This window comes from Staurois parvus, unplaced genomic scaffold (genome assembly GCF_062004578.1).
Source record: "Staurois parvus isolate SC_StPar_1 unplaced genomic scaffold, SC_StPar_1.0 ptg000062l, whole genome shotgun sequence".
In the NCBI taxonomy this organism is placed as follows: Eukaryota; Metazoa; Chordata; class Amphibia; order Anura; family Ranidae; genus Staurois; species Staurois parvus.
Window position 1 is genome coordinate 22,692 of NW_028317858.1, and position 72,089 is coordinate 94,780.

A 72,089-nucleotide genomic window follows, 5' to 3' on the forward strand; every position below is an offset into this window, starting at 1 on the left:
CAGGACAGTATGCAAGTACCTGAATAGGCAGCAAGTAGAAAGAGAAGATGTAAGTTTAATCTTGCAATAAAATATAGAGTGTATTGTCTGAGAGGCAAAAGCCACAAGTACTGTTAAGCGGTTGGACAGTAGTCATGCAGTTTGGTTAGGCCACAATATGAGGTAGAAACAGGGGCGGACTGACAACTCATGGGGCCCCCGGACAATAGGGGATCATGGGGCCCCTGTGTCCTTGCCCACACTCAAAAAAGCCTATGAAAAAGGTACCAGGGGCATCTCATGGGGCCCCCTACTGACCCCGGGCCCTCGTTCAGTGCCCGAGTTTCCAAATGGTCAGTCCGCCCCTGGGTAGAAACAATACAAGTTTTATCTTGAAATATAAATGAGTGTGTATTACTTGATGGACAATAGCCACAAATATTGGGGCTGGACAGTACAACTCCAGATGGATCTTGCAGAAAATTTCTGACCTGAGTTGCCCCAGAGTGTCAGGTTCCCAGCCACTGTTTCTTTTTACTGAATGTATATTGCCCTGAATGCAAGGTCCGCTTCACAAAATGGCTTGTGAAAAAAACAATTGCTGCTAGATAATCAGGAAATATGCCCATACGTGGCAACTTTCCAGAATTGACCTGATATTGGACTGTGCAACATTCTCCATATATGTAGATATCAGATATGTCTGGTTAGCTACTCTGGTTATCAATAGGCCATCTGGATATGCAGAATGTGGTCCTAAAAACATTGGAACAGGATCATTCTGCAGGAGAGTCATAAAAGAATATCTTATTCAGGGGCGGACTGACAACTCATGGGTCCCCAGGGCAATAGGGGATCATGGGGCCCCTGTGTCCTTGCCCAAACTCAAAAAAGCCTATGAAAAAGGTACCAGGGGCATCTCATGGGGTCCCCTACTGACCCCAGGCCCTTGGTCAGTGCCCGAGTTTCCAAATGGTCAGTCCACCCCTGATCTTATTTCATAATACCCTGCAGTGATTTATGGGGCTTCTTTTTCGCATTCAAACCCTCTTAAAGTGTTACTAAACCCAGGATCCTGCATTCACTATAACTGATCTCTCACAGCACAGAGAACATGGAAGTGCAATTATTTTAGTAAATATAAACTGCTAAATACCTTTTCTCATCAGCAATATATACCAGTCTACCAGTGTCCAGCTGAGCACTGCTTAAAGCTTGTGGGAGGAGGTTTCATTCTGCTCTGACTATGTTATGAGGCTGCTTAACCCCTGACCCTCTGTCTGGACAGTGCTGATTGGCCCTGTGCTGATCTCATGCACACACTAAACTATGCATGTGCAGAGTGACTCCTAGAGCTCTGTACTATCAGCAGATGGTTTGGGGACAGTAGAAGAAGGGAAGGATCAGAGAAGACTGGATCAAACAGCCTTTTTACAGAATGTGGAGGATTAACCCCTTAGTTTCCACAGTGAGTATAACAAGCATGCTTTACTGCTTATACAGGCTGATTTTACTGTTATGGGTTTAGTAACACTTTAAGAAGTGTTGGTTAGCTGAAAAGGGTAACACCTGATGAACTATGCATCACTGAGAGATCTAACAGCAGGCTGTCACTGAGACTCACCTGTGTCAGAGAGTTTGCCCACAGTGTGACAATGCTATCTGCTGGAAGATGTCAGCGACGAATCCTATGAAGAATGTAGATTGGATAGAGGACATTCAGGAATGTAGTGAGGGGTGTTTTTAGGGTGTGTCTCTAGTATGCTTGTGTTTGATAAAACGAGGAAATTTGCAATTTTCTACCTCTGGGCCCAGACAAGAGACAGAACTTGAGGAAGGATGGACTTTCTGTGTAACATGTCATCTTTGTTCTTTTACGCTGTAACATCATTTGCCTATAATTATGTATTTTTTAGCGAGTTTACCTTTTTTTGTAGTTAAATAAAATCTTTGCTTCTTTTAACACTTCTATTTTTATTATTATTATTTTTATTATGACAGCTTCTATGCATGAAGAAGGACCTATGAATGGATGGGGTGGACCAATCAATCATCTGCTCATCCTTCATTCTTAGATGCTGCTTCATTTATAGAAGATATAATGCGGCCTCTATGAATGAAGCAGCTGGGCACAAAGGCAGGCATAGTCCAGTTCTCTTGATGACAGCCTGTGACAGCCCCTTAGTTGTATTAACCCAATCCAATCTGGAAGATTAAGGGGAAGGGGCAGGGCAAGGATGATTTAATCTAAAGGAAAACATAGCATCGCAAGGGACAAATTAAATCTACTGAAGGTAAGTAACATCCCTTTAAGTCTTTCTTGGATAGGTCACAATTTGTGAGGGAGACTAGTAGAGTTAAGGTAGAAAAAATCTTGCAGGCTTGTCGCACAGATCTTAAAGGCACGGTACACATTCCTACTTGTGCCTTGTGTTTTCCACCTGCATTTTGTGCTTGATCCATGTAGTTTATTGTGTCATTTGTTGCCCAGTACACGCAACCTATTGTAGTGTAAATCTTTATGTTTCTGTGCCAGCAATTCAGTTTGTGTTGAAACATGAGGTATGTGACATGCACAGGTTAATGCATCACCTCAGTCTGTAGTGTGAGACCTGACACTTCCTGTAAAGAAACTACATACCCCTGTGTTTCTCAGTGTAGTGCAGGTGAAAGCTTTACAGTAATTAGATCTGACACAGACACACAAAGAGCTCACTCGTGCAGCTAGGAGATGATGTGTTTCATCACTTTCACACAGAGGTTATGGAGAGGCAAGTATTGAACGCTGTGTGACTTAGAACAGGAAGTTGTCTTGTGCCTTTGGTGCATAGGGACCAGCTAACTGAAGCAGTACATGGATGTAGGAGAATCGATCAGCTATGACCATACCAACTGCATCTGCAACATATAAGCTCACCATTTCAAGGTAAGGCAAACAACTCAGGGAACCTAACTACACTAATATCTATTTACATTATTTTATTTATTTATTTATTTTTTATAGGTACTTATGAAAATGGAAATAAAAACTAGGTTTTATTTATTAGACTGAGTAGGGAAACATTTTACAGTTTAGCCCCACAGCTATTAAGCCTACTTGGACAGGCCACAGTTTCTCGTGGATTGAACAGGTATATTATATCTAGAACTAAGTAATTTCTTTGTTTCACAATTAAAAGAAACAAAATTGCACAAATTTACAGCACACCTTTGAAGCTTATTTTTTGAGAAGCCAAGTCTTGTTTCAGAGAGATGGACAAGGGTTACAGATTTTCACAAAAGATGTTAAGCCTGTGTGGTCGGGCTACAATTTCTGAGAAACTAAGCAACATATTACAGTACATCTGGAAATTAAAAACTGTTTTGTCTTTATGTATTAAATTGAAAATAAAAAACTCAAACCAGTTTTCACCACACCTTTGATGTCTTTATTAGATATGCACCAATCTGAGGGACAGAGCAAGCACATAGAATCTGGAAGTAAAAAATGTTATTGTCTTGTTTGGGAGACTGAAAATGGAAAAAGGATATGAATTGGACATTTTAACCAGAAAAATTTGAGTGATTTCAAATACACCTTTTAAGATTTTTGGATCAATTTCTATTTCTGAGAGAGCGATCGGGCAGAAATGAGCAATAAATATACAATTAGACAGGATCATTTTGTAGACATAAATATTGTACAGATCTGCTGCAGAAAATCTAATTAATGGGAAAATAATTTTGAGTCAGAACTAAGGCCTATTTCAGCCAACATAATTGCCTGAAATGTAATTGTTTCAGAAATAGGTTTTAAACATTTGCACATACTGTGTGCAGAACAGAGCTCATCCTTTATAATAGGAGGCACATTTGGAGGCAGAGAGCTGGCTTCTTTCAGCCAGAAATATGAATACAAATGTATTTTCTAGGGAACATGGCCTAGCCTTGGCTGTTTGAGGAGACACATTTCAAAGCTCCCTGCTGGCGTCGCCTACAGTAAGCGAATACAGCTCTCTCAGCAGCTGATTTCCATGTCCAAGGGCAAGAACCTATGGAATGGCTCTCAAGGAATTGGCTGTGTGATCAAGATGGCACCCAGCACAGCTTTGCAGGTACGAGGCCACTCACATTCTCGAGCCTGCATTGAAAGAGAGCCAGCTTATCCAGTGGAGCTGTTTATCTGCCTGCTAGACACCCAAAGAGAGGTAAGAGACAGCCCCCCTAGTATGGCTAGCCCATCCACTTTATGGACATAGCCCCCTGTGCAGGCATATCAGACGCCTGTGAGAGACACTCTGAGCAAGCTCCCCACTCTAGAACACTTTGAATCAATAGTCTCTAGGATTAAAATAGCAATCCGCTCAGACCTGGGTAAGCGTAAACAAAATGTGTTCCAACTAGATAAAGAGGGTCACAACTCTTGAGAAAATCAACAATCCCTGTAGATCCAGCTAGAGTACGCACAGACTCAAGGGCCAGGGACACATCTCTATTACTCCTACATCAGAATACTATGGAAAAATAGAAATAGAAATTTATGTCCTTTTTTTCTACACAAATAGACTTTTCTTTTGGTGTTATTTGATCATTTCTGCAGTTTTATAAACAAAAAAACCCCGACAATTTTGAAAAAAAACAAAACAATATTTTTTATTTTCTACTGTAAAACATATCCAATAAAATAATCTTAAAAATCAAATTTCTTCATAAACTGGAATTTTTATTTTTAATACTAGTAATGGTGGCGAGCAGCAGCTATGTTGCGATGGACATTTTTACACTAACTCACACTTTGTGGGAACCAGTGACACTAACACAGTGATCAGTGATAAAAATATGCACTGATCATTACTAATGACACTGGTTGGGAAGGGGTTAATATCTAGGGCAATCAAAGGGTTAAATGTGTGTCTATCTATGTGCTTGGTGAACACTAGGTGGTAATTGTACTAGGGGAAGTGAAGGATCGTGTTCCCAGCTTTGCAGAGACACATGATCCTTCACTTCCCCACCTGTCAGAACAGAGCTCTACCTCAATTACATTGCAGAACTCTGTTCTTTCACCTGCCCAATGATCAGTGGGTGCCAGCGAACATCTGTTCACTGGGATTCACAGATCAGCTTCTGCTTTGAGTGTTCACAGCTAAAGTGAGCCACCGGATGTGCGCGCACCCCCCATGGCAGGAGGGCCACCCTGTAGCAGTAAAACCGCTACAGGGTGGTCTTCAAGTGGTTAAAGCGGTTTTAAATGCGTAAGATTTTTTACATTCATGCATTCTATGGCTCCTTTTAATACTGATAACCCTGAGGTATATGCAGCTACATTTGGAGCCACGTATCTTCTTTTGTTTTCTCTACCATGAAAGTGCTTTTATATACCACACATTCCTTGTTCCCTATCAGTTAGAACCTATACACTTGTTTGTAGTACTCTCATCCCTCCTTCTACCATTATTCTTGTCTTTGACAGGATGTTTGTTGTATTCTTTCTACAGATCTTTACCCCCCTCCCTCTCCTGGATCCTCTGGGGATGCACCCATGGCCCAGATCTATTTCCCCAATCAGAATGGCTTGAATATACCCAAAATCCAGTCCAAAGTGTGGGGGGAAAATAAGTACCCTTCACAACTATAGATACTCAACAGGTTACCATAGGTTTAATAGCAAATTCTAAATCAAGAGGAGTGAGTGTTGTCACTTCCAGAAATACCAGGGAGGTAGGCTGAGGAGTGCACATCGCTGCTTTTGTATGCACATCAACCTGCCACAAGTCTGTGGCCATGTAGTGGGTCTCTCCAGGCAGATACAGAAGTGAACATACAGTACTAAACATACTTTATACATCCACTTTATTGATTGTGTATTTATTTTGCTTTATATGCCGTGCTGATCAGTTGCTGTTTTCATTGCATTTATTCATGCACATGTATTTATACACATTTCATTTTAAAGGGATAGTGCACTGATATGTTTAGTATGTATACTTTTGTACATCTTATATCTAGATTGTGATTTTGGTGCCGCAGTCCCTTTACATATTAGCAATATTTTTTTTTTCACTTAGTGCAGGATTATTTTTTTGTTTTATAAAAAAAGATCCAGAAGTGAGCTGACATCTGAACAGTGAGACCCCAGTGGCTGTATTGCTGGGACTGGTGAGAGGACATTGCTGCCATTCATTTGTTGCTGCTAGCAGAGACTGAGCACATAGGGACTGGCCATCCACTAGCAGCATTTGTTTACGTCATGCAGACTTTTCTGGGACTGAACTCATGTGAACCACTGTAAATACTGGGCCCCAATAGCCAGAATGAAGACCTAGGGCTAAAGACTGCTCACACATATAGCTGCTTCACAAGAACTTTACATATTGTTCATAGTAGGAGACACCTCTTTAGGAAGTTTTAAATTTCATTGCTGTCATTCATATTGAGTGCACTGTAAAGTGGATCTAGCTACTGTTCACAGAGGAGTTATCACAGTATTGATTATCATTGTTGCTGTATTCTAACTACACTAGTCATTGCTGTTTTTGTGGATTACCAGGTTTACTCAAATTTAGTTGCATAGAACTCAGTTCTCTACTGCTATATCCTGCTGTCCAGTGAACTGAGATTGACCTAATCCTTTACTTACCCATTTATGTGCATACTGCTATTTACTGCAACACATGACAATATATTGGGTTTATTTACCACTAACCAGTTTGAGGTTTGATTTTTGATACTGAACATTATTTGTGTGCAGGGTATCTACAACATTATATATTTGTGCTCCCAGTAGCAGTGCAATGTCCATTTGCTGGTGTGTGTCAATGGGACTAAGGTTTTTCTCAGAGTCAAGGCAGAAGAACAGGGAATCCAATCTACAAAGCGACTCCTGAGGTAGTAGCACTATTGTTTATTCTATTGTACCTGGATGCTTTTTTTTTTTAAGACACCACATATATTTCTTACAGATTCACTTAAAGTGGTTGTAAACCTCAGATATGAAATACGAACAAAGCACATCCTTCTATTCTGTGTACTTGTCTCTATTCAAATGAGTGTGATTTCTCTGATGCCTCATTATAAAGATAATTGGTGATGGGGAGGAGAGCTTCAACACATAGCCTGTGATTCTGTGCTGTGTGTTTTTCTGTATAGTTTGTGGTGAGGGGTGTGTTCTAATAAGGGCTCTGAGCTCTGCAGTGTGAAATTTCAAATCCCTGCCCCCTGCTTTTCAGAACTGTCTAAAATGTGAGAAATGCTGTCTAAAATGTGTGTTTTGGAAGACTGTAGAGAAGAGACTGCAGATACACAGGAACAACCTGTGTAAGAGAATTTGTTTAATTTCTTCTTATCATCTGAGGCTGGTTATTTCACTAGGTATATGTAAGGGTTTACAACCACTTGACCAGAATCTTTTCCTTTTCCCACAATTTGGGAGGCAGGGAGTTGGCATATTTCAGCCTTAAATAATAAATTAAACTCTTTTATTGACAAAAGCATTTTATAAAGTACATTCAATTATTTACTAACTGAACCACATTATTTAAGATGTGATGGTTTTTTGAAGGCAGACAGTAGACATATTTCACCCAGAAATGAAGTGAATTTCTGTGAATTATTTTTTTCAGAAACTCTATATAAACATTGTACACATTTGAGGCACATTATCTCATCTTTTTAAATAGAAAGGAATTTGGAAGGCAGGGAATAGGCATTTCCAAGGCAGAAATATGATATGAAATTGTAGTTTGTCAAATATTATATAAAAATTTAACAGACTTGATGCACAGAATCACAAGGAATCCAAAAAAAATTGAGAAGCAGGGAGAAGCCATATTTCAGCCAGAAATAAGCACTGAATGAGAACATGGAAATGCAATTATTTTAGTAAATATAAACTGCTAAATACCTTTTCTCATCGGCAGTTAGAGCAGTCTTGTCCAGTCAGTGTCCAGCAGAGCACTGGTTAAAGGTTGTAGGAGGGGTTTTCTTTCTGCTCTAGGAGGATGCAGAACCCCTGACCTCTGTCTTGACAGTGCTGATTGGCCCTGTGCTGATCACATGCACTCTCCCAAGAAAAAAAAAAGCTCTCTAGCAATACACACTAAATTGAGCATGTGCAGAAGGGCTATGGGTTCAGTCTGTCTTATCAGGAGAAAAGACGTTAACATTTGAACAAGAAAGGATCAAACAGCCTTTTTACACAATGGAGAGGAATAACCTCTTAGGTTCCACAATGAATATAACAAGCACTGTATATACAGACTGATTTTACTGTTGTGGGTTTAGTAACACTTTAAAACTGCTATAACAAATACATTACATAGCACTATATTTTTAGAGACCAGTTAAAAATTGTAAAGCTTTGATGCACAGAATGTCATCTTTTTAAATAGAATTAACACCAAGCTGGCACAGACAATTTCTGTTACTATCTCGTGAAAGCAGAAAAAGAGGGGAGCAAACCAGCCTCATGGTGTAGCTTTACCGTGGATTCACAACTAATTGACAAAGTAGTTGTTCAATGGTTCAGGTCTTGCTTACATCAGAATCAAGTCAGGTTTACATCAGGATCAGGAGAGAAAACTGGCCAGAAATCGTGTTCACAAACTCATGACATATGCGATTCAGTAGTTCCCATAGAAATCAATGAGCCTGTAGTTCGCACCTGAACCGGACTGCTCAGAAATCGGATGAGACTCTTTTTCAATCTACACTGAATCCGTACTGCCAGTGCACCGGACATATTTGAACAGGCACCATAGGAGGATTGGATGTGGTTCTAACTGCATTGATTCAGCATATTTGTGAACTGGCTCTTAACCGCTTCCACCGCACCCTATAGCAGAAATGCTTCTACAGGGCGGCACAGGTGTGCAAAATCATGTATACATACGTGATTTCGCAGTTCTGGGTAGCCATTTCCAGATCCAACCCCTGCCGCCATTTGTGGCCTTGGCTGTCAATCACCAGGTCCGGGCCAGTGATTCCCCGCCGGCACCCGCGATCTCCATGGATTTCCGACAGAAGAGAGACCTGTATGGAAACAATACAGATCTCTCACCTGTCAGCTCCTGCACACTGCTTTGTATGGCTCTGCATAGCAAAGCTATACAAAGCAGTGTGCTTACAGTGTAAAGCACACACACAGCACATAGTAAAACAGCACACAGCAGAGATCAACCCAGATGTTAACCCCTTCCTGCCCAGTGCCATTAGTACAGTGCCAGTGCTTTTTATTAGCACTGTTTACTGTATTGGTGTCACTGGGGTTGTCAGAGACACTAAGTCAGTTCCCCCCAATGTCAGAATGCCTGCCCTAGTCCTGCTATAAGTCCTGATCGTCGCTATTACTAGTGAAAAATAAAAATAAAATTCCAGTATATATACCGCCATTTGTAAACATAACTTTCATGGAAACCTGTCACGGATCCACGATCGCCGCCACCAACATGCAACAATCGCACGACCGCGACTAACAGTAATACGTCACGCCCACGGCGTCAGACCCCAGACCTTCTCACCAAACTCGTGACCGAAGGACCGGCCGATCTAAAACCGCAGTGTGACACGCGTAACAAGGCCACACTCAGCTGCACCCAGCACAGCGATTGCCCAGCTAATGGACTACAATCGGTGCCTGCAGCCTAAATGCGCTTATTACTGGGTCTGGTTAATTGCGCAACTAACCCTCTACTGCCACCACCACTTTTGTCGGAGACTGGGAAACTCCCGTTATCAAATATACACTATAATGATTGAAATATTGATCTATATAGCACGGTCCGCGGACCTGCTATACAGAGATATACCAAACAGTAGCGTCTCTTCAAAGGCAGGGATTCGTGAATTGCAAGTAAGCGCTTAGAAACAGTTTAACACTTTCAGAAAGAAAGGTTTATTACTAAAAGAGTCAAAACAGGTGCGATACAATATATACAAAGAGATATCACAAAAATATATATATATGTATATAAAGACACAGCAAAGAGATAATTAGGAAGAAGATTACAGGGTTAAGTTAGTTGCCCATATGCCTGGGTTTTCAGATCAAAGTTGTAGAGCAGGGTGATTTCTTGATCTCCTTTTGTTACGATGTTGCTGGGAGATCTCTCTGTGTCTCAAGCTCTAACTCACTTGTCTCTTCTTAAAAGTCCCTCTCAAAGGGGGGGGGGCTCTGACTACACGTTTTGGGAGTGGCCAGTGGGAAACTCTGTATTAACTACAGCTTCATAATACATGACATGAAACATACGGTTGACCTGAGGAATGTGCAATTGCTCTGGTCAGTTTGATAATGTGTGGGCTTACGCCATTTTGGGTCAATGCTTCCCAGCCCTCTGAGAAATGCTGCCTTATCAGACGTAGGTGAGAAAGGTGACAGTTCTCCCAGACAACTGGTGCCAACTCAGATGTCTTAACCTGGTTGACCTACACCATCTGTCAGGAGATAACGTTCACCTCTCAGGACTGGAAAGGGGGGATGTGAGGAATGATCGAGGAATACCTCAAATAACAGAAAAGAACAAGAAAAAGAACTCCGCTTCCAGCTCTGATGAGCTAGTTTGTTACAAAACCATTTAATTTACACGTACTGGGATTTGTTTTAGCAAAGACATGTAGCAGAATACATTTTGGACTAAATTTATGACAAAATTTGATTTTTTTAATTTTTTTTACTGGACATGTTTAATAGCAAAAAGTCAAAAATATTGTTTTAGTTTTTCAAAATTGTCGGTCTTTTTTTGTTTATAGCACAAAAAATTCAAAAACGCACAGGTGATCAAATATCACCAAAAGAAAGCTCAATTAGTGGGGAAAAAAAGACATACATTTCATTTGGGTGCAGCATTGCATGACTGTGCAATTGTCTGTTAAAGTAATGCAGCGCCATTTGCAAGAAATGGCCTGGTCAGGAAGGGGGGGGGGGGGAAATCCTCTGGAGGGTAAGCGATTAATGTACTGTCCCAAAATGAAGACAACAATATGAACAAGTTTTTTAAGAGCAGGGTCAGCATGTAACAGAATGGGGATCATTCCAGGTTTCAGAGCCTCAGATGGTCAAGCTACACCACGAGGCTGGTCTGTGCCACTCTTTTTCTGTTTTCTTTTTGCCACTGCAGAAGGCTGCAGCACGGCCATTAGCTGGCATTACCTATTAGTGATGATTGTTTAATAAAAGCACTACCTCCGGGATTGGTGATTCTTTTACTGTGATTATTACTGGTTTTATTATTGTGGTGGTATAGTTGTGGTTTTATCATGTGGTCATTCATCATCAGTTCTATCTAATGTGACACATCTCTTTGTTTACCTTTACTTGTTATATATTGGATACTTTGTAGGATATTTCCTCTTTCCTTCACACCCCCTGGTGGTTATTCGGGCACCCTAGAGGTCCTGTATTGTACTATTAGCAGCTCACAGGGTCATTCAGTGCTCTATGGGTAGTTTGTTCTTTTTATTACTATTTTATCACTGGTTGACTGTGTTACCTCGTGATCTGCTTCTATTCCTGTGTGATTTTATTGTAGAAGGAAAGGATTGCCCCTGGGCCTGTGATCAGAGATACAAAAAGAAGGAGCTAACATTTTTTGAGCAGCTTTAGAAAACTGGTCACATCAATCTGGTGAGTTTGTTTCTGCTGGGGAGACCTCTACTGGTAGGAAAAAGGTGCCGTCTGCCTATAAATTACCTGGTGCTGCTTATAACTTGATTGAAGACTGAAACTCATGTTTTTTTTTCAGAGCACTTTGAAGTATAGTAATCTAATGAATTCTGTGCACTTTCATGAACTCATTTATCATATGTTACATAGTCTGGGTGAAAAAAGACAAAAGTCCATCCAGTTCAACCATTAAAAAAAAAAGTTATAATCCTACACCCACAGTTGATCCAGAGGAAGGCAAAAAAAACAAGCGTGATCCAATTTTCTCCTGCAGGGGAAAAAATTCCTTCCTGATCCCCCAAGAGGCAATTGGATATTCCCTGGATCAATTTAACCTATAAATGTTAGTATCCAGTTATATTCTGTGTATCCAAGAAATAATCCAGGCCTTTTTTAAAGCAATCCACTGAGCTGGCCAGAACCAACTCTTGAGGGAGTGTATTCCACATTTTTTACAGCTCTCACTGTGAAGAAACCTTTCCGTGTTTGGAGATTAAATTTCTTATCCTCCAGATGTAAAGAGTGCCCCCTTGTCCTCTGTGATGATCTCAGGGTGAATAGCTCTATACCGAGTTCACTATACGAACCACTGATGTATTTATACATGTTGATCATATTGCATGTTGCACATTGGCGTTTTATTTATTCATTTATTTATTAGTACTATTTTTGCATAATACAGTTACCTATTATCACTAGATGCTGTTTTTTTAAGTTTTACATTTCTCATATAATTTTAAGATATTTTCACAGCTGCAAGTGTATAAGTTAAAAACTTTTGTTTTTTTTTATCTCACAGTGCAGATTGCGGTTTTAATTTAAAACAGAACTTCACCCTCTGTTTATTACTTTTCCCTATTGATCCCTTTGTAGCACTCACCTAGTTAGGTTAGGGTTGCACCAATACTGGTATTGGTGCTGATACTAAGCATTTGTACAAATGCTTTGGTACCTAAAACCAACACCTTTGCGGTGAGATTTGAGCCCTTACAAAATGTATGGTATGTATGATTTGAACAGGAATGAGGTGCAATTCCTGCCCAATCGCATGCGGTTTCCTGCACCACTCCTGTGAACCCAGGCTTGTCATAGTGATTTCTGCCTGGGTTCAAACAGGAGTTGTGCGGGAAACCACATGTGATTCAGACAGGAATTGCACCGCATTCCTGTTCAAATCACATGTGATTCTTTGCAGTGCAATTTGAATCCATTCGTTTTGTAGGGGTTAAAATCGCACCACACGGTATCGGTAATTAGTATCAGTGAGTACTTGAGCACAAGTATTGGTACTTGTGCTGGCTCTTAAAAAACAGGTATATGTGCATCCTAAGTAAATTTAGTTTTTGGCTCCTTCTGTAATCAAAGGAGCAAAGATTGTTTAGGTATGTTCAGGGTTTCACAGGCTGGGAGTTATATTGAGGGAACAATAAATCAAAGTGTTCAGGTCTCCCAGATAAATGAATGTGTCACATGTTGATTGATTTCAGTTTACACACATCTACACTGTATACTGAGATCCAGATATACATCAATCAACATGTGACATATTCATTCATCTGGGAGACCTGAGCACTTTGATTTATTGTTCCTTTGCTTACTTTACCATTTTTTCCAGTGGTTTTATCTACAGCTGCTGTGGTACTCCCTTGGAGTATATTCTTTAAGTTTTATATCTACAGACTTTGGTGCCAGACATATCTTACATATTGGGAGTTATATTGCTTCCCCCTGCCTCTAGAAAATGTTTCTAGAGCGTAAGGAGGGAGAATTTAAATGACCATTCTGAATATTGATAAGGGCCTAGCCAACCTCTTGGTAGGTGTGCCCAGATGGTGGCTCGGGGACAGGGGCGTATCTGCCGTGAGGCAAACAAGGCAGCTGCCTTGGGCGGCATTTTTCAGGGGGGGTGGCATCGCCCCCAGGCAGAAGGGACCAGTGCCGTCTCGTGTATGATTGGGCAGGGGGACGGGCTCTGCTGTGGTCGAGAAGGGGGGTGGGCCCGTGTGTGATCGGGAAGAGGGGCGGGCTCGGCTATGTTTGGGAAGGTGTGCAGGCTTGGCTGTCTTCGGAAGGGGGATGTGGGCTCGGCTGTGTTCTGGAAGGGGGGGCGGCCTTGTGTGTGCTCGGGCGGCTCGGCTGTGCTCGGGCAGGGGACGGCTTGGCTGTGCTCGGGCGGGGGGAAGGCTCGGCAGTGCTCGGGCGGGGGGACGGGTCGCCTGTGCTTGGGCGGGCACAACTGTGTTCAGGAGGAGGGGGCAGACTCGTTTGTGCTCGGACGGGGCGGCATTCTCATGTATGCTGGATCGGGCATGGCTCGGCTGTGTTCAGACGGTGGGGCGGCTTGCCATGCCACTGCCCTGTGTTGTCACTGTCAGCTCTAGTGGGGGCGGGGAAAGCACGTGATTGGTTGCCAGGACATCAGCAGTCCTAGCAAACAATCAGGTGCTTGCCCCGCCCCCAGGCCATGACATTCAGAGGAGGAGGAGGGCGGCAAGGACAAGACTTCTCCCAGCTCGTGTAGCTGCCTGGAGGAATGACTGGAATGGACTATGAGGTAAGGGTCCATTTTTGGGGAACCAAATTAAAGAGAATGGGCTCTAGGAACCCTGATGTAAGGTGGGGGACTCTGAAGACCATGATGTATAGGGAGACCCTTATGTATTGGGAGCACTTTTGGGACCCTGATGTAACGGAAGAGGGGAACGATGGGGACCCTTATTTAAGGAGGGGGATCTGGGTCTCTGGGGGACCCTGATGTATGGGGAGGGTCTATGGGTGGGGGGACTCTGGAGACCACGATGTAAAGGTGGACCCTGATGTATTGGTGGGGACTCTAGGGACCCTGATGTAACTGGTAGGGACTATGGGGACCCAGATTTAAGGAGGGGGGCTCTGGGGGACCATGATGTAAAGGAAATGCCTATGGGGATCCTGATGTAAGGTGGGGGGGACTCTGGAGACCATGATGTAAGGGATTGACCTTGATGTATTGGGGGAGGGGACTTTTAGGATTCTAATGTAAGGAGGGAGGACACTGGGAAACCTAATTTAAGGAGGGGGCTCTGGGGAACTCTGACACATAAGGTAGGGGGACTCAGGAGACCATGATTTAAAGGGGGATCCTGATTTATTTGGAGGGGGTTTGGACCCTAATGTTGAGGGGGGACTCCGGGGACCCTGATTTAAGGAGGGGGAACGTGGGGACCCTGATGCAAGGGGAGGGGTTGTGGGGACCCTCTTCTGTATCCCGTCTGCAGTCTCGGACCGTCTCCTGTATCCTGTCCTTAGTCTCTGACCGTCTCCTGGGGTGGAGCTCTAATAGGAAGAGGTGGAGCCTAAAGTGGAAGGGGTGGAGTTTACAGATGAAGGTGTAGGCCAAATTTAGATGGAGGGCGCGATTTTAGTCTTGCCTAGGGCAGCACAAAACCAAAATACACCACTGCTCAGGGAGCTGATCAATTGTTTGGAGCCCTGGAAAGACTGTCTTTCCCCAGGAAGGAGAGTTCCCAGTCTCAGAAGGGCTGTTGTCCCTGCGGCTTCTTAAAGCAGAACTACACTGTTTCTGAACAACTACAAACCAAAAGTTCTATTTAATTCATCTTTAATATTCAAAGCAAATTCACCCATCCATCTATGTCTCCATGCTTTATTTTGCTGAGAAATACCTCCTTTAACAATTATGGCTATCTTGAGTAAGGGCAGGTTAACCTCCCTAGCGGTCTAACTAATCAATATTTTTGAATGTCAAAGCAGTACATTGTTTTGCATAGAAATTTGTTATTTTATATTGTAGGCCTGTAATTCTTAGGAATAACTCACTTAAATCTGTCCAAACAAGAGTCTAGTAAACATCCCAGGTATGATAAAGTTTGAAACACAAAATCATAAATTATAATATAATAAATAATTTTAAAAGATAATAAAATAATAATAAATTTAATTCAATAATGTAATCAAACCAAAAACACTGAAATTTGAAAAAGAGCACCAAGTTCGAACATCAATGAGCTCAGTTGCAAAATCGTTTTCAGTGTCTGATGACAAATTTCCCCATGAATCATTATCGCTCAATTCTGCAAGTGGTTCTAATTTACTATCACTGTTTTCTAGCTGGTCTAAAACCGCTATTAACCTAAAGGGACATTTTTTGGATTCCATGAACGTTCTCAAGTTTCCAGGCAGAAAGAACAGGAAAAATGCAGGCAGGGCACTGGACAAAGCACTAGAGACAAAATTTAGGTGAAATGGTTTGATACAGTAATGTAATACTAACAGATTACAGTGTATTGTGTGTATGTCATATTTTTACTTTTTTGAACTCTTTAGGCCTGTTACCTGAGTTTTTAAAAGTCCCCCAGCAGGGGGAATGGCTCTGAGTAACTTACCAATACGCTGTTTAGGGAGGGGTCATTTGGGCGAACTCTGAATTAGAACCAACATCTGTCATAATCCATGATATGAAACATAGGGGAAAACCAGATCTGTTAAAAATGTTATCTTGTTTGTGCTTCTGGGGAATGCCTTGAACTCTTGAGAAGGTTCTGCCATCCTTCCCCGAGGTGTGAAATCACATAGGTCCCTTGGACAGAGAGGCTGCTGTCTCTATGGGGGGGCTTTGTAGCGCTGGGCCCCCTGCTGCTCCAGCCTGCCAGCAACTTTTAACACTTACACATCTGTCCCTGTGCCTCTCAGGAAGGGAGGGGGTAGGAAAAAAAGGATTGAGGAATACTTCTAAAAAAAATGGGGAACTCCACGTCCAACTCTGATGAGCAAGTTTGCTACACCTCCCCCTCAGGTAGTTGCCAGGGAGGGGACTACAAGTCCCCTCCTGACGCAACCGACCTCTGTCCAGAGGTTCCTCTTGGGTCGTCCTGGTACCGCTGCACTGCGGGAGAACCGAATTCCGTCTGAAAAGGAAGCCGTTCTCCCCAGCAACACTGCTGGGCCGACCAAGTGAGTGGTCACGGGTGGGTACCGGTCGGCTGTGGCGATCCGAATACCGTGGCAACTGCCGGGGTGCCCACCTGTTCACAAAACACTTCGGCTCAGGGGTGTCATTTGCTAACATATTAATATGTAGCTTCTTGTCGAGGTAGAGAAGGAGATTTCCCTCCCCTATCTTCTTCCTCAGGCTTAGGACTACATCTGGCCTGAAGGTAGTAGCGCCTGTGTGCACCGGAACCGGACAAACGAATTCTGGACCTCGCCTCCCAGTGGTGTCTACCGGTACCTTCATCCAAGATGGACAGTCCTCGTTACCTGCTAGCATCCAGGACACCAGTTCCTCCAGTTTCCTGTCTGCTAGATCAGTCACAGGTCCAGCTGAGCCATGATCGTCGCATCCAGGCGTCTTACCGTAGCCAGCTGCACCCACAACTGACGTAACCTGCTTTTTGGCCTGGGGAGCCGACCAGGCTACAACTGCCTCAGTCTCCCCATGCCCAGACCTCTGGGGGTCTCTTCTTATCGGTGTGTTCCTAAACTAAACCACTGACATGCCCCTCTGACAGTTACCCTTCTCGACTGTCAGACTAGGCACAGGCAGTTGGTTCCTTACTAGTGACAGGGGCCCAAGTTGCCCTTCCCAGACAGGGCCGAACACCGCAAGGCCCCTAAAGTTGGCAACTGCACTTTGTCCCGCTCCACATTGCAGGCCATTCCTGATCGCTGGAGAGGCGGTCGGTGTGTTCTCAACCCCAACTAGCTTTCCCATGGATTCAGGCAAGCCACATGGGGTAGTGAAGGCTGGCTTGTCCTGAGCCTGCTGTGTTAGAGAAGGTGGCCCATACCCCTTGCTCAGGTCCATGATGGTAAAACAGCGGGCACCCTCCGGAAGCTCTATGTCCTCATGGCTCCTGGGCATGGGGCAGGCCACAACCACAGGGCTGGCGCTCAGATTTCCAAGGTCCTCAAAAAGCTTGGTCATCGGATCCTGCTTGAAGACCGTGACTACCGGGGATGCCCAGACTCTAGCTGACCCCTGGATTCTCGACTGTGCCATTCCCTTGGTCTCTGTGGCCCAGTCAGCCTGCACCTTCTGAATCCAGACACCATCTATCAGAGGCCTGGCCAGCAGCTCCGAAACCTGAGTGGCAAGGAAGGGTGATTGGATCTGGGCCCTGCAGCCCTCTCTCTGTAATCCAAGCATCAACCCCCCTTGCACTCGTAATCCAAGCATGCTGTCACTGCCCATGACACATGTTTGTCTGCCTGTTGACACACCGGGACACATGAGATCACATAACAGGCTCCTAGGCTCCCAGCCCCCAGTGACTAGGCCAGTAGTCCTGTCAGGCCTGTGTTGACTCTTCCCAGCAGAGGAATTCACACCTAGCCCTGGACTGAAATCTCCATATAAATGGCTTTCCAGAGCTGCCTTACTCGTGGGACTACAAGTCCCAGCTAGCTCATCTCTGAAGCTCCTTTGAGAATTGCTTTTCAGGGCTGCCTGAAGCGTGGAACTACAAGTGCCAGTCGGCTGTTGTGTACCCTCCTTAGCAGGGCAACTCACAGCTAGCGGACTTCTGAAGTTCCTTTGGGAATCACTTTTCAGTGCTGCCTGAGGCATGGAACTACAAGTCCCAGCCAGCTGTTGTGTACCCTTCTTAGCAGGGCAACTCACAGCTAGCTCACCTCTGAAGCTCCTTTGAGTGGGTGACCCCCAACACTGAAAATGCATCCTTTGTTTCATCATGAATATCACAATCATTGTTAGCATTACCAACCTTACCATCAACAATACTGACATTATCAACGACATTACTGACTTCACTATCAAGGTTACTGACATTATTAATGACATTCCTGACTTTACTATCAATGTTACTGACATTAGTGATATCACCCCCATTGTCATCACAACGATTATCAACAGTCACGTTCATAATACCAATGACACATGAGTTCAATACCTCCCCAGGCAAGGGGATTTCTTCTTGTTCTCCAGCTAATGGAGAATCCTGTAGCCCCACTCCATTCCCAGCCTCCTCCCTCTGTCCATCCACAGGCGGCCCAGACATTACCCAAACATCTGCACACAGTACCTTGGCAGGTCCAGAGAGTTCCAGGGGGCCCTTCCGGGTATTCTCGGCAGGGGCATAATAAGAAACAAGAGTGCCTAGATCAGCACCCAACAAAACAGGTGTGGGCAGTTCATCTGAGACCCCCACCTCTCTCATCCCCCTTCCCACACTCCAATCTAGGAATACCTTTGCACAGGGTATGCGTGAACGGGTCCCCCCAACTCCTGTGAGGGTAAGGAACTTTCCTGGGATGAGGTTCCTTGGCTCAATCAGCTCTGGCCGAATCAAGGTGACTTCTGCCCCGGTGTCCCGGAAACCAGTTACAGACCGGTTGCCCACGGTAACGGGCTGCAAGTTGGTAGGGGTTACCCGCATCTTCCTGCGAACGAACAGCACAGAAGAAGAGTTGCTGGCTGGCTGGCCAGATGATGTCGTCTGCTTCTGCTCAGGACACTGCGTCCTGAGATGTCCGGCTTTCCCACAGGCGAAACATCTGCGGGTGTCAGGCAGGAATGGCTTGGCTCCAAGCGCTGCAGGGATGGGCGGAGGTGAAGCTTGTCTCACTGAAGTAGGAGAGGTTGCTAGGGATGATTTCCCCCCTTTCCAGCTGTTTGGAGGAGCCTTGCGAGGGTCAGGCACCCACGTGTGGATGAAGGTATCTGCCAGATCTGCTGCAGCTTTAGTAGATGCTGGCTCCCTCTCCAAGACAAACTGTCTGACGTCTGCCGGGCAAATGTGCAAGAGCTGATCTCGTATCATGAGGTCCTCCAAAGATTCATAGGAATCAGCTTTCAGTCCCTTAGTCCACTGTCGGAATGTGGTGCGTAAGCGACTTGCCACATCCGTGTAAGAGTCCCCAGGTCCTTTCTGCATGGACCGGAACCGCTTGTGGTATACTTCCGGGGTCATCTGGTTCTTCCGGATGATGGCATCTTTTAAAATTTCACAATCATCATCTTGCCCCTCTGGCAATTCAACAAACGCGTCCAGGGCCTTGCCTCGTAGCCCTGGTGTCAGGTACCGAGCCCATTGAGCGGGGGGCACATGGTACTGATGGCACGTTTTTTCAAAGGACAGTAAGTACGTGTCAATGTCACTGTCCTTTTCCATCACTGGAAACTTGGCTGCGCCCATGGAAAGAGTGGCATCCCTGTGATCTAGGGAACCGAGGTTCTGACCCGTTCGCTGTGGCTGGAGTCTTGCCATCTCCAGCTTGTGCCGACGATCAGCTTCCCTCTCAGCCTGGTGTTCCTCTCTGTCCGCCGCTGCTTGGCGTTCCGCAGTTTCTCTGTCAGCCTGGCGTTCAAGGAACCTCAGGTATGCCCCCAGATCTCTCTCCATGAGGCGTTTCAGGGCTTCCTGCATCTGAGGAGGATCTCTGCTGATTACAGGCACTCCGGTGCTGGTGCGCTGAGGCGGTGGTGTGACAATAACATTTGGTGATCTTCCAGTGTCAGTCTCTGTATGCTCATCCTGTGAGGCCGCCACTGGAAATGTGGGTAGCGGGAACTTCTTCATGTTCAAGTTCCCCCGAGTTCTGATCTGCTCGGATATCATACTCCACTAGATCACTAATCAAATCTTCACGATTTTTGTGACCGACGTCCAATCCTCGTGAGGTACATGCTGCCTTCAAATCACCTTTGCTCATTTTCTCGTATTCTGCTACACCAGGCATAATTGCAAGCAAAGATAGAATAGGAAAGTAGGAAAAGGAAGGAGCTGTTGCTATATGTCTCTCTCTCTCTCTCTCTCTCTATATATATATATATTTATATATATGTAAAATATGCACCGCTTGTTTCTAAGGACTGTTTCCACAAAGGTTACAATCCTTCAGTGCAGAGCCAATTTTTAACACTGCACTGAAGCTCTTCATGCAATTATCCCATGTACGCTGCCAACAATATGTCACGGACGCACGATCGCCACCCTCAACATGCGACAATCGCACGACCGCGACCAACTATACGTCACGCCCGTGGCGTCAGACCCCGGACCGGCCGATCTAAAACCGCGGTGTGACGCGCATCACAACGCCACACTCAGCTGCGCCCTGCACAACGATTGTCCACCTAATAGTACGCAATCGACGCATCGGCAGCCTGAATGCGCTTGTTACTGGGTCGGGTTAATTACGCAACTAACCGTCTACTGCCACCACCACTTTTTGTACAGAGAAAGGGGAAACTCTCTTTATCAAATATACACTGTAATGGTTGAAATGTCGCCTGTCCAATACAGTCACCGCAGGCCGATTGGGCAGAGGATTAAACAAACACAGTAGTGTCTCTTCAAAGGCAGGAATTCGTGAATTGCAAGTAAGCGCTTAGAAACAGTTTAACGCTTTCAGAAAGAAAGATTTATTACTAAATGAGTCAAACAGGTGCAATAAAATATTTACAAAGAAGATGTAACTAGATATATATATTTATATATAAAAACAGCATAGCACAACAAAGAGATAACAGGGAGAAGTTAAAAGGTTAAGTTACTTGCCATGTTAAGCCTTGAGGTAGCAGATTCAAGTTACAGAGCGAAGGGTCTTTGATCTCCTGCTGTTACGATGTTAAAATTGGGAGATGTCTTTAGCTTAACTCTTTAGGCCTGTTACCTGAGTTTTTAAAAGTCCCCCAGCAGGGGGAATGGCTCTGAGTAACTGACCAATATGCTGTTTAGGGAGGGGTCAGTCGGGCGAACTCTGAATTAGAACCAACATCTGTCATAATCCATGATATGAAACATAGGGGAAAACCAGATCTGTTAAAAATGTTATCTTGTTTGTGCTTCTGAGGAATGCCTTGAACTCTTGAGAAGGTTCTGCCATCCTTCCCCGAGGTGTGAAATCACATAGGTCCCTTGGACAGAGAGGCTGCTGTCTCTATGGGGGGGCTTTGTAGCGCTGGGCCCCCTGCTGCTCCAGCCTGCCAGCAACCTTTAACACTTACACATCTGTCCCTGTGCCTCTCAGGAAGGGAGGGAGTAGGAAATAAAGGATTGAGGAATACTTCTAATGAAAAAGGGGAACTCCGCGTCCAACTCTGATGAGCAAGTTTGCTACAGGGATTACCGCTAGGAAGGTTAATCATGTATCATTTACTTTCTGGAATTCATCTGTCCTTAGCTCAGACATGTAGGCAGGAAGATGTGCTTATGTGAGAAAATACTTCCTCCCCTCCTGAAGACTCCTGCAATATATGACATCATTTGCCTTGGCATGGGAACTAGGAAGTAACTAGAAATGTAAAAAAAAGTTTAAAACAAGTAAATATAATATACTTTCCTATCTACTAATGTTAGAAGCATAAAGATTTAAAACAGGTAATGTTGATTGAAAGAGTAAATTCCACTTTAAGGATTAAGTTGCTGCTTCTAGATGGTGCACCCTAACCCTAACAGCCTTGGCTTGTGGACAGGGATGTTGCTTGCCCCTGATAGCTGCACAGGAACCACTTTTGCCACTCCTTTTGGGCCTCCTAGACGTTATGTTGTTAATGTGGGGCTATTATTAGCAACTATGCCAAGAGCTGTATGTGGGGGATGTGGTGATTGGGTACACTGGAAACTGTGGTTCTTTTGTGGACTAAATTGAACCACAGAAATATGTGGTGATTCGCTACAAGGAAGAGACAGCTTTTGTGGTGTCACAAACAAATTCACACTTGCAGTTGCTGCTGCTAACCGTGTCAAAAATGTTCACAATGTAATAAAAGATCCTAACAAAATTAAACCAAAATAAAATAGAGCTGAAAAAAATAACTAAAAAACCCAAACATTAACCCTTAGGCCCCTTTCACATGGGCGATTCGATCAGGTCTGCCTGACAGTTTTTCAAGCGGACCTGATTGGATGGTCCATGTATCCCGATGGACCAGTGGGTGTAAACAGACTGGTGTCCGTTTACATCTACTTACCTCCAATCTGTGCTGGTCCACTAAAATAACCCAAAACAAAAACACAGAAGGGGATCTGTCCCCCTCCATCTAGGCAGATCGGAGGGCAGTCGGAGGTAAATGGACAGCTGATCTGTTTACACCCGACCTCCCATAGAGCAGAGCAAATTCATCATAAACTGAGCGGATATGGACCTGTCATCCACACAGCAGAGCATAAGAGCAGCAGACAAATCCCCTGCTGAGAAAAGTGGATTCTGCCTGTGTGAAAGGGGCCTTAAACACTACATTAGATTTTTATTTTTTTAAATGCAGAAAAAAGTAAATGCTATAGACAAATGAAGAGAAAAAAAATAAACATCCCGAAAAACAACAAGATGGAAAAGCAGCACAATAGAGGTTGTTCCTGACAAACCAGCAAAACATAACTAAATAACAAATAAAAGTAGTCCTAAAAAGAACTGTTGAGTCTTATGAAAGCACATTGAGTGCAGGTGGCCTTACACTCAACTATCCTTAGCCACACAAACTGCATTTTTATTGTAAAGTATCACTTACAACATGCAGCACTGAGCATAGTGCTGTACATAGCACTTTATAGCTGTAATAGTAGACAATATAATACAGAGCTGAGTTATCCAGAATATAAATAAAAGTCAATCATAATCTGCACATTGCAGTAGGGGCGCTATAGAGCCATAATGCAGAGTGTCCATTGAAGATGGTTAAAGTCCTTGGAATGCTGAAGGTAGCGGCTGCCTTCCTTTAGCGTGTTGCCAACTCTAAATAACAGGACAGAAGAGAAAAGAAGGAGGCGCCGACTAAGTGCAGTATATTAGTAAGCGATTTATTGACACAAGATAAAAACCACTCACAAGAGGAAATATAAAACAGAGCTCATCAGTGAATCCATGGGCCGCTCCTTACCGTCCCGCAGGAAAAATGCCAGCCACGATCCTAGGGGGTCCTGGGTGTGGAAATGGACACAGGGCTGATGGCAGGTCCAGGAAACTTTGTGCCAACCAGCACAGAATGCGCCGGCAGAAGTGACGTCACGGGAAATGTGGGAGGACTGGATCACAGAGACACACAGGCTATGCGCTACAGGCCTGGGAGTATACTCCAAAAGTTGAGAATGACTTGTCTTTGTCCTTGGGGGCAGAAGAAAAATGAAGGACATCTGCTGGGAAAGAAACTTGGCCCTCTGGATTAATGATACCTTCCAAGTTCTTCCCACCACTTTTTTTCTTGTGATGGCAATTAGTTTTTTTCATGATGACTGCTGGCTCTAAACAGGCAGCTTCTGTGGACAAGTACAAAGTGTTTATGGTTGCCAGTAGATGGTTAGGCCCATGGATTCACAGATGAGCACTGTTTTATATTTACTCTTTTGTTTTTTATCCTGTGTCATTAAATTGCTTACTAATCTACTGCACTTAGTCGGCACTTCCTTCTTTTCTCTTCTATAGCTGTAACACTACACTGCAGACTCCCTCTCCCTATCCTGTCCCTATCCTATCCCTATCCTGTCCCTCACACTAAACTCTCAAACACTGACAAAGCTCTGCTGGCATTGAAGCCTTTTATAGTCTGTGGACCCCAGTTTTGTTAAAAACCATCATTGGCCAAAGTCTTGTAACCAACCAAGAAAAGCAAAGTATGCCAGATTTGGCACAGTGCATGCCCTATGTGAGATCTGGTGTGACTTGTTATTGTTCAATAACACTGATGATGTAGCCTTTCTAGAGGGGCAAGTTTGAGGCTGTGACTATGTCACCAGTGCCTTTTGGAAAACCAGAGAGTGAAACAAAAATGTTTGATTCTACAAAATTTAGGCATATTCAGGGATGTGCATACAGAGCTGCATGAAAAAGAGCAAAAAAGGGCGCACTGTCCTCGTGCATTACCGTGATAAAAAATAATTTATTGAAAATGACAAAAGTATATACTCACAAACCAAGAGTCATGTATACAAACAAGGAACCATTGTGACAGTCCCAGCAAATGGTTGTCTTGAAACAGGGTATGCTAACGCGGAGATGAATTCCTTTCCTCAGAGCTCATGCATACAGAACTGCATGCATCATGGATTTTTGTGATTGGAGGTACAGGTCCACGTTAACATCCACAGTGGATCTTTTTTCACAGAGCAAAAAGGGGGAGGCTGACAGGTGTTAAGAAGGTGACACTGCTGAATGCATGCTTTTTTTGACAGCCGAATAGGATATTTTGATTTTGATTACACACCTAATGTTTGGCTTGCAGTTGCGCTGTAGTCCTATTCACTTGAACAGGCTAGTGGTACTGCCTTCCAAACGTGAGGGGGAATCATTTTTGATACAGCATATGTATACCTTCATGTGGCTGTTCTCCCAGCTTAAGGGGGTAGTTTGGGTGGTTAAAAATGCTACTGAGCTGCCTATATTTACTGCCCCACCTACAGCAAGTGTAAATTAACTTAAACATTTTGATTAATTATTCCAGCACTCAAAGCGTTAACATTTGCCTGCTTACTTAGCAGTGGTAGACTGATTTACTTAGGCTTAGGCTGAGTCATTTTTTATAGGTTCAACCAGTGAGTTGAACAACAAACAAAAAGAATTACCCCATCCACACATTTGGTATGGATGAGGGAATCCCCTACTAAGCTATTGTATTTTGACAGCGGGGAGACTTCCCCACTGTACTGATCAATGCTAGTGGCGCAGATTGAGCAGGGAAAATCCAACAGGCTGGTTATACAGACCTGTACATTGATTTCTGTACAACCAGCCTGCCATTACATGGATTTAAATTCAGCTGGTCCCTTCTGAATTTCGAACCATGTATGGCCGGCTTTAGTCTGCAGTCTTATGCTGCAGTCCTGTCTCACAGTGGATGCTTGTTTCTTTGCTAAATAAAAGTGGTTCATGAACTACCTTGGAATGCCTCCATTTGAAGAACACTATGGGGTTGATTTACTAAAACTGGAGAGTGCAAAATCTGGTGCAGTTCTGCCTAGAAACCAATCAACTTCCAGGTTTATTTTTTTCAAAGCTTAATTTAACAAGCTGAAGTTAGAAGCTGATTGGCTACCATGCACAGCTACACCAGATTTTGCACTCCCCAGTTTTAGTAAATCAACCACCTTGTGGTTCATGTCCAGTCTGCATCAAACAATGGGGGGACCAGGAGATTAACACTATTCGAAGTGTTGGAAAACTTCAGTGGAGGATCACCTCTTGAGTAGAACAGAGTTTGGAGGTGCAGGTAATGGTAAAGGTTAAGTTCAGTTAACAGATCAAAGTTTTCCAGAAAGCTGGAACTTTCATTTCATAGCAGGTTTTCGATATGATAATCTTTATTTATTTTTTTTCTCTTACAGAAATTTTACATATGGTAAGTAGAAAACAAACAACAACTATGCACCAGCCCATTTTTTAGAGGAGGACAGGGTCCGCAAAAGAAGCATCCAACCAGAGGAAAGAGAGGAGGCAAGAGGGTCAACAAACCCAAAAAAACGGAAGATGTAAAAGGGAAAGGAATTTTCAATCTGAGTGATACTATATTATCACCTCAAGAATTAAATCTACTAGATAGAGGTTTGAAATTTGCACCTGAAAATAAACTTAACAAATTTCAAACCTATATTGATGTACAAAAATTTGTGAGGCAAATATCTCTGAAAAAATATTTTATGAATAATCCTGTAGAACGCAATTATTCCAAAGAGACATTTAATTCAAATCTTAGGAATGCCTCGTTATATAATCCTCCTCCACAATCCCAAAATCATGTGAACATATTTAAAGATATGGTATTGAAGGATCTCGCTGCGATTAAAATTAAAGATAACTACAAATATGATAATACGAGAATGGCTATAGATTCCCTCTTGAAGAAAAAGGATCTAGTCATACGTCCGGCTGACAAGGGTGGAGGTGTAGTAGTATTAAACAAAAAGGATTATATACAAGAGGTATATAATATACTGAGTGATAACAATACATATCATCTGTTACGGAGTGATCCCTTAAAACAGTATAAGAAATCTCTTAAATCTCTCATTAAACAGGGATTTGATGATCATATTTTAAATAAAAAAGAGAGAGATTTTTTATGCCCCACCTGTCCAAGATTGCCTATTATGTATATACTCCCTAAGATGCATAAAAGCCTTACACATCCCCCGGGGAGACCAATCATTAGTGGGATAGGCTCTTTATGTTCAAAAGTAGGACAATATATAGACCACTTTTTACAGCCGTTAGTCACTAAAACTCCTTCCTACCTTAGGGACACTAAGCAGGTCCTTCAAGACATTAAGAACTTAACCACAGAACCTTCCACATTTTTAGTGACGGCAGATGTCGCATCATTATATTCGAATATTAAACATGATGATGGTATGCAAGCGGTTGAATTTTATTTAAGGGATCTTAATGGAATGCCTACCTCACAGAAAGTTTTTATTCTGGATCTTTTACAGTTTGCAATGACCAAAAACTACTTTTGGTTTGATGGGAAATTTTATCTACAGACCACTGGTGTCGCTATGGGAGCGAAGTTCGCTCCCAGCCTGGCCAATTTATTTATGGCCAGGTGGGAAGAAGATATCATTTATTCCCGCGACTGGCCTGAGTTATATTTTTATAGAAGGTACATTGATGATATCTTATTAATTTGGAAAGGAGACGAACAGGCACTTATTAATTTTTTTATTACTTTGAATAATAACACACAAAATATTAAATTGACTTATGAATATAGCACAGTAAGTATCAACTTTTTAGATTTAACATTAATAAATTATGAAGGGTCCATTATTACTAAATCTTTTTTTAAACAAACTGACCGTAATGGTTATATTCCGGTCAACAGCTGCCACCATCCGGCATGGCTCTCTAACATTCCTAAGGGCCAGTTTTTAAGGATTCGCCGCAACTGTACAAATCTTGAAACGTATTTTGCTCAAGCAGATATATTAAAAGAGAGATTCATCGAAAAAGGTTATGATGAATCCTCACTCACATGCACTTTAACATCGGTTGCTAATATGAATAGAGATTTGATGTTTAGTAATAATATGGGACAGCAATCTGCTAAGGTTTGTCCATTTGTCACAACATTTTCGTCCCAGTATAAAAGTGTCACAAAGATTATTAGAAATAATTGGAAAATTCTTTTGGCAGACCCAGTGCTTACAAAAATCTTACCATCCAGACCAGAGATTACATTTAGAAAAGCTATTTCTTTGAGAAACAGAATAGCGCCTAATGTAATAAACCCTCCTCCTAATATCCAGCTTTTTAATGGCTTAGTGGGTTTCTTTCCATGTAACAAATGTGTAATCTGCACTTGTAGTAGCCAGAGAAAAAGGAGGATTGATCAATTTGCCTCTACATCTACTAATAAGCGATATGACATTAGGAGCTTTATATCATGTAATACTAGATATGTGGTATATTTACTCCAATGTCCGTGTTCTAAACAATATATAGGCCGCACTACAAGAAGGTTGCGAGACCGTCTGAGGGAACACGTTTATAATATAAAACGTGGATTTAAGGAACATTCTCTTTCAAAGCACTATAGGCTTTGCCACAATAGTGACCCATCATCGCTCAAATTTACAGCTATAGATATTGTACATCACCATTGGAGGGGTATTAATAAGAAAAAAGCTGTTTCTCAACTGGAGACAAAGTGGATATTTGAGATGGGATCTATGCATCCCAGAGGGTTAAACGTTGATATAGATATCAACTGTTTTATAGACAACAGCTGACATTTTGAATTACGTTTTTATGTCCAGCTTTATCTCCAATTTTTATCTCCATTTTTTATCTCCATTTTCATCTCCATTTTCTGATTCGTATAGATTCAAAGATCTCTGTGTACCTTTTATATTTTATCTTTTGATTTTATCTTTTGATTCTTCACATATATATTTGTATATACATATATATATGTATGGTTTTGGTCATTGTGATTTTAAATCTTTTAATATTTTATTTTTAACAATTTTAGTATTTTGATATACATTTTTTATAACCAATATAGAGTATTTTCAGGGCATTATGCATACTTTGGTTATTATTTATTAAAGATTTACATTCTATATGCATATATCATGACATGTATTGAATATTAATTACAGTTTTAAGATGTGTTATGAAGTTACTATTGAGTTTATTTATATTCCATATTCATTGTTGTTTATATTATAATATGTTTGTCATCTACATCACCATGATTTACCTACAATGAGTTTATATACTCCTTGTTTTGATAAGGAGCTTTTACCATTATATATATTCCGAATTGATCCCGCACATGCGCAGTGGTTCGTCGACAACGGCATGTATTAACTCATTTATTTATTTTTTTGTATTCATAGTGACGGACCTTAGAGTTCAGGAAGCTCTGGTACCGCTTATTGAAGGTTTATGTAAACCTTTTGAATTTATTGTAAGTTTCCCTGGTGATTCAGTCACACTCACAGATGACTGTGAAAATGGCGCCCGCGCATGTGAGATCATATTGGTCTCCGGCAATATGGCGCCTGATATGGAGACATATCTCTTATGGAAAATGGCGCGGCCGTAATGCGCATGCGCCATTTACGGTTTTTAATGGACGCTGTCACACAAGGACGCTGAGGCTTATTCCCTTTTTGATGATGTGCGGTTAGCACGAAACGCGTCAGGGTAGGAGCTACAGCGTCATTACCTTCTTGCCGCCGGCACCATGGAGGTCCCGGCGGCCATCTTTTAATCTACCTCATGGTCAGTGTTTGTTTTTGTTCATTTATCCCCACCTATGTATACTGCTTAGAATAAAATCTTTTAAAACGGTATCACGCTATTGGTCTCCTTTCTTTGTGGCCCTTGGTGAGTCACATATCACCTGTAGAGCCATCTCTGAGAGAGACTGTGGATTACCATCAATATCCAGCGGGTGGAGGAATACCTGATTTGACCTGACCTTAAAGAGCTACCAGAGGATTTTTCAGAGATATATTTATCTCTAAATGCGCAGTTACGCTGTGCATCTGGTGAGTGCACAGCCTTATCCTTTCTCACGTTCACCGCATGGAATCAGCACTTTGAAGGAGAGAAATTACCACAAAGACTGTTTTTTGCACTGCATGTTACTCTGTTTATTGTTCACGTTAATCACCTATGATCACCATATTGATACCTTGGATAATTTCCATTTTCTTTTCATTACTTGTGATATAGCGCCGCATCTTTTATATTATATGCTTTTGTAAGGTTTATTGGTATCCTTTTTGATGCTGTGGCTGCTTTATTTTTTCTAGCGCTCGCAACTTCTTTTACATTTGCTTAGAAAACAAACCTAATTGCTATGTACCACTAAGAATGTATTGGAGGGCATTATAAAGTTAGCTGCCAAAATATTGCATTGTCAGCCTTACATCTAGGCCATGGGTGTCAAACTGGTGGCCCTCCAGATGTTGCCAAACAACAAGTCCCATGAGGCATTGCAAGATTGACAGCTACAAGCATGACTCCCACAGGCAGACAGGCATGATGGAACTTATAGTTTTGCAACTGATCTAGGCCATTGTGTGTTCTGCAATATACTCATTCTATCCATATGGAGAGGGATGAAATGTGGTACAAAACTGAATTAAATTGTTGTAGTCTGATAGCACTGTTCAACAGGTAAAAAGTTTTGGGCATAAAATTAGCTAATCTTACATAATTTTGGGGTGCTGAAAACGAAAATGACCCTAAAAAATGTTGATTGGCTCTAGTTTCCATGATATATTTACCCATCTAATGACGTAAGCCATTCAAAATTATGATGCAACTTCAGCTGCATATTGCGCAATTGATACTGGTGACCAATAGAAAATTGCATGTATACTGAGATGATGCAATATTAGCCTTTAATTGCATCACTTCACTGCATAAAAGCTGCAGTATCTGTAGCTGATTGTAGTTCCACAGCGTCTTTACATTTCGTTTTATGCTTATATAGGCTACTCAGTAATGCCTCGAACTTGTGTGAATAAAGCAGATAATTTCTGCTATATCTGCGGTGAAATAACTTTTATCTCACAAAAAAGGAGGATAACAGGAATGATTAAGAAAGCCTACAACTTGTATTTTTGCTGCAAGATAGGAGACCAGGACAAGAGCTGGGCACCACATATTTGCTGCAATTCTTGTGGGACGGCACTGGAGCAATGGTTGAATGGAAAAAAGGCATCTATGCCTTTCGCTGTGCCAATGATTTGGAGAGAGCCAACAGATCATGTTAGTAATTGTTACTTTTGTATGGTGCCTCCAACAAAAGGGCCAAATAAGAAGAAAAAGTTATCTGTGCACTATCCAAATATTCCATCGGCAATACGTCCAGTTCCTCATGGAGAGGGGCTACCAATTCCTAAAGCACCAGAATCCTTTGTGGTTGAGTCAAGTGAGGAAGAACCTGAAGCGTGTAGTCATCAACTGTCAACCTCACATGACCCAGACTTTCTTCCATCCACACCCACTGAACCACACCTCATTACACAAGTGGAATTGAGCGATTTTATCAGAGACCTGGATCTTCCGAAGAACAAGGCAGAGCTTTTGGGGTCAAGACTACAACAGCGGAATCTCCTAGCAAGTGATGTTCGTACGTCTTTCTACCGTCATCGTCAGAAAGATCTGGTCCCATTCTTCGTCCAGGAAGGTGATATTGCTGTATGTAACAATGTTCATGGTTTAATCTCAGCCATCGGCGTATGCTATGATCCCGATGAGTGGAGGCTGTTCATTGATGCTTCAAAGGCGAGTCTTAAAGCTGTTTTGCTCCATAATGGCAATCAGCTGCCGTCAGTTCCAGTTGCTTACGCAGTTTCAATGAAAGAAACGTATGAAAACTTGAAAGAGCTTTTAAGGTGCATCAACTATGATGAACATCAATGGTCGATTTGTGGTGACCTGAAGGTGATTGCTATCCTACTTGGACTTCAAGGTGGATATACAAAGTACTGCTGCTTCCTCTGTGAGTGGGACAGTCGTGCGAGAGAAATGCACTATGCCAAAAGAGACTGGCCATTACGCCAGTCATTGCAGCCTGGAGAAAAAAATGTTAACTATCCAGCACTTGTAGACAGCAATAAGATCTTATTACCTCCATTACACATCAAGTTGGGATTAATGAAAAACTTTGTTAAGGCAATGGACAAGAATAAAGCAGGTTTGAAGTACCTGATTAGCAAATTTCCAGCACTTAGTGCTGCAAAAATAAATGAAGGAGTCTTTGTTGGGCCACAGATTCGTAAACTTATTCATGATGATGAGTTTCTTTCTCTGTTGCGTGGAAAGGAAAAGGCTGCCTGGACAGCATTTGTATCAGTGACATCAAATTTTCTTGGAAACAATAAAACACCAGACTACAAGAAAGTGGTAGAAAAACTCATCCAGACTTACAGAAATCTGGGTTGCAACATGTCTCTAAAAATTAATTTTCTACATTCGCATCTGGATTTTTTCCCACCAAACTGTGGAGCAGTGAGTGATGAACACAGAGAGCGCTTCCATCAAGACATTGCAGCTATGGAAAGAAGATATCAAGGTAAATGGAGCCCATCAATGCTTGCTGACTATTGCTGGACAGTTGTAAGAGATAGCCCTTTCCTCGAATACAAGAGAAAAGCCAAGAGAAGCAAAACCGACACAAACTGAAGACAAAACTAGTGAGAATCCTAAGTATTAAAATGATTCAACTTAGCTTATGGCTATAATTTTTCTTGGTAATCCTATGCAATATATTATGCCATTTAGGCTTTGTTATGTAGTCAATATCACTTGCTTTATATTTGTGGAAAGACATCTATCTATATAATTATTGTGCATTATGTAGTCATTACGCCTATAGTAGAAAACTTTCCGTTTACAGAAAAACTAGAGCCAATTGACAAATTTCATTGTTATATTTGAACTCAGAATGTGAAATTCATTAAGAAATGGATCCTTTTGTTTCCAAAACTGGCAAAAAATAAAAATTTGTTGAACAGTGTAGTAAGATGTTCAATCCAGTTTCAAATTAAGACTTCAAGGTCTGGAAAAAATTGTTATCCATTGCTCTTTGATATGACTGTCTTGATCTGAATCAAAAAGGGACATAACCTAGAAATCCTATTTCTCATTGCTTAGTTTTTATGGGGTCTTCTCTAATGTTCTCAATATGATAGGATGTTCTCAATTTCTCAAGAATAGTTAATAGAGGATTGGACAGATATGCAATGTCAAGTTAGATGTACCTGCATGAATATGCGTTAGGCATTCCATTATATGGCAGATATTTTGGACATGACTGCTGATTTTAAAAATGATGGCAGACATGTGTGACAGAATAAGTGATGCAAATTAGCCCCCCTAAATTGTAGCTATATAAAGAAACTGGTGGTCACCTCCCACTATGCAATACAATCATTAAATCAACAATTTATTGTTGTTAACATGGGAATTTACTTTACTAGCTGATATGTAGTAAAGAGGTTTCTGCCTAAATGTTGGTAATTTGCACCTTCTCTCCACACCCACTTATCCTCACCTTTTGTGGACCTATAAGGTATGCAAGATCCTGGTGCCCATCAACGCAGGGTAGTTTTCAGGTCAATATTTTTTATCAGGTAAAGTATTTTTCTCAAGCATACGTTAACCACATATCTGCTGGCAACATACATTTTAATTTTTTAGGAAATGTTTAAGAATCTTTGTGAACATACTGGCCAAAATCATAAGAGTTCCTGAAATAAGGGAAGATACTAATGCATAGTGATTCATTTTTGAAAAATCGTCTTTTTGCAAAATGTCTTATTAATGGCATTAATCACCTCCTTATTCCTGAGGCTCTATATAATGGGATTTAACACTGGAGATGCAATGGCATACAGAGCTGATACAACTTTGTCAGCTTCTAAGTGGTTGCTGAAGGCAGGTCGTACATAGGTGTAGATGACTCCTCCATAAAAGATAGTTACTACAGTAACGTGGGAGGCACAGGTTGAGAAGGCCTTCTTTTTTTTCTCGGCAGAAGGAATTTTCATAATGGTAGAAATTATGTATGTATAGGAAATAACAGTCAGAATAAAACATATCATTCCCAGCAGAACATCAGATGCTACAATGACTATGTCATTAACATATGTGTCAGAATTTGCCAGCTTTAAAACTGGAGGAATTTCACAGAAAAAATGGTCAATGATATTTTGCTCCCTAAATCTGAGTTTCAGTATAAGGCATGTATGAGTCATTGAGTTCACAGAGGCAATGATCCAAGCAGCTCCTGCCAAACATACACATGTTGTCCTGCTCATTATTGTTTTGTATCGTAAAGGGAAACATATTGCCACATATCTGTCATATGCCATAACGGTCAGAAGAATCAGTTCAGTGCTTAAAGCAGCAGTGAATAGATATAACTGAGAGATACAGCCAGAATAAGAAATTGACTTCTCATCTATCACAAGTATCTCAAGCATCTTAGGAATAGCAGCCGTTGTGCAACAAATGTCCAGTATGGAAAGATTTATAAGAAAGAAATACATTGGAGTGTGAAGACGAGAATCTGAACTGATAACAACTGATATTAAAATATTTCCAACAAAGGCCATCATGTAAATCAGTAAGAATATGATAAAGAAAAGAGGTTGGAGATTTGGGAAGTGGGAGAGCCCTACCAAAAGGAACTGCATGGATGAAGTTTGCTTCATTTTGGATGACAAGATTTATTCCTGAAAAACATAAACAGACATATAGACCATATATACACCCAGAATAAAAATATTTTGCAAACAATTATATTCTATTTGATTTCTTACATGTTCAAGAACAGAAAAAAATATGTAAAAGGATAAGTGACTGGTGGTCACAGACTTCTGCAGTGTGATGCATTGAGGATACGAATATATTGATGAGGGGTAGGTGCTTTGCATGGTAGAACATTCACACATTGATACATCTACAGTAGATCTTTAGAGACATCTTTGGTAGCATGCACTGGTATGAATTTTAATTGTCATGTACATACAGTACATCTTATGTATCTAATCACGGTCAGCAAACACCAAGTCATCTTAGCTCCCACCATGAGCAGAAGTAGATTCTATGTGCAAATTTACATATAAGTGTACCTATTTTTTATTACAAATATTCATATAGCACTGCCAATTTAAGCAGCACTATACATACAGTACATTCACGTCACTCCTTGCCCTCATGGACCTTATAATCTAGGTCCCTATCTCATATGAAAACATACTAGGATAAATTTAGATGGAGCCAATTAATTTACCTGTAGTGTCATTGGAGTGTGGGAAGAAACCTACACAAACATAGATACATGCAGATAGTGTCCTTGCTGGAATTTGAACCACGGACCAAGTAGTGCAAAGCAGAAGCGCTGACCATTAGGACAGTGTGCTTTTCCTTGGTGATTTGATATTTGTATGTGAGGAAAAAAGTGTTGTAACACGTTATGTAAGAAAAACATCAATCTTGCATTTTAACTATGAATCATGAGTAAATTTGTTAAATAATTTAAATAATTATTGCTATACCTTTGATCATTCTTGTGCAGCTGACCTGGACATAAAAAATAATGGCTGTCCAAAGTGCATGTACATAGTGTGTGATGTTGTGCACGTTTGTGTGTAAGAATATAGGCCACTGAGTGCCCACTGCAGACTACAAGAAAGCATAAACACTGGACAGGTTGGGAACTAAGTCTGCATTTGAAGTATTTTTTATTGTTACTATCTATGGTGAGGAGAGGGTATGTACATGGGCGGTGGGAGGAGGATTTCAAAGAGTGCATACTCTTCAACTTTCAGCTCTTTAAAATTCCCTAGCAGTATGTAAAGCTCCTTTTTTGGGATATCCCATTCAAGGCTATAAAAATACATATTTACATGCATTTAAAGAGTTGTTAAACATTAAAAAAATGGTTAAACTATACAACCACTTCCAGAGCTCAGATGTCTACCCAAGTCAAATGTGTAAATGCCTGTGAATAGCAACAGATGGACATCAATCAGGAATGCCCAGATGTTGCAGCCCTTCTCAGATCAGGGGATCCAGTAGACAACTATAAAAAAAACACACAAGAGGGTGCAAATGCCTAGCCCATTACCAGAGATTTATTGCGTAAAAACTCAGAAGATAACAAATTGCTACTCACAAAAGTAGAACATTAAAAGCATTACGAATGTAAGACAACATTCAGTGCTGGCAATGCAGCCCTAGCACTGGATGTTGAGTTGCATTTGTAATGCCGTCAGTCAGTGCCACCTATCAGTGCCCATAATTGTTGCATATCAGTGCCCATCATTGTTGCATATCAGTGCCGCCTATCAGTGCCCATCATTATTGCATATTAGTGGCAGCTCATCAGTGCCCCCTATCAGTGCCCGTCAGTGCTGCCTGTCAGTGTAGCCTCATCAATGCACATCAGTGAAGGAGAAAAATTAACTGTTTGCAAAATTGTATCATAGAAAAACTTTTTTTGTGTATAGCGCAAAAATAAAACACCCAGCAGCGAGTACATGCCACCAAAGAAAGCTCTATTTGTGTGAAAAAAAAATGATAAAAATGTCATATGGGTACAGTGTTGCATGACCGCGCTATGTCATTCAAAGTGTGACAGCGCTGAAAGCTGAAAATTGGCCTGGGCAGGAAAGGGGGTAAAAGTGCCCGGTATTGAAGTGGTTAATGTATGCCAATCTAGAGACAGGTGCATAGTGAGAGCTGTGATATATTTGAAAGAAATAGCTGCAGGTTTGTGTACAATGAGGGCGACAAAGGGTTGCAAGGGAAATACTGTAGAGAACTGTACTATAGCAAAACCTAGCGTTATTTTATTTTTAAACCACGTTCTCAGGTGCACACAACACCCATTCACAAACGAAATGGCTTATCCAGCACTTTTCTCAGGACACGTTTGACATAAAATTTTTTATTGGGTCTGCCCTGATGGCCTAGGTTTTTCCTCGTAATTTATTAAACCCTTTCAACTGGCAGGTTTTGCTAAGGCAGATCATTCTTTTTGCACATTCATGCATGTCCTGCATTTCCTTCAAATGACCACAGTGTTTCGCCGCTGTATTTTTGATTTTGTTGAAAGAGTTGGATTTATCTAGAGGAAGATAGCTGGTAAAAAGCAGTTGGGATCCTGCGGATGCTGGCTACATCATGCCTTCCATGCTTCAATAGTAGTCAGCACTGAAGGGATAAGTAGATATGGTGCTCTTGGCCACCTGAGGGGGAATAAATTAAGGGCTTCATGAGAGTTTAGAATAGCAGCTTACAGCATGGATGCTGAGTTGCTGGTATCTTGGTTAAGCAACCAGCTCACAGTCAGAAGATTGGTAGTCATTATCTATGGAAGTCTGGCATTGTGCCCCTTCCTGTAAGGTGAGTCCTGGTGAGTGTAGATGGTTTTAATCAGGAGGCTTGTGCGCCCCAGAGGGAAGTGGTCAATAGCTGGGTAAGATTTTAAAGAAAGGTTTTAGGTATTCAAGCTAGGGATTTTCAAACGTTGTAGGTAGAGTTAACCCCTTGATGCCAACGTCACAGAAATATGTGGCCTCACAGAACTGGGCTTTTTGCCATGGGGCTGCATATTTGCGTACCTGTCTTTGTGCTAGGAGCACACCACACAGCACACTCCCATCACAAAGACCAGGGTGTCACTGAGAGCCCTGGGTCCCATTGTGAGGATCAGGACCCAGGACTCCCGATTCTGGGTCACATGATTGCTGTGATAGCCTCTGATTGGCTATCACAGTGATCAGTCAGTGTACAGCCCAGCCCCCTTGTTTTTTTCCTCTCTCTATGAATGGAGGAGAGAGATACACTGTATCTCTCTAACTCCTGTTAGAGAAATATTTGTTAAAATAAATAAATAAATAAATATATATATATATATATATATATATATATATATATATATAAAGATCTAGTTCAGTGCCAGGGTAAGTGTTTGGGTCAAGTTCAGGGTCAAAGGTCAGGATTTTTTTTTTTAAATTGGATTTAGTGTCAGTTAGTGTCAATGTCAGTGTGTTTTAGGTAAAAAAAACAAACTGCGTACTATTGTTTCTGGGCTGTACTACGGGTACAAACAACAAATAACATACACATATATGGTATCGCTGCGATTGCCAAGAGCTGGAAAATATATTTTGGGTTGTTCTTTGGTGGTAGGTTATGGTAGTAACAAGAAACACACAGCTAAATTTAAAAAATGATTTTTTTTACTATTCTGGGCTAGTTTTCCTTTACCATTTACCACCGAATGAAAGCCCAGTTTGTCCTGAAAAAAACGCGGTATAATTCACCTGGTTGTACAAAGTAGTTGTGATGATATGTACGGTTTTACTAACACATGTCAACGTTGCAAAATTGTGCTTAGCATTAAGATTTGTTTTACCCTTAGGCTTGAACGTGTTAAGCAAGATTTTCATCTTGATCAGATTGATACACCTAATTAGCATGAAGGGCAGGCTTCTCCATACTTTCAGTTTTGCCTTTATTCCTTGGAGTACTGGCAACAAATTCAAGGTAATTGTGATCAGTGGGTTTAGTTGTCACCACAATGCCTAGGTAGGTAACATTCGTGACCCCTTGTAATTATACAGTATCGTCTGCTGCATATCTGGTTCCAGGATTGACTGAGAAGATTGACACAGAAATTCTAGTGAAATCATTTAGTACCCACAATGGTCTTTGCAAGGAGGACCCAATATAATTTAGAAAAAAAAGAAGGTCATCTGCATACAGGGTTACCCTGTCCTCTAACCAGTCCACTTTTAGGTCTGTTGTATTTGGTGTGACCCAAAGAGGTATATTGCTAAATTACAGGGTAATTCTAGATGCAAAAATGTGCAATATTTAATGTTTTTTAGTAAGAGAAGAGGACATTTATTTGTACTTTTGTCTACAGGATTAGTATATCATTAATGAAAACAATAGATGTCTGGTATGGGGCATAGACTCAATTGTTTGAGCTTCTGCATGTTTATAAGGCATGAACTTTGTAAAAAGAAAAAAAAATAAGTCAGATATTTTTAAAAATTTTCTACAGCCATGGCCCTTCCAAAGATCATCTCTGACATTGATTTGGAAAATGGACAGCAACAACCTGCATATGTACACCACCTGATTTCATCTGAGTTGTTTATGGAGTGGTTTATGGAGTATTTCATTTTCTCCAACAATCAATACATTTTTGTCTGCTGTGACAAAATTTTAACATAACAATCTGTAAATTTGTATCATTTTTTGATTTATTATGAAATTACAAATAAAGTATAATAGAAAGTAAGCTACATGATATACTGTATGTTAATTTGCACAAGTTTGCGCGATTAAAATATATGCTTGGATGTGGGCAGTTTACTATTATTAACCAAAACACAAACAATAAATGGTAAAAAGAATTTACACTTACAATATTTATATCCAATTATATTATTTACATTTTATCAAATAATGAATATGTAAGTAAATATGTCATCACAGATGTTACATTTTTAATTTATAATTCTTCTGGCTGGATGAAAAAAAAAAATCTATCTGCACATGACCTGTGGAATACTGGAAAATCTACTAACCTGTGTGTTCTGATGAGTCACTTCTGTGTAATAAATGGAAAATTGGTAAAATGTGGACAGTATATATAGCTCACTACATTAAAAGATATTTAGTCTTTCCTCTGTGTCATTCCCAGTGCACTGGGAACAAAAAGGGAAACAAATGGCTTTACAAATATAATTGACCAGTGTAAATCTCTGCTATAATTTGAATTTGCGTAAGAAAGGGAATAGTACCATTCCCATAATTGTTACATAATAACATGTTTTTCTAGATATTATGACAAACATAGGCACTTAAAGAAGCTCTCCAATTTAAAAAAAAATCTTAAAGGCGACCAGTTACATATTGGCATTTGTAATACCTATTTCTCTGATTTTAATCTGTTATAATACAGTAGTTCAGCCTTATGTCTGAGGAATATTTGTGTGTGCTTTAAATATTTTCTATTTTCTCCCCGTCAAAGCAAAAACCACTCCAGCTCAGAGAGTGAGACTGGTCAGAAATGATGAAAAGGTGATGTCTGCTAATTTTTATGCACAATTACAGGCACAAAGAAACCAAGACTTTTGTTTCTCATTCAAAGGCATTTTGTTACCTTAATATCTGCTATAAAATGCCAGTGGCAACTATGCCCTGGAGTCGAATGTGAAGTATCTGACTCCTTAATAACTCCACCAGCTGCCTGCCCGTTGCTGCTTTTATTGAGTGAGGTTGATGATGTTACTGATTTTTACTAGGTATTAATCTTCTAAACACTGAACGTAGACTGTAAATACGTAGCAGCTTTCTTCTATACATATACATATGTGATACCACTTATTGAATTTTACTTATATCTCATAGTTTAGCTTCACACCACAGAAAAAAGTGAGAGGGCCGCATGCAGCCCATAAATCATCAGATTGACTTGCTTGATGTATGGGAAGATAGAGTGGAAAATTATTATTCACGTATATGCATTTGTAAAATTAATTCTAAAAACACTGGAGGCTGCTGGTTATTCTGTAGCTTGAAAGCAGATACTAGATTAAGGTAACTTATTCAACAGATATTCCATTTAAGTGGGTTTAAAATAAATTTAGATGTTAATTACTGAAAAGTATGTATAACCATATCAATACTTTTCAAATGCATAGTTTTGGCAGAATGAACAAAAAGCATAACCTGGCCATAAATGTTTTTTTTCTTAATCAAACAAAATTTGAGCTGTGGGTGGCCCTGGTGACACTACCTAGATCAGGGGTCTCCAAACTTTCTAAACAAAGGCCCAGTTTACTGTCCTTCAGGTTTTTTGGGATCATCGGGATCAGAAATTGTCCTGGCATCAGTGGGAGTAAACAATGCATCTTTGGTATTAGGGGCAGGAATAGTACCCCATTGCTGGTTTCACTGGGAAGTATAGTGCCCTATCATTGGTGTCAGTGGAAGGAATACTGCCCTATCATTGGTGTCAGTGGAAGGAATGGTGCTCCATTATTGGTGTCAATGGGAGGAACAGAGCCCCATCATTGGTTTCAGTGGGAGGAATGGTGCCCCATTGTTGGTGTCAGTGGGAGTAATAGTGCCCTATCATTGGTGTCAGTGGGAGGAATGGTGCCCTATCATTGGTGTCAGTGGGAGGAATAGTGCTCTATTGTTGGTGTCAGTGGAAGGAATAGTGTCAGTGGAAAGAATAGTGCTCCATTATTGGTGTCAATAGGAGGAAATGAGCCCTATCATTGATGTCAGTGGGAGGAAAAGCGCCTCATCATTGGTGTCAATGAGAAGATAGTGCCCGGTTGTTGATGTCAGTAGCAGGAATTATGTCCCATTGTTGGTATCAGTGGGAGGAATAGTGTCTTGTATCAGTGGGAGGAAAGTGCCCCAGGGGCCAGATAAAAGCAAGCAAAGGGCTGCATCCGGCCCCCAGGCCACATTTTGGAGACCACTGACATAGATCAATAATAAGGTTCAGTCACTACTGGGTATTCAGTCAGCGGTGCTGTTGCTGTCTGAATTCATTACTCTACAGGGGAGATTTCTCCATATGCACCATTTCACTAGTGTCTAACTACCTCATTGTGCCTAATAAGCACACTAGACCTTCAGATCCTCTGAAATAATGGATCTGCTTTTAAAATCAAGTAAAAAATAAGGCGAGTTGAAGCACTTCAGCCTACGCTGCATAGTTATGACTGAATCTGTGTAGGCTGAAACTCATCAATTCACCTTATTATTGGCTTGTACGCTGTGGTTTCTACAATAAACAAGATTGTAAGAGCAGGAACGATGATGCGGATCACTTTTTTTTAACTTAAATCATTATTTCAGAGGACTGCTGCAGATTGAACACCTGTGGGCTCTGCTGATGCTAGATTAATTGGATAGTATCACTAAATATCTTCACTTTATTGCTGAAATAATGATATGCCTTTGTTTTTTTTATTCTTTCAAAAAATATAGGGGCTGCCCTAAGGGGTCATTCCACCCTGGCAATGTTTTTGTCACTCTACATACTTGGATGTTCAGTGGAAGATAAAGTTGACCAGGAACTCTTCTTTTAGAGAGCAGGAAAACATGGTCAAACATTTGTGATTGTTTTGGGATTTTGGCTCCTCTTCCGGGGAGCAGGGATATTCACAGCTGGGGGAAGAGGATGAGGAGTGAAGTATTTTCTCCAAGTTTTGAGTGTATCAACATTGGTAAAGACTGTGGTGGTACTTATTTTCACTTGTGGAGCAATGGTTTAGTTTGGATCTACAGTGCATACTTGTTTATGTTAAAGGGATTATACACAGTAAAGATTTTAAAGAAAGCCACTAAGTGTGAATCTTTTATGTTAGAGGTGCTGAAGATGAGTTGAAACACATCTTGTGGGTCCTGCTGAAATGTGCTGATATGTTTCAAAAGGTATGGGCCAGAGTACGGAATGGAGAGGTTGGCCTTTGCCACTTCCCAGCATCTGTTGGGTATAATTCTTGAATACTGGCTCTCATACTCACTGGAAGGCTCTGGATGACTTGGGACAATCAATCCCTGTCCTTGAAATTTGATGCATCTTTTACATGCAATTTAATATAATGTCAGAACCATAGTTAAAACAAGTATAAAAAAAACAATCCACCAGTGTTAGTAAAGAAAACTAAACAAATGTGTGAAATCAAAAATAATTATACAAACGTCAATAACTAAATATCTATTCAAAATTCATAAATGTGACCATGGAGGTGCAAATCCTGTTGCTTAGTGACCGCACTTCAGTACTCCATGACCAAGGAAAGGATACACTATCTGCTTACCAGAGAAATGGACCCCTAAATAGGAGGTTAAACAGCATTCAAGCTATGAGATGTATCAGGAAGTCTCTTGCAGCCAAGATTATATGTGTGGCAGTGGACAAGAAGGGTAAGGATACAGAACCAGCATAGTAGTATTCAAATTACCACAATTTATTATAAAATAATTATACTCACAAGATTTGTAAAGAGACAAGCATGTAACACAGATACCACTTAGCCGAGCGGGCATGATGACGTCAGAGCTAGCTCCACCCTATGCATTTCATCACAATAGACATCATCCTAGGGCCTGTGAATCAGTCTCTATGTCTGAAAAATTGACCTAGGACAATGGACCCCTCTGTGTTTGTCCAAGAGCTGAGGTTGGGAAAAGGGAACAGCTTCCCTCTGCTAGCAGAAGTGTGAACAGCTAAGAGTAACCTGGGAAGGATTTATCTCCCAATGTCTGAAAGTTGCTACTGAGCCCTGTGTACCACGATATGTTTCTGACTCCATGGTACTGAAATAGGAAGAACCATGTTGTCAGCTATGGTGAAAGTGGTGCAGATTTCTCTTACAAACCCTTCAAACTTCTGTTTTGATTAGATAGCTCTAGCCAAGTCATCTGCTATAATGCATATGTGGGTTTGATAACCATGCATGATAGTGGATCTAGTTGGTCTTTAATGCAGAGAGTTGATGTAGTTGTCCCATATTATACATTTACATATTGTAGTTATGCTAACAGAGCAATATCCTTTACATTTGCTTATGGTTGGAGTTATTTGCTGTTTCCAGAAGAAAGGTATTAAACTTTTTATGGGGGATGGGGGAGCATACTGTTTTTGCAAGATCTGATTGTCATTAGGGCTCTATATTCCAGAAGGGTTTAGGTTTTAGACAGTCCCACCATATATAGACAAATGTTCTTTTCTGTGTGCAGCATCTCCAGCAAGCCAAGGAAAGGTTTGGGGGCATAAGGGGCAATTTTGTTGGTAATGTGTGCCAACCTGTGAAACGTATATCGAAGTACTCTTGAAAGTTTTCTGATGAGAGTTGGTAAATGCACCATGAAATTCCTGCTCTGATTCATTGAGGAAGTATAATCCATCTGTGGAGTGTTGCTGTATTAGTTACTTGGAGGTTGTGGATATCAGGTATTTAGGGATAGACTGCTCAATAGAAAAGGATACAAATGTGTTAATAGAATCTAATGGTTGAGTTTTCAAGAAAATATATTGAATTGAATACATCTAGTCATTCACTGAAATTTGTCCATGCAACCTAAGGGATGAGGATGACATGACATCACTGACCAAAGGGTAGTCATATTTGGACAATGTCACTGATGAAAGATGGCCCTATTTGGGGAATGACATTGACCAAAGATAAATGTGGCCATATTTGGCTAATGTTTTGACCCTAGAGATTCGGCCCCTTTGTTATACCCATTTCAAAAGATCTGTTAGCATGCTGGCCTGCTACTGTGCTGCATACAATCTAATTACCTTTGAGCTTAGGGCAGCTTTTTTTTCATGGGACAGAGTATAGAAAAAAAACTTCTACACAACACCATCTGATGGAAATTTGAATCCTCCACATCACTCATTGCTCCAACATGGTGTGGCTAATATTGTCACCTTGTTAAAAAGAAATTACAGTATTTAAACAATCAGGATGTGAAAAAAAAGTTTTTTTAATCTTTTAAGAGAAAACACCAACATTCTGTGCTGCACTTGCTAGATTTCATGCAATCTTATGCAATCTTGATTGGATAGTGTATGGGGGACTTACAATAATTGGAAATCATCATCATCATCAGAATGTGGATCTACAAAACTGCATATAGGTAATAAAACCATCAACAATGTGTGTGTACTGGTATATACATTTAAAATCTACACATGAAAAATATATATAAAAAGTATATACAATATAATCCCAGAGGCAAGGTTGTAATTTATTAGTTTGTTGCTAATACCACTGGCTGGGGAAGGCTGCCTTCTGATCTAGCTGGGAACCCACATGCTACAAAAGAGAAAAAGAATGTGGAGAGAGGCGCCAAGCCGCCAATAGTGTAACAAATTTTATTGAATTAAAAATGCATTTTCACCTCAGTTCAGAGAAAATTTACAGTGGCAGAATGAAAATTTTTCTCAAATGAATGAATATCTCAGAGTGAATGTGATTTTTATCCTTGGAAGTCCAATTAATGCAAAATCAACTGTTAAAAGCAAAACTTTAAAAGTGAGAGTGAAAACTGTAGCGCTAGACAGATATGAAACTAATATGATAGTAATAATTACAGATGAGCGAATTATTCAAAAATTCGATTCGGCTGATTCGCCGAATTTGCGGAATAAATTCGATTCAATGCGAATTTATTCGCTGCGAATTTAACTTATTAAAAGGGTTTCTAGGCTTCAGAGAGCCTTTATATTAGTGCAGAACACTGTACCTTTAATTTAAATGCCCTTGGAGTCTGCTGGGGAAGAGAAATAATACTGTCAGTCAGTATGACATGCAGATGAGTGCCGTCGATCTTAGAATCACCGCACACTTCACTCATTTGGGCAGTCACGGGGCCAAAACCAGAGTGTGGAGCCACAGTGTGGCGGTGGAGGCAGCAGCAATGGGAGGCCATACAGCACCCTATGACAAAATGGAACCCACCAGCAGTGTGAGGAGACCTGAAAGTGGCACATGGCAGAGTGTGGCGATGGAGACAGCAGCAATGGGAGGCCGTACAGGGACCCATGACACACTCTGGACCTGGCAGCAGCATGAGGAGGCGGTACAGGGGCCCATGGCAGAGTGGCGAAGCGTAAGCAGCTTAAATTGAAGGCCATACAGAGGCCTATGTTAAAAAGTCCCCCCAGCAGCAGTGTGGGGAGACGACTATCAAGAGTCCAATGGCGGAGTGGCGGAGCAGAAGCAGCTTCAATTGAAGAGGATGAGGATGAAGAGGATGAAGAAGATGAGGATGAAGAAGAGGATGAGGAAGAAGAGGATGAGGATGAAGAAGAAGATGAGGAAGATGAAGAGGATGAGGAAGAAGAAGAGGATGAAGAAGAAGAAGAGGATGAGGAAGAAGATGAGGATGAAGAAGAAGAGGATGAGGATGAAGAAGATGAGGATGAAGAAGAAGAGGATGAAGAAGAGGATGAGGATGAAGACGAAGAAGAAGAGGATGAGGATGAAGAAGAAGATGAGGATGAGGAAGAAGAGGATGAGGAAGAAGAAGAGGATGAGGATGAAGAAGATGAGGATGATGAAGAGGATGAGGATGAAGAAGAAGAAGAGGATGAGGAAGAAGAAGAAGAGGATGAGGATGAAGAAGAAGAGGATGAGGAAGAAGAAGATGAGGATGAAGAAGAGGATGAGGATGAAGAAGAGGATGAGGAAGAAGAGGATGAAGAAGAAGAGGATGAGGATGAAGAAGAGGATGAAGAAGAAGAGGATGATGGTGAAGAAGAAGAGGATGAGGATGAAGAAGAGGATGAGGATGAAGAAGAAGAGGATGAGGATGAAGAAGAGGATGAAGAAGAAGAGGATGAGGATGAAGAAGAAGAGGATGAGGATGAAGAAGAAGAAGTAGGATGAAAATAAGAATTCCAGTCCAGCAAAAAGTGTATCTGCAGAGAGCTCCGCTATTTCTGACAGTTCTCTGACAGTTCCTTCACATTTACAGCGGTTGAAACATTGTATCTATTTGTTTCCGAATAAAAACATCTGTATCCTAAATGGAAACAAATAGATACAATGTTTCAACCGCTGTAAATGTGAAGGAACTGTCAGAACTGTCAGAAATAGCGGAGCTCTCTGCAGGGACACTTTTTGCCGGCTGTAGAAGGGATGAAAATCGGCCGATCGGGGAAAATTCAATTCGTGCATCCGAAGTTTGCTAATTTTCGGATTCGGCGCGAATCGAATTTTTCCTAATATTCGAAACGAATTCCACTTCGCCAAGTTCGATTCGCTCATCTCTAGTAATAATATACAGTGTTCAAAAATAAAAGTCCATCAAACCAAATGAAAAAAGTGTTAAATAAATGTCCAACCACCAACATATACAGGTGCTCTTGATTGTAGAAAACCGTCTCACAGTAAAATTCAAACTCACCAGAGATGCTGGCTGCCACTACAGCAGGATACACATTCTTATAATCATGCAGAAACACATGTATCTTGTCATAGATATCGATGAATATATGCCATTTTTTTCTCCTCGGACACTTGCTGATATTCACTATCTGCAAAAAGACGTAGTGCAAGTCAGGTATTAATCTGCGTGTTTTCTGACATAATTTTTCATCTTTTCTTCTATTTTATCCCTCTTTTTCCAAACATCAATAATAGCAAATTAGCTAGTATATATTGTAATACTTTTAATGCGTCTGTATTAAGCTTTCTAAACAGAGAGTTGAGACTAAGAATAGCAACATTTTGAGCTCTATTTATCGTTGATTCAATAGCCAGTTCACCCAACATTTTTGTCCTTTCAGTTTTGCAAATTTACTGAAATATTTTACAGTAGTTTTTACTCACAGGAGACTTGTGCAAAATTTGATGGGTGAAAAACAAATTATTCAGCATTTGCTCACATCTGTTTTTCAGTGGGGAAAGTGGTTTACTGTGCTGTTCATCCTGTTTATCTCTCTGTGAATGTAGATTCGCTCTGAACTTTGCCAAGCATTCTCCCATTTTTTTATTTTTCTTTTAATTTTGCCTCCAAGCGCTTGAAGTATGAATAGCCTTGTTTTCCTTTTTATGAAAACGTGAAATATTGTAATTTACTTTTTTACAACCTTTTAATTTTGGACTCATTCCCACAGTTGCTCAGCCCCAGTGTGAAGAGCCCTTTGTTTATTTTGTGTACTAGCACTGAGCTGCATGCAAACAGGCAGCCTATATAAAATGGATGAATATACATTGGCTTTACAGCCTCACCCACACAGTCAAGTTTGACAGGTATGCAGGGACAGGTGGACGGACTTGGGCACAGAGCCTGTGCATCCAGGTCCGTTGACCTGTCCCATGCGGCATGGAGCTGAGGGCCTGTGTCAATGAGCCCGTACAGTATGTCCAGTTATGCCAAAATATATCATAGCCATTTTTCTGTAAACATCATAATCTTTAAATTTTCCTAGCAAAAAAACATTTATTGTTATTTACTATTTACTACAGGTACTTAGTGCTGTCAATTTAAGCAGCGCTTTACATACATGTTGTACATTCATATCAGTCCCTGTTGGATTTTTAGACACATATAATACTGCTTCTAGTGTCTTGAGGCGATTATGAATGAAAGAGCCATTATAATAAAAAATGAAGTGTGATTTTATTCTATCACACAATGGTGTCAAATAAACAATGTAAAGCGTATTATGAACAGTTCCATCTAGATGAAACTACTGTAAAACTGACAAGCGAAAGTTCAAAGAAAAAGTCACCATTATCTGTCATGGCTGTTCTTGCCATGTGCGATTCTCATGTCCTTGTCCAACTCAAAGTCCGAGAGAGAAGACGGAAGTGACGTTAATGATGATCTCTTGTCTTGCAGCACCTGTTGCAGCTTCTCAGACGTGTGTTTGCAAGAGTCATGTTGCTTGTGTGTATCAGAGAGAGTGTGTGAGCGTGAGTGTGTGACCCTTGTCCGTTCCGATGGTCTTTTATGAGGCAAATGTACGTCATAGTTAGTGATCATAATACCTTCTATGGAAAGTATTACTGCTTAGCAAAGCTATTTCATAAAAGGGAAAGATGCTATACATATGATGTTTGATGGACAGGAACATATGTATGCTGATGTACCAATGATGTAACCCTTAGCTATATATTTAAAAGATAGTATAGCTTAAGAACATATCAATGTATAATCACTAAACTATATATGTATCAGTGTTAGAGACGTATACTAAATATACACAGAAAATACGTAATGTAATAGTAAGTCACTTCTAATAACCTTGACATAACTACCAAATACTTTTAACCAACTATCTCTAAATATAGTCTACTCAACTTTCAACTGGTATATACTATTTCAGCTTAACTTGTATATCTTTTGGTCTCAGCTATAATTGAAGAATAGTAAATACTACCATTTGTCACAGACCACTTACATATATTAATATTAATTATGACTAATCATAAAAACCAAATATTTTGCAAGCTTGCCATCAATATAAATGCCGAATCATAATTTAGATTTAACATTTCCCCCTTATTATGATTAGTCTAAAATTAATGCCAAATCAATGCACACTTCATTCATGTCCCATACACACCGTCTTATACCAAATGATCGTATATATTCTTCATAACTGGACCAATCAAAAATAACTTTCCTTCAAAACTCTATACCTAATCTTTCAGTTTCTCTTCCTAAAAATTCTTAATCATAATGTTAATTGATATATGATAATATAGTAATAATAATAATAATAATAAAAATAATAAAAATAATTAAATGATGTAATAATAATTAATGTATTATATTTCCATATTTGTATAATATTTTAACTCTCCGGAAATATACTTTCCATTCTAAAATGTGTCATAAGTTTATATTGCTCCTATAAGAGTAATATATTTCTTGAATCTTTTAACAAAAGATATTCTAATAACTGGAATAACTCCAGTTATTAAAAAAATTAAAATAAATAATACTAATAAAAAATTAATAATAATAATATTATCCCAATATGGATGTAAGTATCGGAATAAAAGGATCATTAAAATGTATATGTGACCTATAACAATATTATCAATAATAAATTATTTTATCATTAATAAATAGATTTCCTCTTGATGAATCTTTTCTTCATGCAATGTCTATATAATATCTTCTTTAAGTTCTGTAAAGTAGAAACATTTTTGTTGAACGCGATAAATCAGTCACAAGTGTGAAGTATTGAGTTCTTGTTCAATCTTCTTTAACGTCCAAATTCCTTAAAGTTGGCTTGTAGGAGATTGTTACGCTTCATATTTGATTTTAGATGTCATTTCTGTAAAGAAATGCAGTATCATTACTTTGGCACAAACATTGCATTAGTCTTGCACCTATTTCAACAAATATGAAAGATTATGGAAGATTATGGAACAATCAGTGTATGAGTTTGAAACACATATTGTGAAGTATCATTACTTCCTATTTCCTTTTACAGAAAACTTCTATATATCAATCAAAATACTGTCCTAATCCTGTCTGAAATTACCTAAACTAGAATACAAAAGTAGTGTGTTATTTAGGTATGACAGGACGCAATATTTCATCATAGGTCATGACCGCAAAACCCTGTTTTATTAAACAAAGAAAGGTTTTGTATCACCCCAGAGATGACAAAGGTTTATGCCTTTGTTCTCATCCCTATAACTTTAGAAATATGCGTAACTGTTTTCTGTGCTGATGTCATTACTCTAGTGTTAGAGTGTTCTTCATTAATACATGTGTTGCTGTGAATGTGAGGTAGAGACTTGTCTGATGCAGCTGTACCTATCACAATGTGTTTGGCTAACAGTGCTCTTATCCACTGAGGATACTTTTCACGGCATTCTCTGAATGTATCTTCCTCAAGAATTCTTCTTAGTGAACTGTCAGGAGACTGTAATATGATACTATGTGACTTTACTGTGCTTTGTGAAGCTTTGATTGCATAAAAGAGACTCAACAGTTGTTGTGCCTCAGATGTAAAAGTTCTTTCCAATAGTGATAAATTTCTGGAGAAGTAACTAATTAGTCTTTCATCACCTTCTTTTAATTGAGACAAAGTTACTGAAATTGCATTATCAGATACATGAGTTTTCACAACAAAAGGAGCATTGGAACAAACCTCAATAGTACCTAATGCTGGCGCATTCTGCAAATCCTTTTTCAACACTTTTAAAGCATTATTCTCATTTGGACCCCATTGGTCAACTAAGTTATTTTTACTCTTCAAAAGATGATGTAATGGCTTAACTTTCTCTGCGAAACCATGTATAAACTCTTTGCAATGATTTATGTTTTTCAAAAATTGTTGCAATGCTTTATGTGTTGTAGGAACTGGAATGGCAGTGATAGCTCTGACTGTTTCCTGCAATAATTGTCTCTTTCCTTGACTAATCTGCATGTGAAAGCATTTCACCTGACTTTTCATCAGCTGAATCCTTTCTGGGTTTAATTTAAGACCTGCATCCTGTAACAACATAAATAGCTCAGACAAAAGAGTAATATGTTCGTTAACATTCTGCGTACTTAGCATAATTGTATTTACATGCTGAAAAATGCATTCTGGCCTTGAAAATTGTGATAGAATTTTTTCTATGGACTCATGGACTATACCATCACTGATGTCTAAACCAGCTACTAATCGAGTGAATGCATAGGTCTCTTTCTGAAACTTAAAAGCTAGCTTGTATTGACAACTTTTAGCTATGGGGATCGAAAAATGACTGTTATCGATTTCCAAAACAGAAAACACTTTGGATTCGGCCTTTAAATGTAACTTGATATTAGAATGATCAGGAACAACTGCTTTGTTATTTGTGATATGTTTATTCAGTGTCCTGAAATCAACTGACAAAGAATATGAATTGTCAGCATTTTTGATAGGCCAAATACAGTTATTTACCACTGATTGTGTTTTCTTTAAAATCCCAAGTTGTACAAACTCTTGAATAATGGCAGAAAGTGGTCCTATTGATTCTTGTGGTAACTCATATTGATTTAGGGGTATAGGATCCTTTCCCTCAATATTCAATTCTGTATCTTTCAAAGTTCCTATGTCATTTTTAAATTTTGACCACAAACTTGGAAAACGTTGTACCAATTCTTGTAAAGCATAATTACCATCAATATCAGGCCATTTTTGTGCTGTAGACATTTTAGAGTTGAAACCAACATCACTGTATATAGAAGGATCCATTAACATTGATTTGGGCCTAGAAGGGTTCCTCCAAATAACTTTCGTCATAATATCAATAATCCACTTTTGCTTATTGATAAAATCAATGCCAAGAATATTCTCGGTGGCATTACTATACCAAATATCAATGTTAGTTTTCACTAGCCCAGGTATTTCAAATGTTACATTGGGTACCTGTCTAGCAGTGGAATGACCTGTATTATTAAAACCTTTTATTTTACACATGGGTGAATTTGGTTTCACAGGTACATTTTCTCTGGTCAGATTAATCTCAGATCCGCTGTCAATTAGGAATCTGATCTTTTTACCATTTAGTAATCCGTCTATAAAAGGCCTTCCATTGTCATCCAATACAATTGGAGCGACAAATTCTAACGATATCGGGGATGAATGTGGACGTGATTCTATTTTTGGAACTGGTAATAAACCATTTGTGTCAGTGACAGCCCTTCTCACCCTGTTGTCAGAACAGTTGTTTCTAGTCAAAGTGCGAATTTGTTTAACTGATGAGGCATAAGGCAATTCAGTTAAATTTTTATCATTACACAACACAGCAGGTTGTACAAAAGCTGCTTTTTCACTTTTTATTTCCAGTTTCTTTATTTGTGAGTTCAGTTTAAACTTCCAACAATGGCGTCTGATATGACCTTGTTTATGACAGTGAAAACATGTGGTATCCTCATTATGACTCGCTTGCTTGCATCTGTCGTTGTCATTCTTACTGGGACCTGTAGTTCCTGGCATAACTGTAATCTGACTGTTTTTGTCACTTTGAAGCGCAGCTACCTCATAAGTGATATTGCTATTTTGCAATTTTCTCCGGATTCTATCAATGAAACTTACTATATCATTCAAATTTTGTTTTTCCTCGGCTATGACAATGGTTACTGGGTCTAAATATGTGAATTTCTTTACAAAAGCTTTGATCATAGCTGAGTCTTCCTCATTTTCTACTCCAAATATAATTTTATATGCTTTGGAAAACTTGCTTTTAAATTCAAAAGGGTCTTCGTCAGCAGTAGTCTGCAGTAAGTCGAGCATTTCTACAGAAGGTACGTCTTCACCTGTTGAACATAACAGCAATTGTCGCAGTCTGTCTGTCGCGTCATTATGTTTTTTCTGATCTTTATCGTTAACAACAGAATTTTTAATTCGAGACATAAATTTAATTGGGAGCCACATCGGAAACAAATAATTTATGTCATGATCTGAAATCTGATGGCATTTGACATGCATTTCATATACTTCCATGTTGCTATAGATATCTTTATCTGGATCATAAGCAGGAATGTCTTTTAAAACTTTCATTAATTGACTATGTATTTGCAACTTAAGTTTTGCAGTTTTACATAACAATTCTTTATGTTTAATTTGTGTTTCGTCATCAGAGTTAATATCCGAACTTTCAGAGAAATCGGACAGACGTGACTCTGATTTTGAATCACTCTGTTTGTCATCTGTGTTTATCATGGCAACCTGTTTACTGTCATTCTGCAGTCTTAACAAAAGATTTGTCTTTAAGTCAATTTGTTCCTCAAGATTTTCTATGTAAGTACAAAGTATGTCACAATTTGGACAATTAAGAGGATCTTGAGACAAATGTTCATGCATTTCTGTGTTCTGTACAGTGCTACATTCTGTCTGTTTTAATGTACAAGCTTTTTTAACAGGTAAATCAACATTCAAAATCATTTTGTTGAATATTCTTACTAAATTTAAGATGTTAGATATCTTCTTACGCTGTCTGTGCACAGTAAATTTAGATTTATCTATCTGAATATTGGCCTGTAAACATTCGTTATACATATAGTGCCATAGCTGACTGTCTTCAGGATATAAAGAAACATCTTTAAATTCTAGCTTACTTTCATTAACTAAGTCATCAATAAATTCCATAATTGTTACTCACCGTAATCAGAAGATTTTCTCGTTTGACCCGGCTCAATCACTGGAATTCTCGTCCAAGTCTGTTTTAATCGCCTGTTCTGCTAGGTACTTTTCACCGTGTTTTTCCCAAAACTTGACAATCACAGAATCGTGCGTTTTTCCCCCTTAACAAGGTATGGGAAAAACCGTAGAAAAAACGTTCGGCGGTGGCTGGCTCACCAAAATGTTGGATTTTTAGACACATATAATACTGCTTCTAGTGTCTTGAGGCGATTATGAATGAAAGAGCCATTATAATAAAAAATGAAGTGTGATTTTATTCTATCACACAATGGTGTCAAATAAACAATGTAAAGCGTATTATGAACAGTTCCATCTAGATGAAACTACTGTAAAACTGACAAGCGAAAGTTCAAAGAAAAAGTCACCATTATCTGTCATGGCTGTTCTTGCCATGTGCGATTCTCATGTCCTTGTCCAACTCAAAGTCCGAGAGAGAAGACGGAAGTGACGTTAATGATGATCTCTTGTCTTGCAGCACCTGTTGCAGCTTCTCAGACGTGTGTTTGCAAGAGTCATGTTGCTTGTGTGTATCAGAGAGAGTGTGTGAGCGTGAGTGTGTGACCCTTGTCCGTTCCGATGGTCTTTTATGAGGCAAATGTACGTCATAGTTAGTGATCATAATACCTTCTATGGAAAGTATTACTGCTTAGCAAAGCTATTTCATAAAAGGGAAAGATGCTATACATATGATGTTTGATGGACAGGAACATATGTATGCTGATGTACCAATGATGTAACCCTTAGCTATATATTTAAAAGATAGTATAGCTTAAGAACATATCAATGTATAATCACTAAACTATATATGTATCAGTGTTAGAGACGTATACTAAATATACACAGAAAATACGTAATGTAATAGTAAGTCACTTCTAATAACCTTGACATAACTACCAAATACTTTTAACCAACTATCTCTAAATATAGTCTACTCAACTTTCAACTGGTATATACTATTTCAGCTTAACTTGTATATCTTTTGGTCTCAGCTATAATTGAAGAATAGTAAATACTACCATTTGTCACAGACCACTTACATATATTAATATTAATTATGACTAATCATAAAAACCAAATATTTTGCAAGCTTGCCATCAATATAAATGCCGAATCATAATTTAGATTTAACAGTCCCTAACCATCAAGGAGCTTACAATCTAAGGTCCCTAGCTTACATTCATACACATATTAGCGCCAGTTTATACAGGAGCAAATTGACCTATCACTATGTCTTTATAGTTAATTAAAATTGTTGTAAGGATTCTTTAAATCACAATAATTCCTGAAATGACTAAGAACACTGACTGACAGTGACTCACTTTAGAAAAACTGCCTTTTTGCAAACTGTCTTATTAATGGCATTGCTCACTTTATTTCTGAGGCCGTATATAATGGAATTTTTACTGGAGATGCAATGGCACACAGAGCTGATATAACATTATCAGCTTGTAAGCGGTTGCAGAATGCAGGCCGTACATAAGTGTAGCTGATTTCACCATACAAGATAGTTATCACAGTGAGGTGGGATGCACAAGTACAGAAGGCTTTTTGTTTTTTTTTCCAGATGAGCAGATTTTCATAATTTTGGTAATATGTACAGTATGTATAGCAGGTAACAGTCAGTGACTAACACACCATTCCCAGCAGCACATCAGATGCCACAATTACAACATCATTAACATATGTGTTAGAATTTGCCAACTTTAGCCCAGGGGGAATTTCACAGAAAAAAAATTATACATAATAGTTTCTTCCCTAAATTTAAGTCTTAGAATGATACATGTAAGTATCATTGAGTTCACTGATCCAACAATCAAAGATAATCCAGGCAAACATATACAGTCAGCTGTGCTCACCGGTACGTTCCTTCTTTTTAAGAATGTTCCAAACAGTTGTTTTGGCAATGCCTAATGTTTTTGCTATCTCTCTGATGGGTTTGTTTTGTTTTTTCAGCCTAAAGATGGCTTGCTTCACTGATAGTGACAGCTCTTTGGATCTCATCTTGAGAGTTGACAGCAACAGATTCCAAATGCAAATAGCACACTTGAAATGAACTCTGGACCTTTTATCTGCTCATTGTAATTGGGATAATGAGGGAATGACACACACCTGGCCATGGAACAGCTGAGAAGCCAATTGTCCCATTACATTTGGTCCCTTAACAAGTGAGAGGAACATATGCAAACTGTTGTAATTCCTACACCGTTCACCTGATTTGGATGTAAATACCATCAAATTAAAGTTGAAAGTCTGCAGTTAAAGCACATCTTGTTTGTTTAATTTCAAATCCATTGTGGTGGTGTATAGAGCCAAAAATGTTAGAATTGTGTCGATGTCCCAATATTTATGGACCTGACTGTATATACTGTCCTGCTCATTAGAGTTTTGTACTACAATGAGAAATAGATTGCCACATATCCGTCATACCCCATTATGGTCAAAATAACCAGTTCGGCACCTGGAGCAGCAGAAAACACATACAACTGGGAAATGCAACCAGAAACCGAGATGGGCTTTTTCTCTGTCACAAGTATCTGGAGAATCTTGGGGATAGCAGCTGTTGTGCAACAAATATCCAATATGGAAAGATTAGAAAGAAAGAAATACATTGGTGTGTGAAGACGAGAATCCATACTTATAATAACAGTTATTAGGGTATTTCCAACAAAGGCTAATGTGTAAATCAGTAAAAATATGATAAAGAAAAGAGGTTGGAGATCTGGGTAGTCAGAGAATCCCAACAAAAGAAACTCTGTAAATTATGTTTGATTCATTCTGGATGGCATTCAAGGTTAATTCCTACAGAATTGAGTAAAGCTATAGATCATGTTTTTACCTGGAAAATGTTGTAAATGTATATATCATATTTTTACCTGGAAAAAAATCAGAAGCATATATAATTCAAATTCTTATATGTTCAAGAACAGAAAAGATCACATGAGAAATGTAAGTGCTTTAAAGTGATTAAAAAATGTATGTCCGCTCAGTGCAAGTACACTGTGATTGTACTCATTGCTGTCTGTAGTTTGTTACCTATTAAAGGTATTCATGTTTTAATTTATTCACACTCTTTCTTTTGAGAGCATGCTCATAGATAGCTACATATATGTAGGGCTTAACAAAAGACTCTAAACAGCACAGATATGTAACATTTTTAACTACTTCAATACCGGGCACTTTTATCGCCTTCCTGGCCAGGCCAATTTTCATGTTTCAGCGCTCTCACACTTTGAATGACAATTGCGCAGTCATGCAACACTGTACCCAAGCTAAATTTTATCATTTTGTTCACACAAATAGAGATTTCTTTTGGTGGTATTTAATTACCATTGGGGTTTTTATTTTTTGCCAAATTAACCTAAAATTTTGAAAAAACATGTTTTTCTTTGTTTCTGATATAAAAGTTTGCAAATAAATAATTGTTCTTCATAAATTTAGGCCAAGATGTATTCTGCTACATTTCTTTGGTGAAAATAACCCAAATCAGTATTTATTATTTAGTCTGTAGGAAAGTTATAGAGTTCACAAACTATGGGATATATTATTATATATATAAATAGCTCAATCCTGAGGTACTGACTAGAGATGAGCGAATTATTCAAAAATTCGATTCGGCTGATTCGGCGAATTTCAGGAAGAAATTCGATTCGATGCGAATTTATTCGCTACGAAGTTAACTTATAAAAAGGGTTTCTAGGCTTCAGAGAGCCTTTAAATTAGTGCAGAACACTGTACCTTTAATTTAAATGCCCTTGGAGATGAGGAAGGAAAAGGAGAAGGAGAAGGATGAGAAGAAGGAGAAGGAGAAGGATGAGAAGAAGGAGAAGGATGAGAAGAAGGAGAAGGATGAGAAGAAGGAGAAGGAGAAGGATGAGGAGAAGGAGAAGGATGAGAAGAAGGAGAAGGATGAGAAGAAGGAGAAGGAGAAGGATGAGAAGAAGGAGAAGGATGAGAAGAAGGAGAAGGATGAGAAGAAGGATGAGAAGAAGGAGAAGGATGAGAAGAAGGAGAAGGATGAGGAGAAGGAGAAGGATGAGAAGAAGGAGAAGGATGAGGAGAAGGAGAAGGATGAGAAGAAGGAGAAGGATGAGAAGAAGGATGAGAAGAAGGAGAAGGATGAGAAGAAGGAGAAGGATGAGAAGAAGGATGAGAAGAAGGATGAGAAGAAGGAGAAGGATGAAAAGAAGGATGAGAAGAAGGAGAAGGATGAGAAGAAGGATGAGAAGAAGGAGAAGGATGAGAAGAAGGAGAAGGAGAAGGATGAGAAGATGGAGAAGGAGAAGGATGAGAAGAAGGAGAAGGAGAAGGATGAGAAGAAGGAGAAGGATGAGAAGAAGGAGAAGGATGAGAAGAAGGAGAAGGAGAAGGAGGAGAAGGAGAAGGAGAAGGATGAGAAGAAGGAGAAGGAGAAGGATGAGAAGAAGGAGAAGGAGAAGGATGAGAAGAAGGAGAAGGAGAAGGATGAGAAGAAGGATGAGAAGAAGGAGAAGGATGAGAAGAAGGATGAGAAGAAGGAGAAGGATGAGAAGAAGGACAGTTCTGTGACAGTTTCTGTCTATTTCTGACAGTTCTGTGACATTCACTCCATACAGCGGTTTCAACCGCTGTATGGAGGGAATGTCACAGAACTGTCAGAAATAGCCTATTTCTGACAGTTCTGGGACATTCACTCCATACAGCGGTTGAAACATTGTATCTATTTGTTTCCATAAATGGATCCATTTATGGAAACAAATAGATACAATGTTTCAACCGCTGTATGGAGTGAATGTCCCAGAACTGTCAGAAATAGACTATTTCTGACAGTTCTGTGACATTCACTCCATACAGCGGTTTCAACCGCTGTATGGAGGGAATGTCATAGAACTGTCAGAAATAGTCTATTTCTGACAGTTCTGTGACATTCACTCCATACAGCGGTTTCAACCGCTGTATGGAGGGAATGTCATAGAACTGTCAGAAATAGGCTATTTCTGACAGTTCTGGGACATTCACTCCATACAGCGGTTGAAACATTGTATCTATTTGTTTCCATAAATGGATCCATTTATGGAAACAAATAGATACAATGTTTCAACCGCTGTATGGAGTGAATGTCCCAGAACTGTCATAAATAGACTATTTCTGACAGTTCTGTGACATTCACTCCATACAGCGTATTGCCGGCTTGGAATTATTCTTATTTTCATCCTACTTCTTCTTCTTCATCCTCATCCTCTTCTTCTGAGGATGAGGATGAAGAAGTAGTAGGATGAAAATAAGATTAATTCCAAGCCGGCAAAAAGTGTATCTGCAGAGCTCCTCTAAGTGTATCTGCAGAACAGAGGAGCTCTGCAGATACACTTTTTGCCGGCTTGGAATTATTCTTATTTTCATCCTACTTCTTCTTCTTCATCCTCATCCTCTTCTTCTTCTTCTGAGGATGAGGATGAAGAAGAAGAAGAAGAAGTAGGATGAAAATAAGATTAATTCCAAGCCGGCAAAAAGTGTATCTGCAGAGCTCCTCTAAGTGTATCTGCAGAATGTCATTTATGGAAACAAATAGATACAATGTTTCAACCGCTGTATGGAGTGAATGTCACAGAACTGTCAGAAATAGCCTAGATGTGATTGTTCATTTCCATTAATATGAGGATAAAGAGAATATTTGGAAGAAAGTAAGGAAGATGCCAGCAATTAAATATGGAGACACTAGTTTGCAAATCTTCTCAGATATAGCCTCTGAAACCTTGGCGAGAAAGAGAACCTTGAGGCCACTGCTGGAGCAGATGCGAAAGGAAAAACGTTCGATGCAACTGGGGGTTTCCAGCCTGCCTTGTGGGATGGAATAATGAACACTCCATTAAATTGAGATTCCCAGAAGACCTGCTGGATTTCTGTGAGACACTAGAAATACAGATTCCTGATATTCCGGGATGGACAGAAGAGGCTAAAGAAGGCTTGGACTCAGGGAAAGAGAATTGGAAACGGGTCCCCATGAAAAGGCTTTAATGGGGGGGAGAGGGAGGGAGGAGAAGAAGGGGGGAAAAGAAGAGAATGTAACAGAGGGATGTTTTAAAAGGAGACGTTTAGTTCCTTCCCTTTTTTTTCTTTTCTCCTCCTTCTTCTCCCTCTCCTTTGTCTTACATCTCCTCCCTCCCCTTTGTTCCCATGATAGCAATGTGAGGAAAAGGGATTTGGGGAATTTGGAGAGAGGAATTGGGCATTGATTGAACGGTTTAAGTGAGCATGGGGAATGGGTGTGGGGGGGGGAGATGGGAAGGGAAAGGGTATTTGGGATGGGTTGGAAGAGAAATGTAATTATCAGGCAAGGAGGTTGGTGGCTCACCATGCCCCCAACGGAGGTGGAAACGTGGGTGACGTATGTGCTCAGAGCCTCACTCTGAAGGTAGAATCAATTGTGGGATTACCCACCACTGATTTAAGGGTCAGAAATGGGCCCAAAGGCCCCAGGGATAGAGGGGGGGGGAGGGGAGATACCAGGGGAGGAGGCAGGAGGGAGAAGGAGGGGGGTGGTAAAAACAGATCCTCTAGAAGATATCTTCTCGCTACAAATTAGTTACATGGTTAATCTCCTAGATATGGCTAGCAAGGAGAAAAAAGATGAAGATGGATAAATGCGGTTATTTTATGACCTACAATGTGAAGGGACTGAATACCCCGGGAAAAAGATATAAGATTCTCATGGAAATTTACTGACGTTCTGTTGAAGTAATATTTTTGCAAGAATTGCATATATCTCACGACACAAATGTTAAGTTATACTCAAAATATTACCCAATTTGGTATTATGCTGAAACACCAATAAGGCGTGCTAAAGGGGTAGCAATTGGGATAGCAAAGAATGTAAGATTTAACATCAAAGAAAGGTTGACTGACCCAGATGGTAAATATTTGTTTGTGAGAGGGGATCTAAATGAAATGGAATGTACACTGGCAAATATCTACTGTCCTAATAAGAACCCAATGGTATTTTTGGAAGATATGTTAAGAAAATTAATGGATTTTAAAAAGGGCAGGTTGATTGTGGCAGGAGATCTTAATTTTTGTATGACCCTTTAGATCATCTAAAGGAAAGAGGGAAGGAGATAAACAGTTAACGTCCATTAAAAAAACGTTACATCAATGTCAGCTAATGGACTCCTGGAGGATTAAACATCCAGGAGAAAAAGATTAAATGTTTTATTCATCATGCATAAGATGTATTCAAGATTGGATTATATAATGCTAGAACATAGACGTTTGGAGTCATTAGTTAAGGCTGACATTGAGGTGATTTCAATATCAGATCATGCTCCTGTCACAATGAAGCTGTGTCTACAAGGGGAATGAAATATGATAAATATGTGGAAGTTGAACGAGACACTCCTACTGGATCAAGAGACGGAAATGAGGTTAAAAAAATAAATTGAGCAATATTTTCAGTCAAATGAGTCTAAGGAGGTCTCAGTTGCAACAATATGGGAAGCACATAAAGCTTATATAAGAGGTATTCTGATCTCCATAGGGTCTGAAAAGAAGAAAAGTCTGGAGGAGAGAATAAGATCATTACTAGAAGAACTATATGAATTAGAACAACTACATAAAAAGAAGTTATACACAGATTTACACCAGAAAATAATACTAAAAAGCGAAGAACTAAAGGATTTAATGGAGCAAGAAATGAAGAAGCAGTTTAACATGGTGGCAAAAGAAAGATACCAATGGTGGAACAGACCAGGGAAACATTTAATGAGAAGATTAAGGAAACAGAATTCAGCAAATTATGTGGAGAGCATTAGAGATGAGATAGGCGAAATGGTATATTCAACTACTGCAATAGCCAATGTATTCCAAAAATATTACAGTAGATTTTATGACTTAAAAATCCAAGAATCTAAAAGAAGAAATAGAAAGAATAAGGAAAAGGAAGCTATTTTCAAAGAAGCTAGATTACATAGATTAGAGGAAGAAAGTTCACTAGTCTTAGAAAAACTAATATCACAGGAAGAAATTCAAATAGCCTTAAAAAACACCATGGTAGGGAAAAGTCTTGGACCGGATGGGTACACAATAACATATTATAGGAAATTTAAGGAATGATTAATCCGGAAAATGTACACATATATGAATGCAATCGGAGAGGGGGTTGAGATGAGAAAGGAGTCGTTAATGGCGTATATTACAATTATCCCTAAAGAAGGGAAAGATGTGTCCCAGTGTGCTAGCTATATACCAATTTCGTTACTGAATACGTATACAAAATTATATGCAAAATATTAGCGACTAGGATGAAGGATTTAATGTTGATACACTTAAATCAGGTGGGATTTGTTCCAGGAAGAGAAGGAAGGGACAATGGATTAAGATCATTGTTCCTTTTGCAGAAGAGTAAAAAAGAGAAGTCCCCAGTGCTATTCTTGACGATAGACGCCGAGAGAGCGACTAGGATGAAGGATTTAATGTTGATACACTTAAATCAGGTGGGATTTGTTCCAGGAAGAGAAGGAAGGGACAATAGATTAAGATCATTGCTCCTTTTGCAGAAGAGTAAAAAAGAGAAGTCCCCAGTGCTATTCTTGACGATAGATGCCGAGAGATCCTTCGACAGTGGGGATTTATGATGGACACATTAGAAGTAATAGGGATAGGACCAGTGGTGTATTTTGGTTTTGTGCTGCCCTATGCAAGACTAAAATCGGGCACCCCCGCATCTAAATTTGTCCCACCCCTTCCTGTTTAAGATCGTCCCCTTCATCTGTAAACCCCACCCCTTCCTATTTAGGCCCCACCTCTTCCTATTAGAGCTCCGCCCAGTGACAACGATGGGGCGCTATTCCTCCCGCTGACATCAATGATGGGGCACTATTCCTCCCACTGACATCAACAATGGGGCACTATTCCTCCCACTGACACCAATGATGGGGTACTATTACTTGCACACTCACACCAGTGATGGGGCACTATTCCTCCCACACTGACACCAATGATGGGGCACTATTCCTCCCACTGACACCAATGATTAGGTACTATTCTTCCACTGACACCAATGACGGGGCATTATTCCTCCAAATGACAAATAGAATAAAATAATATAATGCTGCGCTGCTATAAACATTACATACAGTGTGTTGTTCATTCCAAACATATAAACTAATAAAATATGCACATATTATCAAACCAAAATGCACAAATGAATAATTGCAGAGAAAATACGAAGATAAGTGTTTAAAGTATACATTTACCTCTTAGACAAAAAAAAACTGCACTTTTTTTGGCAGGTAAAAAAAAATGTGCATTTATTGTTTGAAAGAACCTGGAAAGCATTGCACCAGTGATCAGCAGATCTCTGGTGCCATGCAGGTCTCCTGCAGATCTGTCAGAATATCTGCTTGGCTTGCCCGTACGGGATGTATGACCACACAGATATATTGACAGGAAGATTTAATGAACTACCACAGCGCTCCACAGCACCATGGTAGTTCATTGAACACTACAAGCCAACAGCCGCTAAGGCTGTTGGGACTTGCAGTTCATTCATTCACGAAAGTCCGTGAATTCCTCCCACTGACACCAACGGTGGAGCACTAGTCCTCCCACTGACAACATTGGTGGGGCATTATTCCTCCCACTGACATCAATGGTGGGGCACTATTCCTCCCACTGACAACAACGGTGGGGCACTATTCCTCCCACTGACAACAACAATGGGGCATTATTCCTCCCACTGACACCAACGGTGGGGCACTATTCCTCCAACTGACACCAACGTGGGGCACTATTCCTCTCACTGACACAAACTGTGGGGCACTATTCCTCCCACTGACAACGGTGGGGCACTATTCCTCCCACTGACAACAATGGTGGGGCATTATTCCTCCCACTGACACCAACGGTGGGGCATTATTCCTCCCACTGACACCAATAGTGGGGCACTATTCCTCCCACTGAGACCAACGATGGGGCATTATTCCTACCACTGACAACAACGGTGGGGCATTATTCCTCCCACTGACACCAACAGTGGGGCATTATTCCTCCCACTGACAACGGTGGGACATTATTCCTCCCACTGACAACAATGGTGAGGTACTATTCCTCCCACTGACACCAACGGTGGGAAACTATTCCTCCCACTGACACCAATGGTGCCCCATCATTGGTGTCAGTGAGGGGGAGGAATAGTGCCCCATCATTGGTGTCAGGAATAGTGTCCTGTCCTTGGTGTCAGTGGGGGGAGGGGGGCATAGTGCCCCATCATTGATGTCAGTGTGGGGGAGGAATATTGCCCCATGGTTGGTGTCAGTGGGGGGAGGAATAGTGCACCATCGTTGGTGTCAGTGGGGGGAGGAATAGTGCCCCATCGTTGGTGTCAGTGGGTGGAGGAATAGTGCCCCATCATTGGTGTCAGTGGGGGGAGGAATAGTGCCCCATTATTGGTGTCAGTGGGGGGAGGAATAGTGCCCCATGGTTGGTGTCAGTGGGGGGAGGAATAGTGCCCCATCGTTGGTGTCAGTGGGGGGAGGAATATTGCCCCATGGTTGGTGTCAGTGGGGGGAGGAATAGTGCACCATCGTTGGTGTCAGTGGGGGGAGGAATAGTGCCCCATTATTGGTGTCAGTGGGGGGAGGAATAGTGCCCCATGGTTGGTGTCAGTGGGGGGAGGAATATTGCCCCATGGTTGGTGTCAGTGAGGAGAGGAATAGTGCACCATCGTTGGTGTCAGTGGGGGGAGGAATAGTGCCCCATTATTGGTGTCAGTGGGGGGAGGAATAGTGCCCCATGGTTGGTGTCAGTGGGGGGAGGAATAGTGCCCCATCGTTGATGTCAGTGGGGGGAGGAATATTGCCCCATGGTTGGTGTCAGTGGGGGGAGGAATAGTGCACCATCGTTGGTGTCAGTGGGGGGAGGAATAGTGCCCCATCGTTGGTGTCAGTGGGTGGAGGAATAGTGCCCCGTCATTGGTGTCAGTGTGGGGAGGGGGGCATAGTGCCCCATCATTGATGTCAGTGTGGGGGGGGGGATAGTGCCCCGTGATTGGTGTCAGTGGGGGGAGGAATAGTGCCCCATCGTTGGTGTCAGTGGGTGGAGGAATAGTGCCCCATCATTGGTGTCAGTGGGGGGAGGAATAGTGCCCCATTATTGGTGTCAGTGGGGGGAGGAATAGTGCCCCATGGTTGGTGTCAGTGGGGGGAGGAATAGTGCCCCATCGTTGGTGTCAGTGGGGGGAGGAATATTGCCCCATGGTTGGTGTCAGTGGGGGGAGGAATAGTGCACCATCGTTGGTGTCAGTGGGGGGAGGAATAGTGCCCCATTATTGGTGTCAGTGGGGGGAGGAATAGTGCCCCATGGTTGGTGTCAGTGGGGGGAGGAATAGTGCCCCATCGTTGGTGTCAGTGGGGGGAGGAATATTGCCCCATGGTTGGTGTCAGTGGGGGGAGGAATAGTGCACCATCGTTGGTGTCAGTGGGGGGAGGAATAGTGCCCCATCGTTGGTGTCAGTGGGTGGAGGAATAGTGCCCCGTCATTGGTGTCAGTGTGGGGAGGGGGGCATAGTGCCCCATCATTGATGTCAGTGTGGGGGGGGGGATAGTGCCCCGTGATTGGTGTCAGTGGGGGGGGATAGTGTCCCAACATTGGTGTCAGTGGGAGGAATAGTACCCCATCATTGGTGTCAGTGGGGGAAGGAATAGTGTTCCATCATTGGTGTCAGTGGGGGGTAGAATAGTGCCCCATCATTGGTGTCAGTGGGGGGAGGAATAGTGCCCCATGGTTGGTGTCAGTGGGGGGAGGAATAGTGCCCCATGGTTGGTGTCAGTGGGGGGAGGAATATTGCCCCATGGTTGGTGTCAGTGGGGGGAGGAATAGTGCACCATCGTTGGTGTCAGTGGGGGGAGGAATAGTGCCCCATCGTTGGTGTCAGTGGGTGGAGGAATAGTGCCCCATCATTGGTGTCAGTGGGAGGAATAATGTCCCATCAGTAGCATCAGTGACACCAATGATGGGGCACTATTCCTCCCACTGACACCAATGACACTTAACTTGCTGACCCCTGCTCCAGCCTAGGTGCTGCTGCAGCCAGCATACCTGGTTGCAGCAGCACCATCTGCACGGCACACTTACCGGGCGGTCAGCTGTCCTCCTTCATTCACTGCGGCTGCTCCCTCACTCGATGTTCGTGCTGCCGCTTGGCTCCGCCTCCTCGCAGGTGATTGGCTGCCTGTGTGCCTTTCCTGAGCTACAGTTTTGGCACCCAATCACCAGTGAGGAGGCGGAGCTTGTAGAGGGTGTCATCCTGCCCACACATCGCGTCCAGGCACCGGACCTGTGGACCTCTCTACCCCTCCTCCAGCAGCACTTCCTGGACTGGATCGTCGTGGGACTGGGACCAGAGCCAAATAAGACACAGCAGCCCCCTGTCCACCCCTGTACTGTACTGTCCGTAGGAAGGGGGGGGTGGCGGCACCGCGCTGCCCCCCTAAAAAGTGCTGCCCTAGGCAAACGCCTTGTTTGCCTCACGGCAAATACGCCCCTGGATAGGACCTAGAATGATGCAGTGGATAAAAAAAAATTATATTAAGACATATTTGAGTGGGTAAAAAACCTAGAGTAAAATATGATATCCTGTGCAAAGCTAAATTAGATGGAGGATTAAATATGCCAGATTATAAGAGATATTATTATTCGGTAATATTATCACGGGTAGTAGATTGGATATATAACGCACGAGGGAAAAGCTGGGTAAAAATAGAAAGCACACTAAGTGAGGCACCGTTAGATAAAATTATTTGGATTCCATAACAGTTCCGGATGTTTTCTAATAACACTAGCACATTAACACATAATGTATTTAGAGTATGGGATGTAACTCATAGACAAAGGAGATGGGAATATAATTCACTGTTAACACCACTTGTAGGAACAAGTTTTTTTGCACCAGGGAAAGAGGATGTATCAGGAAAATGGATAAAGGATGGAAGTGCACAGTTAAAGGATATAGGGGGAAATATGCTCTTTTCAAGAATTGAAGCACAAAAAAGATTTATTAGGATAGGAGAGGGTAATGTGGGAATAGGAGGAGAGGGGGTGGGATAACAAAGGACTATGGAGATAATGTATTGGGAAAAAGAAAGGGAAAAAATTGGAATTGTTGAATTATATGATATTGTGTATGGATTTTTAAATATTTGTTTGCAAATGAACCTAATAAAAATATAATTAAAAAAAATGAAAGCCTGATTTTTTGAGTTTAGTGATGACGAGAGATGAATCCTGGGTATCACCTTGCTCCTAGAAAGCTTGAATGAGCAAATCAAAAGTTAAATCAGTGGTCAATGTTTTTTTTTTTAATTTTAGTGGAATTGTCCATAAGGAATTTGAAACTACTGACAAAGAGTTGTTTCTGTGTGTCCTGAGATCAGCTTAACTTGTATCCTTCATCACGACAATGCACCTAGTCACAGTGCTTTGGCTGTCAGATTTTTGTCAGTTTTTGGCTGAAAGACACATCACGGTGCTTCCCTATCCACCCTTCAGCCCAGACTTGCTCCTTGCGACTTTTTCATATTCACAAAGATAAAGGATTTGAAAAGACGCCATTTTGGTAGTGTGGATAACATCCAAAGAGCTGCTACACAGGCTTTGAACACCATCCCACATGAAGACTTCCAGGGATTCCATGACGAATGGAAAAAATCGCTGGGAGTATTGTGTACACTCACAAGGTGCATACTTTGAAGGAGACAATGTTCTATTGTAAAATGTTTCAATAAAATAATTTTTAAAATATCATTCTCATTACTTTCAGGACACACCTCGTATAACAAACATAAGGGGGCACTTTACCATTAACCACCAGTTTAAAGAGGAACTTAACCACTGGCCACCAATGTAAGGGGGCATAATACTAATCACCACCAATGTAAGATGGCATTACATCAATGACTACTAACATAAAGGAGGCACTAGAGCACGACTTACATTGTTAGAAAGTACTTCACTGACCACAAATATATAGGGGCCCTGCACTGATCACCTAAGGGGACACTTAACTACTGACCACCAAATGAGGGGACATTGCACCACTGACTGCTGTAAGAAGGTACTACACTGACAACAAACAGGGATACTACACTGATCAGGAAAGTAGAGGGGGCACTTTACATCTGACCACCAAAAATGGGGGCTCTTCACCACTGCCCACCAAAGTAAGAGGTTGTTTCAGTGTTGACCTCAAACATAAGAGGACACTTTACGAATAACAATAGACATCCGTGATTTGCTTTGTTACGAATTGAAATTCAGACAAAGTCACAATAGTAACGAATTTCAACGAACCTGAAATTGTAGTGAAATGAAATAACGTAACGAATTACCAGAGATCGAAATCGAAAATGAATTCAAATTTGAATCTGAAAAATAAATTTGAATTTAAAAATGAATTTGAATTTGAAAAGATGGTAATAGTCCCAAAGATTCTTTCTAAGTTCCACATGCTCCCAATAAACTTGTCAGTGTCCTTCTTTGGGGTAATAAAAAAGCTGATACTCAGGTTTATATGGGCAAATAGGAAACCAAGAATCAGTTATGATGTATTGTGTAGGGAAAAAAGGAAGGGGAGACTGGGGTTGCCTAATTTTAGGAAATATTACTTAGCGGTGTTATTATCACGAATAGTAGACTGAACATTTAATTCACAAGGGAAGGGTAAATATGGATCGAACACTAAGTAAAGCACAGCTAGGGAAGATTGTATGGATACCACATAAATTTCATACATTAGGTGAGAATACTAGTTCTTTAACAAAAAAAGCGTTAGGTGTGTGGGATGGAATTTATAAGCAGAAAGGATAGAAATATAACTCCGGTTTGACTCCTTTAGTGGGTACAGAGTACTTTCCTCCTGGGAAGGATACAATTTCTGGCAAATGGATTAAAGATAAAAATGCATGTTTGAAGGATATTTTGCACAAAGGGAAGTTACACACATACCAAAAGTTAAAGAGAAAAAATTATTTCTTTTTTACATTAGATGAGCGGCGATATGGACAATTAGGACATTTTGTTTCATCGCTCCCTCAACCACTAGGGACTTCGATGGATATGTACCCATTTGAAAAACTGTTGAATGCTAATACAGTTCCAAAGCAAGCCACTTCCAGGATATATAAGATCCTGATAGATATGGAGGGGGCTGATCCTCCTGGGTACTTGGGAAAATGGGAAAAGGAGTTTGGAACTGAATTGACTGAACAACAAAGGAAAATATTTAAATTAACACATGGGGTGACAAACATGAGCACAGTAGAAATTAATTATAAATGTTTGACGAGATGGTATATCACAGCGTGTGTGGCACATAAACAGCAAATGGATGTTTCACCTTTATGTTGGAGAGGCTGTGGGAAAAAGGGTACAATGGCACATATATGGTGGGATTACCTGAAAATACAGGCATTTTGGAAATAAATAAATAATTGTACCCAGAAAATCAGTGGGATTACTATACAAATGGACCCGTGGGCATGTCTATTTTATTTAGAGCCTGTAGGCAAACAGTATAAAAACAGGATATTATATAATTTGATCAAGGCAGCTAAAAGCTTGATTCCCAAGTTCTGGCGAGCTCTGGTGCCACCAAGAATAAATGAATGGCTAAATAGAGTGGAAATATTTTTAGGATGAAGGAGCTGTGTCATATGGAGGAAGATAAAATGGAAGAATTTAGGAAGATATGGAGTAGTTGGTTGGACTTTAAAACATCGAGAAGATACACAGAATTGGTATGAAGTTTAGAGGAAAAAAGTCCGGGGAAGACTGATGGTGTCAGGAATCAAGGAATGACCAGAAAGGTGTGGACTGACACAGGGAAACGCAGGTTTCAGGTATAGTATAGTAATACAGGTTATTACTAGCCACCCAGATATATATAAATGCACAGTGAACAAACCAACCTTCCACTAATCTTAGTAGGTGCAGGAACACAGGCGTAGTCAGGGCTGGAGAGGTGGAACGGTCAGGCCGGCCGTAGGGTTCTGTAATGACCGTTTGGTGGTACCTCTAGTGGTCCCCAGGACAGGATTCCCTAGGGCGCGGAGTCTAAGTCCCAGCCTGCTTATTCACCAGGGCCCCGATGGTGGGGATGGACTTGGAGCAGACAGGAACCAGGTCGCGGCCCCTGAGTACACCTGCTAGTGGTAGAGGGATCCGCCAGAGGTATGTGCAGGTACGGCTGGATTCGTGCAGGATGGATGGATGGCAGAGTAGTTAGCGTGGTCAGACGGGCCAAGTCAGCAACGTGCGGGCAGCAAGGTACCAAAGGAGCAGGCAGAGAATAGTCAAGGTCACAAGCCGGGTTCAGTAACTCACGGACAGCGCGGTACAGGGGATCAGACAGAAGGATGGTCAGGCAAGCCAGGGGTTCAACAGGAGATGGTCAGCAGAGGTCAGAATCAAGCCGGGTCAGCAACGAAGCAGGAACACAGGATACCAGGTACAGAGGCTCATGGGAAAACATACACCAAGGCCCAGAGCACAGGCCTGGTCATGGCTTAAATACACCTTTCTGCAATCAGCCCCAGGTTTGGCTGATTGTGAGCTTCTGGCTGCTAAGAGCACCCGCTGGTCAGCTCTGGTAATGCAGCCCACACGGCAGGTGAGTCCCACCACCAGTGCTGAGAGCACCCGCTGGTCAGCTCTGGTACTGCAGCCCACACGGCAGGTGAGTCCCACCACCAGTGCTGAGTCCATTCCTGACAGATGGGGAACTTAAAAGAACAAGAGGTTATGAGAAGGATAGGGACATAGATATTACTAGATAAGACGAGTAAGAATTTAATTAATTAAGATCTGGACAGGGGTTTTTAAGATGGGGGGGTAGGGTGGGAGTTGGGGGGGTAGGGATAAGATGATGTAAAAGAGATCTTTTGAACCTGTGAATGTGATGCATATTGGGTTGTTAATTTTTTTTTTATTATTTTTGTATTGAAAAAAATAAAGATATAATAATAATAAAAAAAAAGAAAGTGAATTTGAGTTTGAAATGGAAACACATTGCAATAAATACAATAAGGTAGAAAAGTGAACTAAGATGAACTAAGTGAACTACATTACACTGCAAAAATGAGGCAAAAATGCATATGCATTTTAGTTTCATTTTTGATTAATAGAATAGAATGGAATAGAATAAAATTTAAAAGAATAGAAAGGAATATAATATAATAAAAAATGTATTATATTAGAATAAATTAAAATAGAATAGAACAAATATAGCCATTTTCCAAAATTCAAATAATTTTCAAATGGATTTGAAAATGACTACTGAATCTGAACAAATCCAAAATGAGAAAAGAAAAGTGGAATCCAAATCCACATAAAAGACCATCTGGGTAGCAGTGACCATAACATGATTTCATTTATTGTTAGCTGTAAACAGCAAGCACATACGGGAAAAATAAAAATGCTCAACTTTAAGAGAGCTAATTTTCCAAGGCTGAGATCTGCTCTCCAAGACTTAGACTGGGAGGGAATATTGGCATTGATGAACACAACACAGAAAAGGGAGTTCCTCAAAAAGACTGTATGTGGACACTCTGCAAAATATATTCCCATGGGCAACAAGTTTAAAAGGCTAAAAATCAAACCTATGTGGCTTACGGCCACAGTTAAAAAAGCTATGAATAATAGGAAAAGAGGTTGTATTCAATATAAAAATGAAGGAATGTTATCATTGTTTAAACATTACAAAGAATATAACAGAATATGCAAAAAGGAAATAAAAGCCGCAAAAATTGAAAACGAATGATAGATTGCAAAAGATAGCAGGACAAACCCCCAAAAATTCTTCAAATACATTAATAGTAAAAAGATCCGGTCCGAACTTCTAGGCCCTTTACAAAATAATCTAGAGTGGGTGACTGGGGACAAAGAGAAGGCAAATTTATTAAATACATTCTTCAGCTCTGTGTATACAAAGGAGCATGGGGAGCTCTTGTCCATAATGGGCATGGTATTGACACAGCTCCAGCTGATCCACACAAAGCCATTGTTTCTAATTTTTAGGGACTCTTTAATGACTGGCATGGTACTAACCATGGGATTGGCATAAGGCCAATGTGGTGCCAATATTTAAAAAGGAATCAAAATCTTTACCAAGTAATTATAGACCTGTTAGTTTAACTTCTATAATTGGGAAGATACTGGAGAGTTTAATAAAAGACCACATAGATGAGTTCTTGCTGTAAAAAAATATTTTAAGCAACAGACAGCATGGATTCATGAATGACAGAAGTTGTCAAAGAAATCTGATTTCTTTTTATAAGAAGGTGAGCAAAACCTTGGACAGAGGGGTGGCAGTGGACGTGGTATACTTGGATTTTGCAAAAGCTTTTGATACATTTCCCACACTCGACTAAGGTAAAGTCTACAGTCTTGGAAAAATCAGTATGTAAGTGGATAGAAACCTGGCTAAAAGATCGTATTTAGAAAGTAGTGATTCATACTCTGAATGGTCTAGGGTTGTCAGTGGTGTACCTCAAGGTTCAGTGTTGGGACCCTTACTTTTTAATATATTTATAAACAATAGAGGGTCTGGTGTTATAAATCCCATTTCAGTCTTTGCAGATGACACCAAGCTGTGCAGTGGAATAACGTCCTTACAGGATGTCTCCAACATACAAGATGACCTCAATGCACTGTTTAATTGGGCAGCAATGTGGCAAATGAGGTTTAATGTTGATAAATGTAAGGTTATGCACTTGGGGGCTAAGAATATGCATGTATCATACATATTAGGGGGGGGGGGGTACAACTGGGGGAATCAATGGTGGAGAAGGATCTGGGAGTTCTGGTAGATCACAAGCC

The 72,089-nt window shown here is 40.6% G+C and overlaps 1 protein-coding gene and 1 long non-coding RNA gene across 2 annotated transcripts; one reads left to right on the forward strand and one right to left on the reverse strand.

Moving 5' to 3' along the window:
* Positions 1 to 14,078: 14,078 nt before the first annotated feature.
* LOC149469708 (uncharacterized) lies at positions 14,079 to 55,510 on the forward strand. The gene is made up of 2 exons (XR_016311528.1): positions 14,079 to 14,174; positions 55,203 to 55,510. It is a non-coding gene; the product is annotated as an uncharacterized LOC149469708 (long non-coding RNA).
* On the reverse strand, positions 33,246 to 34,239 carry LOC149469709 (olfactory receptor 13G1-like). Its single transcript, XM_089668763.1, is given in 2 exon segments — positions 33,246 to 33,305; positions 33,355 to 34,239. Coding segments are annotated over 2 exon segments (942 nt in total). The 5' UTR covers positions 34,237 to 34,239.
* Positions 55,511 to 72,089: the final 16,579 nt, after the last annotated feature.